The 71,805-nt window shown below is 40.9% G+C and overlaps 3 protein-coding genes across 6 annotated transcripts; 1 reads left to right on the forward strand and 2 right to left on the reverse strand.

The window, feature by feature from the left end:
* Window positions 1-212: 212 nt before the first annotated feature.
* Window positions 213-4,848, reverse strand: LOC133152387 (aromatase). The gene is made up of 9 exons (XM_061275936.1): window positions 4,073-4,848; window positions 3,831-3,981; window positions 3,012-3,166; window positions 2,754-2,936; window positions 2,313-2,427; window positions 2,131-2,242; window positions 1,895-2,057; window positions 1,464-1,705; window positions 213-626 (listed from the first exon to the last, which is right to left on the reverse strand). The coding sequence occupies exons 1-9, from the start codon at window positions 4,266-4,268 to the stop codon at window positions 369-371; spliced, it is 1,575 nt and encodes a 524-aa protein (XP_061131920.1). The 5' UTR covers window positions 4,269-4,848; the 3' UTR covers window positions 213-368.
* A 3,309-nt stretch (window positions 4,849-8,157) lies between these two features.
* gldn (gliomedin) lies at window positions 8,158-14,241 on the forward strand. The gene is made up of 10 exons (XM_061275935.1): window positions 8,158-8,935; window positions 9,274-9,325; window positions 9,402-9,419; window positions 9,497-9,595; window positions 10,322-10,441; window positions 10,505-10,621; window positions 10,794-10,877; window positions 11,472-11,597; window positions 11,672-11,822; window positions 12,330-14,241. The coding sequence occupies exons 1-10, from the start codon at window positions 8,336-8,338 to the stop codon at window positions 12,793-12,795; spliced, it is 1,833 nt and encodes a 610-aa protein (XP_061131919.1). The 5' UTR covers window positions 8,158-8,335; the 3' UTR covers window positions 12,796-14,241.
* Window positions 14,211-42,841, reverse strand: dmxl2 (Dmx-like 2). 4 transcript variants are annotated; one of them, XM_061275931.1, is made up of 55 exons: window positions 42,373-42,841; window positions 37,957-38,082; window positions 37,500-37,571; window positions 37,301-37,379; window positions 36,932-37,076; window positions 36,490-36,556; window positions 36,234-36,406; window positions 35,974-36,154; window positions 35,678-35,858; window positions 35,307-35,525; window positions 34,933-35,204; window positions 34,240-34,509; window positions 33,931-34,160; window positions 33,646-33,848; window positions 33,279-33,400; window positions 33,062-33,151; window positions 32,833-32,941; window positions 32,630-32,749; window positions 32,299-32,526; window positions 31,816-32,102; window positions 31,190-31,356; window positions 30,453-31,104; window positions 29,900-30,229; window positions 29,701-29,820; window positions 29,400-29,535; window positions 28,926-29,036; window positions 28,626-28,795; window positions 28,081-28,178; window positions 27,790-27,955; window positions 27,255-27,519; window positions 26,925-27,127; window positions 26,419-26,790; window positions 25,852-26,034; window positions 25,486-25,782; window positions 25,185-25,376; window positions 25,019-25,095; window positions 24,760-24,890; window positions 24,107-24,352; window positions 23,682-23,864; window positions 22,252-22,442; window positions 21,966-22,102; window positions 21,792-21,877; window positions 21,507-21,708; window positions 20,709-20,826; window positions 19,781-19,846; window positions 19,110-19,196; window positions 18,580-18,701; window positions 18,348-18,486; window positions 17,729-17,789; window positions 17,529-17,656; window positions 17,367-17,444; window positions 16,920-17,011; window positions 16,777-16,829; window positions 16,466-16,683; window positions 14,211-16,007 (listed from the first exon to the last, which is right to left on the reverse strand). In XM_061275931.1, the coding sequence occupies exons 1-55, from the start codon at window positions 42,457-42,459 to the stop codon at window positions 15,798-15,800; spliced, it is 9,348 nt and encodes a 3,115-aa protein (XP_061131915.1). In that variant the 5' UTR covers window positions 42,460-42,841; the 3' UTR covers window positions 14,211-15,797. The 4 variants fall into 4 exon arrangements, with proteins under 4 accessions (XP_061131915.1, XP_061131917.1, XP_061131916.1 ...); XM_061275933.1 differs by lacking the exon at window positions 23,682-23,864; XM_061275932.1 differs by lacking the exon at window positions 19,781-19,846.
* Between the last annotated feature and the right edge of the window lie 28,964 nt (window positions 42,842-71,805).

Genomic DNA, 71,805 nt, shown 5'->3' on the forward strand with positions numbered 1-71,805 from the left:
TACCTTCAACAGGATGAAAACAGTGTTTCACATTTTTCACATTATTGTCATTCATCCTCAACATACGACTATAATGCGGCAAAACAACAGACAACAACTTATTCAGTAATAATTTATTGAAAGTGAAAAATATAACAATAATATACAGTTTAATATAAGATAGTGATACATGTTACTAAAACAGCACAATTAAGTTCTGTACAGCCATGCAACAGTAAAACACATAGTAGCTCAATTTATGTAATATATCCACTTGGCAATTGTTTACATTAAATAAGATGAACTCATTGAATAAGTAAGCAATATTATACTGTACTTATGTAGTCACTATATAAATGTCTGGAAACGGAAAAGGCAACCAAAAAGTCTCAACGAGGGTCCCAGTGTCCTCTCTTTCTGGGTAAGAAAGTCATGGCGAGACTTTGGCTGTCCTGCTGATGCGCAACAGGCTGCTGGGAGAGGTTGTTGGTCTGCTGGAGGCAGTCCAGAGTCAAACCCTCATGAGGGAACACGCAATACTGAGAGAGCAGCGTCGCCAAGATTGATTTCATCATGAGCAAAGCAACGTGTTTGCCTACACATGCTCGAGGGCCCGATCCGAATGGCTGGAAGTAACGACGTGGCGCCTGAAGAAGGAAAGCCACTTGAAAGTTATCAAAGAAATCAGTCTAGTTTTATTTCCAGCCAAACCTTGCTTATTCACGATTTAGCATTTGCAAATTTTTTTCCCGACCTTCCTTCCTTTCCTCAGTTTGTAAAAGTGTATTGTAGCAGCTCGGAGCCAAGGTACTATGTTGACATGAGCTGAGAAGTTTGTTTGGACAAAAGTTGTGCTTTGATGCCATCTCGCAGATTGTTGATACCATGGAATTGTGTTGTTGAGGAGCTTCATTTCGAGTTGTACCCAAACTTCACCCAATTTTACCCACCTTTATTTATTTATTTATTTATTTATTTATTTATTTATTTATTTATTTATTTATTTATTTATTTATTTATTTATTTATTTATTTATTTATTTATTTATTTATTTATTTATTTATTTATTTATTTATTTATTTATTTATTTATTTTCCCCTCCTGCCATAGTTCATTAGCACCTGAATATCACAAGATGGCAGCAAAGCACTACTTAACTCACAAAGATCCTCGTTAACTCACTTCACAAGCTGCAAAACGGTAGTAAAGCGCTACTTTTGTCAAAACGAGCTTTTCAGCTCACGTCAAGATGGCACATGTGATATTATTATTACTACTTTTGAATACTTTCTGTAGGAGTTCACTGAATTGTGGAATCTTTCCATTGGACCAAAATATGAAACTCAATAACTTCAATTAAGAAAAAGAGGGAGAAAAGCAAAAGATGGTGTCAGTTTTGTTTCTGGTAAAGTGCAGATATTAAGATGGGTTTTGTCCCTATGAACACATTTGTATTGTAACTCAAGAGAAAAATGTCTACTTACATTCTTTTCAAAGTTTTGTAGATTCAACTCGTTGGGTTTGGGGAAGAACTCTGTGCGATGCATGCGGCCGGTGTTCAGAATGATATTTGTGCCCTTTGGGACACGGTAGCCATCAATGATGTCGTCACACAGTGCACGCCGCATGGTGAAGTCCACCACAGGGTGGAAGCGCAAGCATTCATTGATGAAGCTCTCCAGAACTTGCAGCTTGTGAAGGTCATCATTTCGCAGGGGTCGCTCACCTAAAAGCAAACAAATCACGAGTTCAAGACTGATATTTTGACATATTGGCATTGGGGTGTGCTGCGTGTGGGGAAAATAACAGCACACAACTATGCCACATATATCTCAAGCATTCTACAATCAATGTTAATCAAATAATTATGACAAAAAAGAAAACGCGTGCACGCACGCACACTGCCAATCCTTACCCATGACGCTGTCTATTTCCTGGAGCAGCTGCAGCTCCACATGTGGATGCTGTTTGAGAAGCAGCAGCATGAAGAAGAGGCTGACCGAAAGAGTGTCCGGTGCGGCGATCACCATTTCCAGCACGCACTGAGTCACGTTCTCAGCGGAAAGCTCGCCACGGTTCTAAAACCAAATGATTATAGTGAATACTTTTTTTGTCCTAGCGTGGTGGACGGGTCAAATGTTTTTGTCCAACCTGTGTGAATATGAGCTCGGCAGTAAAGTTGATGTTGTCTAGTTTCTCCGCTTGCTCCACTTCTCTTCTTTTATGCTCCACGAGGTCCTCAATGGCATGTTGGAGCTCCTGGCTGGAAAGTGAAAGATAATGTGAACACTGGTGTGGATTTTGATGGATTCTAGTCCGATCACGGGACTTACGCTGCCGACTTGTGCCTTTGGTGAATCCAGTCAAACTTAAAGTAGACGTCAGGTTTGATCAGGACTGTCTGCCATGTCTCAAAATACTTTAAAATCTTCTGCATCAGCTCCTTCTCTGGACAACAATGCAATGTTAGAGAGGCTTGTTTCATCTAAATAAGTGTTAAACAATCTAATAAAAATCTACTTCAGGTGTCTTGCTAAATGGGTTTGTTCCTTTATTTTGTCTGATATTCTGTGTTAAATTTGAAATCTTTTTATCTATTTCATCCTTTTTGGGACTCAAATGGCCCGTGATCATTATGGTGGAGCTGGAGGATTTTTATGAAGCTGTTTACTGTTACGCAAAACGTCTATTTCAGTCGGCCATCGCCTTTTGTTCTGTCAATAAATCAAAAACCACCATATGGCCCAGGGCCATGACAACAATATTCCACTTACCATTGAAGGGCACATCCAAGAAGAGTCTATTGGAGATGTCGACCACAGTGCAGCGCAACAGATTGAGGACATCCACGTTTGTCAGCCCGTCTCCTCCCACAGCCTTCCTCAAGTGCTCCAGGTGGTTCTGCGTGGAAGACACGCACACCTCCAAGGTCTGGTGAAGGCCCGGCCCCGTCAAGGCTGCAACAAAATGTTAAAGTTCTTCAACTCCTTTGCTAGCTGCTTATCAACTCAATCGACGTGTAATGGTTTTACCTTTGGTGAAATAGGTACGTATTTTTTTCCACTGGGTGACATTGTTGTTAAATATAATCCCTCTCTCATTCATCCCGATGCAGCTCAGTCCTAATTTGCTGCCAAACCGTGAGATGTAATGTCCATGCTTTAAAACGTGGTGCACTGCCGATGCTCTGATGAAGATAATAGAAATGTTAGGGTCAAAATGGGCAGGAATTCAATTAAAAAAATTGAACGTTGCCTATCATATTAAATATTTTTCAGCAGAATCCTGATTAGAACCAGATTTTGGTTGTCATGCAAAAAGATTTGCATATATTTATTTTTGTAAGTGTTGTTCCTTAGCTAAATAGCACAACTGCCAATGTTTTTTTAATGTACGGTCCCAATATAACTAAATAAGATATTAATGTGCTTGGTAAAAACAGTGTGTGTTTTCCGCTTTATCCTGCATGAATTGATTCACAGTTATCTAGGTCAATGTTTTCCAGCCAGGAGGTACCCGCAGGGGTATGGAGCAGCACACTGCAGTGGATGATGTTCATTTTCATGAATCAAGTTGAATCAAGGCAAATAAACTGGTTTTGTTTGAATTTGTTGTGTTTCTGCTTGTTTGGCAAAAAATGTTCAATTATGGTTCATTCCATTACTTGAATATGAAACCTTTACATTTAATTATCTTCCACTCCCGGTTTATTGCCCGTAATTCCCATGCAAAAATTTCTAGCAGAAAACATTTCTAAAATTCTCCCAGATTATTTTCTCATGACATAATAATAATATTGCATTTTACGATGTGAATCATTGACCTTTTCAGAATTAAGTTGAAGACCCAACCTGCTGAGAATGAGCGTCTCTTCTCCATCAATCCAAACTCTGACAATGTCACCATACTTGTCGTTGTAGTAATTGCTGGCTGTGCCTATGCCCGTCCAAATAAATCTCAGGTATGACAGAAGCGGCCCCAATCCCAGGCAAAAATATGGACCTGTAGAAAAGTAACATAAAGAAAAGTAACTTACTGACAAATGGCTGGGAAAGACACGAGTCATTTTAGGACTCTGTTCCAGATGACCCACCTGGTACTCGACGCTTGTCCGTGTGCCCGCAAGCAACCAGCAGCAGGCAGATGAGTAAAAGCAAACTTCTGGTTGCCACGGAAATCCCAATTGATGCCCCCACGGTTGCATTCCGGGAAGCAGGGGCCAGTTCCGCCGCCATCGCTTCCAAGTCTACCACAGTCGTGGTCCGTTCACAAGCAGACATCAGCTCCATAAGAAGGTCGATGAAAATAAGACGGACACAAATGCTGCAATGAAGCTGCACAAGCACAAGCGCTTCTTCTTTATAGGCTGTCGACTTGGGTTATGAGCCAGGTCAGGGCAACGTAAAAGCCACAACATGAGTGGGGAAAAAGTAAACAATACACTTGTAACCTTGAGGCTTGGATTGAGGCCCGTGTCCTTGCGCATACGCTACAGTGCAGTATCTGACAGTTCGCTGATGAGACGTTGCACTCGCCTCCTTTGAACATCAAATGATTCTGATTTTCTCTGGGGTCGAGGTCTGAACACTCGCAAGGCCACTCAATGTCTTTGAAATGCTTTGAGGGAGCCACTCCTTCATTGTTAGGTTTATGATTATTGTCATGCTGGAAGACCTGCAGCCACATTTCATCTTCGATGCTTTCATTGATGCAAGAAAGTTTTGCCTCAAAATCTCACATGGGACCACCACCATGCCTTACAATGAGTTGAATTGGTGCCAAACATTTTGATATTTTCCAGCTCCTCTTCTGGATCATGCATATGCTCTCTGGAAAATGGTCCTGGACACGTCTGGCACTGTAGAATTTGATTCCCTGTCAAGAAAAGAAATCTGGGGATTGGGGCGGTCAGTCATTAAAATCAGGCAGAGATCTTAAAGCTTCGATGTGACTCAGAAGATGCGCCTAGAGGCCCTCACCAAGAGGTCAAGGAGCCCTCAAGAGTTATGGAGAGTAACTCCTTAATCCACCTGCATTGGGAGGGAGTTTACAGTTAAGGAATATCTAGCGGGGAAGGTGGAAAAGACAAGAACTGTCCGTAAAAGTTTGGAAGCCATTGGAGGCAGGGGAGTGCCAAACAAATCAACATAGCCATACTTAAAAGAAGCCGAAGAGGTGGGAGTTAGCCAGATTGAATTTTCTAAAGAGCTCAGACAAGGACATAAAAGTTCCTTGATTGTAAAAGGTCTGTGAGTTTTGCGATACTTTTGTTGTGCCAAGCCCGCAAGGTCCGTGCACGAAGGCAAAAGTAAATGGTTGTTTACAGAGTCTAGGCAGGGGAAAGAGGGGGCCTGGCCCCCTCAAATAAATGTTGTGCTCCCTCAAACTAAATCCCCCAAACTATATTACATTTTATATATTTTAATTATCTCATGCATCTCTCCTCTGCTCCAATTAACGTCAAAACGTCCAAATTGCTTGAGCTATGAAATATGAAATGTACTATATGTGATTTGGACCAAACAATAACTAACCCATCCATCATCTGAATCTAATGTGTAAGCGCCGATCGTGGCGCAAAGCAGGTTAGAAGCGTGTGTGTTTGCATTGATGCATTCAAGCCATGCATGTGCGCATGCATGCAGTTGTTTATAGGGTAATAATAATTGGGCCGCCCACGCATTCTTGCGCCCCCCCTAAAGAGGCAACATCCAGATCATTGCCAAAAATTAATGGAACATAGAGTTGTTCATTGAAATGTGTCCATATCTAATATTTATTTATATTAATATTAATATTGAAAGAGTAACAGCAAAGAGTGACAAAGCCTTTGCTGTTTGGAGGAAAATGCCTTTGTTTTGTTGTGTATAAGTCCGCCATCGCCCACTCTCGTCCAAGAATGTGTTGTGTTCAAGCGGTTGACTGTGTGCTGAGACCCTGATGTGATGGCAGCATTCCGCATGATGTCAGAGACCCAGATTGTTTTGCATGATCAACCAATGCTCCTTATGAGCAGATGTTACTATAACCTCCCCTTTTTGTCTTGAGGGGTCAACAAGCACATTTAACAGGAAATTGCTATACATATATCAACATTGAACTATTTTTTTGCACAATAACCCACAAATTGATTTTTTAAATTACCGTAATTTCCCGGACTACGAGGCCAAGGTTCATAATTATTGAGATAGGCCACATGATGCGGAAAAGCACTGCTTTCCAAAAGTGAAAAGTTCACGTCAACGTACAGTCGTTCCTTGACGCAAATGAAAAAAAGCATGTCATAACAATAACGCATCTGTGAAGCATTTAAAATATAAATATAAAGACTTTTGTCCTTGTCTGGAGGAGCAAAGCGTGACATCATAGCTTAGTGTTTGAAAGAAGATAAGGCCGACAGCTGCATCTCAGGAAGACTGGAGGAGGGCCCATCGCAGGACCTGCACTGTGAACTGTACTTGTATTAGTTAGCTACACTTCATGGATAAACCATGTGAGATGAATTTCATCATCCATTATCATCCATCCATTTTCTTTAGCCCTTGTCCTCATTGGGGTCAAGAGTGAGTGAGAGCACATCTACACAAATAAAAATGATTCATTTCTTTCGTATTTTCCCCTTTTTCTTCCAGTAATTCTGTCCAGGAGTCTCAATACTATTGTCCACATTGTATCCTTAAAGTGCACTCATTTATAGATCCACTTTATGATGCATGATGTGCACCTTGCCCGGGATACGCACGCGACCACAGCGTGTTATGGTTGCTCTTTTATATGTTTTTGCCCCCAGCCTCAACTGTCCTGAAGCACCATGAATAAAAGGCAGAAAAGAAGAGAGCTCTTAATGCAGCATGTGTGTACACACGTGCTGGAGGGATTCAAGCTGGTCAACAACTCTCTGTCGGTGACCCACAGCTTCAGGCTAGAACTCTGCTCCTTGAAATCCAGAACCTGAAACCAACTGGAATCTTGCACTCGAAGCTGTATGTGCACAGTATGTGAGTACTTTTATTATAGCAGCAAAAGATTGGGATGTCTTTAACCCTTAACAATTGGTCCAAATTTGTCCTCATATTCCTCTGATCTATCCGTCCGTCTTGAATCATGAGGTTCAAGTCAGGATCATTCATTCACATAGTTTAAATAGCTCTCAGTCTGTACTGCAGGCAACAGGAAGTAGCCGCTTTTTCACTGTCAAGGATGCATTCAAGGCCTCCAGCAGCTATGGCAGACCTGTCATTTTCCCACAGAAACGTCACTTTTACGTTCCAAATGGAAGCAATTGAAATAGGTCATTGTCACAGTTAGTGGATGGAGGCTGCATAAATGTAAGGCGGGGGGGGGCATGGCTTGCTGGAGGAGAGGTCATGAACTGACTTGTGGAAAAGTCCACTGCAATTTTACATTGACGGGATGTGAGTTTTCTTTCGTTCTACTGATATAATTCATTCAGCATCATTAAGAACACACTCAGTTTGAGTGAGACAACTGTCAAAGTAATACTTTCATCCTAATCGACAATGGTTGATTCCAGTTCCAACCTTTTCTGTTCACCTTGACTGAAAGCAAAGCTCACTCCCCTTAGACTGAATCAAAAGAAATAGTATGATCTAAATAGTTGAGATGTTGAAATGTCTTGGTTTTAAGTGGTTATCATTTCTTGGGTGGGAAAGGCAGAGAAGCAAATGTTGAAGAAAGGGAGGAAAAAGAAGGAGGATGAGGTAGTTCATAAGGGAAGTAATCAAGGTAAAAGAAAATGAAATAAGATTCAATCACGGAAAGCATAAGAAAAGGAGATCAAGTGGTTAGCAAGTGTGCCTCGCAATTCTTGGTTTTGGTCTGAATCTCAGATCGGAAGCAAGGAAGAAAGTAAGGGGACAAAAATGGGTTGTTAATGATTTAGGAAGGGAAAGAAGTATTATTGGGAAAAAAAAAAAAGATTGTGGGGGAAAAAAAAAAAGGTCCACGGTCTTGAATGAACTATAAATCATAGCATTACTCTGCATGTTCCACTAGAATGTACAATATGCAAGTGCTTTCATGTGTGTCTGCCCACGGCGATGCTCTAGAATGGACTGTGCTGAATATAAATCAGGTGACTGAACAGGCGGGGGTTTCTTCCCAGACAGGCCCAGAAGATTGTGTCATGCCCACTCCTACATAACTGGTTTGCATGTACTCACACACATATACACACACACCCACTTGGCGACTGGGGAGCAGCACAACAGGCGCTGTATTTACCAGCCAGCCTTCACATAATCCAGACTGATTTTCTGCTTAGCCCCTTTGGAGTGCTCATCTCATTTGTGGTAAGGAAGGACTACTTTGTTGTGGCTTTAAATATTTCTTACCGATGCTGAGTTGTACGGGTGACTCCAAGAGAAGAGCTGGGGACACGGTAACCATGTGGATCCCGACCCCCAGTATGACTCGCCCTCAGCGGCTGGTGCTCTACGGGACGTGCGTGCTGGCCTTGTTAAACTCTGTGGGCCTCCTGGTGCTTCTGGTCCAGCAGAATCAACAGCATGTCCTTCAGGAGCAGATGGAGGCCAGCCTGAGCCAGGTGGAGCAAAGCTCAGTGGTGGAGTTTCTCCAAGAGATGCCCAGAGAACGAGCTCAGAGGATTGTTGGCAAACCGCGGTATCAATACTCCAGAAACAAGAGGAGTGATGCGCTCGAGCTGGAGGAGGAGCAGGAGAAGGCATTTGAAGGGACACAAGAGAAGGAGGTAGGGATGGATGAGGAGCAAGGGATAGAACAGGAACTGGAGACGGAGCTTCACCAAGGGGAAGACGTGGAGACCAGCCAGCAGGAGGTCAGCCAGGAAGTTGGGCAGGAAACTGAGTTGAAACCCAGGCACAATCGAAAACACAAGCATCATCATAACCATCGTTACCAAAAGGAGGGCGTGCACGATGACATGATGACGATGCTCACGTACTCCATGGTGCCGGTAAGATGACATACAACTGGATGGATGAATGAATTAGAGAACAATTTTTATGTTATTACTGATATAGAAATATTTGGAGAAAAACTAATAATTTTTTGTGTGTAAAAACAAAAAAGAAATTATCAAAATAAACCGTTTAACATGTTTTCCTGTTTTTTTTTTTTTTAACTTCATGGAGATAAAAAAAAGTAATTTCATATAAAATTTTAACGTGATAGCACATATTTTGTTTCAGTTATAAGACATGTTGATGATACCATTGTATTAAAATTGTAAATACACTTCTAGCTACAGCCTTATTCCCTCTTAAATGAAATCTTCTTTTCTTTCCCTACTAGATTAAATTGTTGATCGACATTTGTAACAGCACCAAAGGAGTCTGCTTAGCCGGTACAGTCTGACCCATACGTACATACTTTTTATTCACCCTTCATATAGTCTAACATTCCTCAACTGTTTGTTACAGGGCCCCCAGGACCACCAGGTATGTGGCATGCACGTAAAGTATATTGCGTGTGCACACTCCCGTTCAGAGCCCAACATTGTTTTGTGTTACTTTAGGTTTGCCCGGTGCAGACGGCATGCCTGGCATTAATGGAACGGATGGCATTCCTGGGGTGAATGGGCTTCCCGGAGCTGATGGTAAACGAGGGAAAAGAGGTAAGGGTGAGGTGTTAGTATTAGGCCTTGGGTAATCGGCCCATCAACATTATGTCCCTGTAACCTACATTAGGCTAAAGACCTATCATAAATGAATGAATTATCCAACCGTGACTGTCACGCTGACCTTTATTTTCCTTTTACGTTTCACGTAATAAAGGTCACGTCAGACTTGCAATCGATAACTGCTTCATTATGTGTTGCTAGAACAAGCTTATGTTAGTTAGTTAGTTAGTTAGTTGGAGAAGCTTTAACAAGTGTGAGTTTAACCGAGTTGTAATTACAGTTTTGAGGAACCAATTTTTGTGGTCGATTAGAATTAGACACTTATTTTTCCCTTGCCCTAATATTTACACACCAGGTTATATTCGAGTATCTGGTGACCATCTGAATGAAGGATTTCTGAATCTATCATCAGTAAAACAAAAATCTAAATGACCTCATGAGGTCATAAAATATACAGATGTAGCCCAATCCTGACAAATCCATGAATTGTTGCAAACAGTTTTGGATGAGTGTTGTTTTGTTGAGTTTGAGGGATTACATGATGAGCGATAGGTTTATTTTGGAACAAAGGAAACTGCTTTGGTGTATGTCAGAGTTTCTGGTATGAGTGAGAGACTTTTTTTGGGGGCTTGAGTGAGAGGTGAATATTATTTTAGGCTCATACGGTAAGTTTAAGAATAGTGTTGAAAGCATTAACACTGTCTTGGTCGTCGGTCATAGGTGAAAAAGGAGAGCCGGGAGAAAGGGGAGAACAAGGAGAGCCGGGAGAAAAGGGAGAGCAAGGAGAGCCTGGCCTACCTGGAGAGGATGGTCAACCGTCCAACGATGTCATCATTGAGGGTGAGTCGCGACGTGTTGTTGTCACTTATCATGATCCCTGAGCTCTTGAATCTTTTTGTGCAGGTCCTCCTGGCCCTCCCGGGCCCCCTGGACCCGTGGGTCCTTCTGGACCTCCAGGACCTCAGGGGCCCACAAGAACGAGGCACCACAGAGCACACCTGCAAGCATCTCAGACCATGGGTGAGGGGAAATAGATGACGAATGGGTGGATATAGACAGACAGAAAGACAGACAGGCAGATATACAGACAGAACTAGACAGATTGATGGAAAGATCATTTTAGGGGGTGCTTAAGAGCTATTTGCCATTTTAAATAGGACTCTTTAATTCCTCTTCTTAATGCTTCTTCTAGAACAATTGTACTCAATTCCAAATGATGATACTTCGTTTGTGAAGACAACTGGGAACCTCCACGAGAAGGCATCAAGGAGGAACGGTGCGTTCAAACCAGGGTTGTAACAATTTGGGATCTTTCATTGTAGTACAATCTATACTTTGTTTTTTTGTTTTTTTTAGTAAAACCAAAATATTTCAGATCAACCTCAAAAGCCTATGTATGAAATTAATTGACAAAGAAAAAAAAAAAGACATCAAAACAAGCACAGTTATTTCTTGAAACCAGGGTCAGATTAATGACTCGCCTGATTTGATCGGCCATGATTAGTTTTTTTTTAAATCAGCAAAAATCCCCAGATTTGTGTCAAGATTTTTTTTTTTACACAGCAACACATGAGACAAAACAATAATATTCACCCCCCTTCCCAAAATAGTGGATGATTTTTCTTTGTTAGAATCTTAAATACTACTAAAGGACAAAGTAATGTCAAACTGTCAAAGGTGCTGTCTGTAATTGTAGTTACTGTAGAAATACTAACTGGACCAAAAAAAAAAAGTTATTGTATTCATCACAAACATTTTCAATGAATCTGCTGATTAATCGGTAATTTGGAATTAGAATCTGGATTTTTGTAAAAGCAAACTTCATATCTATTGGGCTCCACTTGTAACTTTCATTTTGTTGTCCCCTTAGAGTGCCTGATAAAATCTCTGATCAACCCAAGAAATGTGTCAAAGATGGAGAGCACATTTGGAACATGGATGAAGGACACTGCCGTGCTCAACGACGAACGCGTATGGGTGGCAGAACACTTTTCGGGTCGGTTGGACTTTGTTGACCTCGCAGTTGACCAGATATGCTTTGAACAAGAAATAGTAACTGTTTGCTCACAGGTCGTATGCTGAAGGAGTATCAGAGTATTGCAGCGTTGCAATACAACAACAGTGACCTGGTGAATGTTCGAAAGTTCTACCAGGGGTGCGGTCACGCAGTACACAATGGGTCCTTCTACTATCAGATTGCTGGCACATCCAGCATCGCCAGGTAAGCAATGCCACACAAACTCATGGAAAGCCATTTGAACTCTTATTCCAGATCATACTAGTAGTGATGGGAAAATGAAGCTTCAAATTTGCTTAATGAAACAATTGTATTTTTCGACTCCTCTGGATGGCATAATTGGTTTGAATAAAGTTCAAGGAATGCCAAGTCAGTACTTACAGTCTAGGGTTGAACAAATAATGGCATCTTGAGGATTAGAAAAGGACAACTGCTTCATGAAGTATGAATTTGAAGCTTCATTTTCCCCATCAAACTGTGCACAGCACATCAAATAAATGTGATTTAAGCGTGTTATTGTTCAGACTGAGTATAATATTACGGTGGATTAAAATAACATTAAACATGACATTTTAGTGTATTGATGAAGACTTACACCTGTGTTTTTAAGTCATTTTGGATGTACTTTGTGAGCTGAATATTACTTAAGGCTTTAAAAAATGAGAAGCACTGATGTTTAATGCACACTCAACGAGTTGTGTTTCGTGACAGATTTGATTTGGACACAAAGAAGCTTCGCACACTCATTGTAGATAACGCTCTCTATCACAACCTGGCTTATCTGCTGCATAACTCCAAGACCTACTTCAAACTGGCAGCGGATGAGAATGGTCTGTGGCTGATTTACGCCTCCAATGTGGATGAGAGCATCGTGGTAGCCCAACTGGACCAGAAGAGCTTCTCCATCACCTCCTATATCAACACCACCTATCCCCGCATTAAGGCTGGCAACGCCTTCATCGCCTGCGGGGTTCTGTACGTTACGGACACCAAGGACGCCAGGGTCACCTTTGCGTATGACCTGCTGAAGGGCAAACCAGTTAATGTAACCTTTGACCTGAGGCCTCCGGGTGGAGTGCTGGCTATGCTCTCCTATAGCCCCAAAGACAGACATCTGTATGTGTGGGACAACAACTACGTCAAACTCTATGTTGTCCACTTCCTCTCTGATGAGTGACATGCAACACAGCTGATAATCAAACTCCTGATTTTTTAAAACTATTTTCGAAGCATATAGTTAGCTTTTGGAAAAGATTTACATGAAATCTTCTATAGGGGATTAGGACCAGGGATGCAATATATGCAAACTAATCACTGAATTAAGTGTTCCAACCATACATAATGGGACTGTGTCTTAAACCAGTATACAGTGGCACAAACAATAAATTATAGGGGGCTTGAGATATGAGTGACTTGATTTTTCCGAAATACGCACAGTCGTTGGGCTGCTTTTTTTTTTTCTTTGACCCGCAAACTAAAATTCTAAGTAGATACGAGTGCTGTATGGTTGAAGATTACTGTTGAATGGTTCAAATCAGAGGATTTTGACAATTTGAAGTTAAATTGCTCTAAACGATGACTGAAATAGTTGTTGATGAATCTAATAGTCGATTAGTTGTCACAAATAATTGATTCATTTTGAACACCTCTATGACCAATGCTGCGTTTGTTGCAGTGTTTGACTGTGTGAGTGAGAGGAAACAACAGGAGCGTTGCTGATAAACTGAGACGGATTGTACCAGTAAACTATTTATTTAATCCTCATTAGCTGGCAAACTATTCCCATACACACTTCTGGGTGTATTGCTCAAAGGAGCCGGCCTGCTTCCCCACCACAAATGCACACTCCCCACATATCCATGTCACACACACACTAAAATATTTGAGTGTAATTTTCCTGATTCATGGCAAAAATCTAAATTTAGTTGTGCAGGCTGCAAAATAAAAATGGCATTCCCATTCATTTCAATGGCTAAAGTTTATTTGAGAGTGTGGATATGAAATCTCTCAGGGCACCACTGGAGTACAAAAACAGTTCTGTTGTATTGAAGTTGAACGAATTTTCATTTAATCTTTCAATATTTATTTAGGTGCAATTTTTATCTAACTACCCTCCCAATGTTTGAGTGTTACTGTTTTAAATTTTGTGTAATGTGTCTTGCAATAATATAGAATGCAATTTTTAGGTAATAAAACCCCCACTTCTTTTTTTGATCAACACCTAGCAGCTACTATATATTAAGGTGGTACTTGATATAAAATGTTCAAGCACCACTGTCAAGAACAATCATGATTTGTTTAAAAAGTACAGAGTGTTGTATTTAAATCCCAATCTCAGTGTTTGTTAGGTAGATGGACATTCATGCGTTACTAACATATTTTTTCACAATTTATATCAAACAAAGAATCATTTATACCAAGTTTTTTTAAACTATGTCTTGCATGCTATTATCTATATGTATTTGACGTCTTTCTTTATATCCTGACCTGTACATAATGTATACAATAGTGATTTGTGATGGAGCAGAACTGGAACATTATTTCAAGGGACAGGAAACATCGACATAATGACAACATTGCCAAATCCCCAGATGAAATAAAAATAATTTATTCACTTTACAAAGGTAAATCTCACACCATGACCTGTTCTTTCTTTCTGGCATCAGTGCCTTTGCAAGCACCTGCCCGTGATAGTTTGTGTTGCCGTGCATGCATACACACTTATATACACACACACACACACCAGACACCAGTAGGGTCACTGGTAGAACACATACAATACACATAGTGGGCGGAAATACGGGAGAAAAACACAAAATCTGTTTAATAAATACCTAACGTACACCTAACAAAAGTTACAGCTAATTCAGCCAGTATGATACAAACCAAAAATAAAGAAATGCTTTTATGTTTGTACACGCTGCTGGGATACTTCATATGTATATATATATATATAGATATTTATATCATTTATATATTTAAACTATTTCAAACATTTGACTACTAGGCCAAATAAAGCCAGACATTCATTTGTACTTAACAGTTTCTTCTTCAATAACCTACCGGTATTTGAGATAAATCCTTTTAGTGTATCTATTCTTTATGGTTGAACAGTAAAAACAACTACTGAGATAACACTTTAAAACAATAGACTGTGTTGCACGTCTCCCAGTCAAGTCAGATACAGTAAAACCCCTTACATTCCTAAAATAAAAGGCATTAAGTTAAACACAGGAATTGTCAACCAAACAAACACATCAATAAATAATAAAATTCAATTATTAGAAAAAAAAAAAACCTAAAACAGATGTCAACATCATCTTGTGCAAAAAAATATACCAGAAGTAATCTTTCGTGTTTCCGCCGTGGGTGACTGATTATGGGGCAAGACAGATGAAACCATTGAAATCACAGTCACGAGAGTAAAACATCATCTTCCCAACAGGAATGTTCTAGCAGTGAGGCTGCCGCACAAACAGGCAATTGAGGGCAGGTGGGCGGGCGGGCACACACAGCAGAGTCACCACACGCGCGCTAACACGCACACAAGGCCAGACCAGGACAGGTCAGTGTCTGCGAAAGTGGGGGATCACTACAGGAGCAATGCAGCATAAACTCTTCCATAAGGGCTGAGAAAAAGCCAGGCATAAAAGGAGGGAGGAGTGGAAACAAAAATTCAAACTAAAATGTTGATTCACACTTTGGATACCACTGACTTAATAACAAACCACAGTGCTGCTTACAGTAGATGCTAAGAGAGAGTTCAGCTGTGGGCACAAAATGACGACAGTTACACACGTTTCTTTAAAAAGATTTGCCAGAGTACTTTTAACAGAGCACTATCAATAGACCTGTGATTGCACCGCGTAACGAGAACAGGACATGCATAGCTTCCCTAGGGACACCTTCTAAGAGTAGAGATTCTTCAATAAAATGACAATAAATCTAGCTTTAAAATCAAGTATGTTACCTTATGCTTGATACTTTTGCTCGTAGCCTTTGGGAAAAACACATATTTGCAGCTCCGTTTGTCACTCAAAGGTGAACTTATGAACACGCTGAAAGATGCCCAAGTACAGCAATCTTTTGACCAGCTCATCTATTAGTCTAAGTGTTGGTGATTACCCCCCCCCCCCCCCTCTTTCTAGTTCCTCTTTGGACTTCTAAAGTGGAAGAAACTTACAGGATGTCAACTAAGCTGCTGGGGATATTGTAGCGGTCGGGGAGGACCCTCATCTTCAGGGTGCCGTCCGCCCCGCAAGTGAATATGCGATTACTGGGACGTGTTTCCACCTGCATGACGCCGGCGCCGATGTTGCGGAAGATGGATTGTTTGGCGTGCTCACTGCCGAAGGAGTGCATCAGCCCGTGGCCAGCCAGCTTCCACACCTGGAGAAAGATGCAATCCATACAATTAGTTTATCAAATGCATTCTCCTAATTGAAATGCAATCCCCCCCCCCCCAAAAAAAACCCAACCAAAAACAAACTAGCACCTCATTGCAAATACCTTCATATTTGTGGTCCAACATTTATAATTTTGCAGAACTTATTCTTTGTTAAGTCAAGTCAAGTCAAATCAAATCTATTTGTACAGCCCTAAATCACAAGCAGTCTCAAAGGGCTTCGCGTAGACAAAAATTGACAATTAATCTCAAAGCATCCCCTGATCCTAAGCTATTTGGTGAATATTCCAAAGGTGCTTTGTTTGTGTTAAGTCATTGCTTATTCAGATTGCCTTTTTAGAGTCACTTCAACTTGCAAAACACATTAGCATTGGAACATTTCGCATCGCGATAAAGATAGAATACTTGGTATTTGAAAGGTTGCGTGGTTTTGGCAAGTCACCTTCATGTTGCCCTCTGCAGAGCCAGTGACAAAGAAGTCCTCGAAGGCGTCCAAAGCCAGCGCCTTGATGGCTGAGTCGTGGGCTTGGAAAGTATGGAGCAGTTGTCTCTGGCGGATATCAAAGACGCACACAAAGCCCTTTCTGCCCCCAGTGATCAGTAGCTGTTGTTTGGGCGCATATTGCAGTACAGTGGCTCCATTCTCGTGACATGGGAAGGCTAGAGGGACAAAAAGGAACAAATATAAATGTCCTGAGAGGAACATGTATGTGGAACACCGGAGTCATGTGTTGAGATGCTTGGCTTTCTTACCGTGGACCATGGTATTGCTGGGTGAAATCAGTGTGTCCCACAGACACACATTTCTGTGGAAACGCAAGATCACTTGTGTCACTGTGTACCAAAAAAGGGAAGGAGCAGCAGCGCTGGGGAAAAAAAAAAAACTTGATGCTGACCTGTTATCGTTCGACTGTCCAGCAGTGGCGATGAGGCTCGAGGATGTGATGAAAGCAAAATCTCCGCAGGTCTTTGTGTGACATTGCCAACTCTGCCGGCGAGATTAGCAAAAGTAAATGTTGTTCAAAAGTGTATCAGGACTACCCTTTCATCTTATTTGCGGTCATTTTGGGCCATGGAGAAGAATCAAGTTTGAATTTAAGAAGCGTCACGTACCTCAAATTATAGTGCACAATATGCAACCTCAAAACTGAAACTTTGTACAATTTAAAGAGCCAAAATTGGAAACATCAAACTTCAAAAATCCCCACCCTTGGAAAATGTCATTACCTTAACATAAACACAACTACGATGGTGCAACATAAGGAAGTGAGGAGGTGTCAACAAACTGCCAGCACAATGCCTCCAGGATTTAAGTAAGGGGGGCATAGAGATGGTGAACTCACCAGGTAGGGTTTGGGGTTGGATGAGGTTTGGTTGACTTGCCACAGGCTGAGAAATCCCTCTCCGTCAGCGACTCCGCACTAGAGCAATCAGAGCAACCTCATCAGACAGACAAAACAAAGGCAATGATGTTGCATGTATGCATGTGCGCGGGTTGCACGTACCTTGTTGCCCTGGGAGTTGAAATAGAGTCGAGTGACACGAGCGTTGCCCGCTTGTCTGAAGCAGATGAGCTGCTGAGGTCTATTCCATTCAAACATTCTCACACTGCCATCCTGAGCTCCGGTCATGTCTGATACAAAACACACACATGCATAAGACATGATGACCAAGATAAACTCAATTGGAAAAAGAAAATACTTACAATACTGATATATGGGGTGGGAGGTCATTCTCTTGACGTTATTAAGATTTCTCTTCATGATCTGGAAAAGATAAATGAGACACCAATGCATAATGGCAACTAGGCTGGCTGCAACAACCCTCACCTTCCAAACCCTTCTATCTTGCAATCTGCATCATAAGGCGCATATTTATCAACATGGCGGGAACGAGGAGAACCCAGGCCGGATGTAAGCGTGACGCAAAGCTGCACCTTGGGCTACAGGGCTGTGAGAGCGGCCGCTATCAATGTCTCTCTCAGTAGCGCAAACACACTCGCTGCCTGTATCAGCCACCATAGACTCAGCAGGCCAGCTGTTTAGGCGGCACATCTTAGTTTTCCTACACATTGATAAGAAATGAAAATACAAATTTCTCACAAAATGTGCACTGGCCATAGATGAGTAAATGTATTTAGCGGAACTACTGCCACCATGGAAGGCTCTTAAGCATTTATGCAATATCCTTGATATCAATATTAAGGTCATACAATTTCACTAAGACACTTACTTGGTTATAGTCATGAATGCGAATAATGTTTGTTGAGATTTATAAATGGTATAAAAATATACGGCTGTGTGTATGGGTGTATGAGGCTGTACCACGCTGGCCCCCATGCTGGTCTGCCCACTGCCCAGCCATGGCATGGATGCGGAAACGGTGATCTGCGGTGGCGCAAAGGGACCAGAGCTGGCTTGGGCAATGTTGGTGTGAGATGATTTGTAGTCCACGTCGTCAGAGCTGCAGAAACGGTGCACACTTTTACAATTCCGACAAGTATTTTCTCATAGCATTAAATAAGTCGTTTGAAGGAAACGTCAGAATTAGTCAGACCTGCGCGACTCCTTATCAAAGTCCTCTCCGATCCAGGTGTAGGGTTGCACAGCCACCAGCGTTGACACATCGACTTCCTGGACATCATGGGTGGAGGCCAGCACTATTTCATTTGAGTTAGCCTGGCAAAGAATGCGAGCAAGTGGGGGAGAGAGCCAAGGATGGAGTGAACCAAACGATAAAGGGTTTTCTCTCATTTCCAAGATAGATTGTGAAAAGCAGTACCTCCAATGAATATAAGTACTCTACTTGAAGCCACTTTATTCAAAAGCATCAATGTTGTCGATGAAGGTTTCTTTCAAGCACTCTGCTTCATTCAACATTCTGAAGCAGCTTGACGGTTCTTTTTGTAGGCCAAATAATTTATAAATGATTTGTGCCAATTGCCAGGTACTTGTTTATGCTCCTTTTCATCACTCTAATTTCAAGCACCAATGAGATGCAATCAAATAAATATAAATCTGGGATCAGTGGAGCCTTATGGTATATTTTGCCAATACATAAAATTCACCCAGGATTACACATTTTACCTTGTTGATTGCAAATGCCATGATTATGTCCGACTCCTTGTGAATGATTTTTGCTTTGCCTCCCGGGTAGCCCAGATCTGCTTCCACCTGGATAAATCAGGAGAGCAGATAAAAAGCAAGTTCAACAGTACACATTAAGAGGACTTTTAACACAAACTGTTAATTAGTTAAGAATTTGGATGGAGAAATCAACTCAGCTGCAGCCATCAGCATATTTTGTGAAAGCAGCATTAGAAGAGTCAAGTTAACAAGAAATGAGTAGTTTGAGAAAGATCTGACAAAAGTATCAGCGGTGGAAATCCCACACAGCTCTGACAGTGAGCATGCAAGTTAGTAATTATATTTTGTGCGCCACGTAGAGGAAGCTTAGATGCTGTTGTCTCCAAAGTGTGTGAAACATAAGAACATCCATCTGTTATTGGTAGGAATTGGATGTGAGAGTGGAAAACACAGACATCCCTGTGAGGGGTTAAGATTAGCCTTGACTAGATCATATGCTTGAATAGCTGTGGGAGCAGTCATTATCAAGCCAAGCTGGAGAGCAGACATTCACCACAACCAGTATATTTCTTAAATGTTGCTCCTTCAAGCTTAGCCATCTAGTAGTGACTACCACCAACAGTCAGAGGGACAGACAAAGCTAGCCTGGTGATACTTGGTAATACCACTACCTTGTTGGGACCGATACCTCCAGCTACGCAGTTTGGCCTTACATGGTCCGTATGGTTGTCTACAGACTACACAACACACATCAAGGCGTAGAACACACCAACACAACACAGCACAGCACAGCACGACACAAAACCCATGCACACACACAGAAAAATAAAACATGGAATGAAAAATAAAATTCAAAGAATGCTGAAAGGACTTCTGATGCATGAAATATAGTCTAAATGTATTCTATGATGAGGCCACCTCAGAGTGTGCACTAAGGAACACTTATCTGTCTATGTGGGTAACCACACAGTAATGAGCAGTTCCAGACATCACAAAAGTCACTTAACTGTCACGTACTTGAAGTTGTCTCAGAAGTCAAAGCAAGGATAGTATCAATATCAACAGATAAAAATGCTCAGGGCCTGAATTACAAACGGTTTGCACACGCAACGGGCGAAAACGTGACTGCTCACGGCAAAGAGATGTTGAAACTGATCTCCTGGTGCTGCGTCTAAATAAATTGCACAATTGGAGCGTAGTTCATTTTGCGCATTTGCTGAAGATTTTTTTTCAAACAGACGAATTTGGCACACGGAATGTGATTTATCAAACTTAATACAAATCTTTTGGTGTGCTTCCAAATGTTCTATTGTGAAAACCGTGGGAGATATCTAACTTGCAAAATCAAAGTCTCCCACACTTTTACATCTGTTGCCAACAGCGCGTGCAATCGGTTAAACTAACTGAACACTTAATTCATAGCCCGCTATTTGGGAGCTTAGTAAATGAGCACTTTTCTGTGCCATAATTTACAATACCATTAATGGGTCAACTTCAAGGAGTGTTGGTCCTAAATGATGCCCCACAAACACGACATTACACATGCCTTTATCCCTGTGCAAAACAAACAAATATCCCAAAAGCATGTAATCAGCTGACCTCACACTGCTTCCTTTTCTTGGTAAAGATGTAACGAATTAAGGTCTCCTGAAGAACTTCTTGTTTGACAAGAAAATGCCACAGGCGTCGAGCTGGAAAGGACTGATGGTTTTTTGTTCTACAAGACAATAAATTTAAACAGGTCAGAATGAATGAATTCTCAGATCATCTCCTTAATACCCCTCATACTGTACAAAATAAGGAATTTGGGTGCATGAGAGAGTGAAAATTGAGTTCTTTACTCATTTCTAATGAGCATTGTTGTATTCCTTTCAGAGAAAATGTAGAAAATGAAAATGCAGAGAAAAAAACTATTACTATCTGCAGTAAAAGGGTTCCTAAATTGGGGCTGCTAATCCCGATTATTTTGGTAATAATTGAACTCAAATGATCATTTACTTTTTGGTACAAAACAAGAAAATGTTTATATGTGGTCAAAAATGTTACAAAGAACACATTTCTTTGAAACACTATGTCAGTTTCTTTCAGACCAAACAACATGTACAAAATTTGTTATTTTAAAATAAAAAAATGCAAATGTACAAAGTATGGTTTTTGTGATTGAGCAAACCTAGTTCACTGGATATTAATGCATACTAATGTTTTTTTGCCAATTTTGTAATGGTGAAGTGTAATATTCATAATTGTAATCGAATCTTGGTTAACTGCACAGAGCTTGACTAAATCATGTATTGATGCTCAAATAAAGATGCAGGCATCACCCGCCTGACGTTTCTGGTCTTCTCTGAGGACAATGTGCGTGTCAGTGCGATTGATTTACTGTACAGCAAGTCTTACTTAAAAGGAGTGTTGTCTGGCTCCAGCATGGCCTTGTGTCGCAATATGGCAGGACCGCCTCCAGCACTGAGGTCAGTAGGGTAAGTGTTAATGTAGTTGGGAGGTGGACCGTCAAATTTATTCATGGTCTCCAATAAAATGTGTTCCCAGTTTTCGAGGGTCTTCAACACAGCATTTGTGAAAGGCGAAGTGACTGGCAAGTCTGCAGCAAAAACAGCACACAAAAATATTTTAATGAATATGCCACAGTTAACTGAAGAGTAACCCGATAGTGTACGTTTGTACCTGCAAAGTCAAGCCCAGTGATAGGGAGGAAGTTCTTAATAGAGTGATGAAACAGTTTCACCATAACCAACCGGATCAGAGCCCAGCTATGGTCCCAAATGGACAGCACACAGGATTGTTAAAAGCAGAAGCACAGCCTTCCAAATAACAGGCTAGAAAAGAAGCACGGCCCACCTGTAGGAGTTGGGGTCAGAGTGCTCAGTCATCTGTGTGTCAGAAAGGAAAGCGTCATCATCATCATCTTCATCATCCTCTGCTCCACTTTCGTCAGAGTCGCACAAAGCATTGCTCTCTGACAATGGCAGGAAGGGCTGAGAAGAAAAATAAAAAAGTAGAGGTGAGAGGGAACAAGGGAAGTAACAAATATCACATTTCATTTGTTTGGGTGTAAAGTAAATTGGATTAAAACAAAAACAAAACTCTTGATTCCAAATGTGGAAAAATGCAGTTGATGGCTTACTTTGGCCACAAAATAGTCCCACATGCTCAGCTCTGGGGGAATAAATTTCTCCCTGTACGTGGGTCTCTCTGCGGGCAGCGGAGGTGGGGCGGCCGGCGTTTCCTTCACAGGGCGACCAGGTACCAGCATCCTCATATTAAATCTGCGCCTGTATCGGTCCCCATCCTCAGCTGGGGGCTGAGTGGGCACCACTGACGGACAAAACAAAGACACAACATCCTTCAGATTTTAATTCTACCGGTTTGGTCCGACTGCAAAATGCTGAAATAGGAGGATCTGAGACTGTGCATCACTGTAATGACAAAATATCCAGAAATACATCAGGATGAGTGAATTGCATCAACACCCAGAACACATCCAACTGGCAATATGTAATCTGTGCAAATCTGCACTGTACAGACATTCAGCATACATTCGCTTGGATATGCACAAACCTGCACTGTTATCTTGCAGAACTATCACTGGCATTGCACCAGACAAAACAAGACACAACACAAAACAGAATTGACAGAGCAGTTAGACTCACAACACATTCTTGTATGACTGAAACTAATGCAGTAGATCACAAAATTAGAGACAGAGAAACATCAATGAATGATGATGATAAGTAACTCAAATAATAATGGAAAAAGGTTTTCTTGGGCAAACCATGTGAAATGCGTGTGCCTCGGCGTTTGTGAAATGGTGCCGTTATCTGTACTCAAAAGGTCAGCATTAAAGAAGGTATTAAACTGATTCCGATGAATTGATTGGATTTGAAGAAGGCCACTTTGCCTCTGTTCTTCAAACGCTTGTCTCTACTCGCTCCTTTGCACTTTTAGAGTCCAAATGCCAATCTGTATCTTCCCCTTCCACAAAACAAAATCAGGGCAGTGAGCAGTGCGAATTTCGGACAACTCAGTGAATCAGTCTACATTGCAATCATTAGTTATAATCACATACCAACTACTGGCGCACACACTAACTATCACACATTGTTAACATCAAAGCATTAACACTCGCTAATCAAGGCTATTTAAAGAGTTTTAGGTCCACTGCTTCATTACTCTAACAACTCCACAGGATGTACCTGGTTTAGCCTTAACTTCAGAATTAATCGGTCGGGGGTCAGCTTGGGCTTCTGTACCGTCCTTGCTTGCCCCGACTGTTGCTTCACCGGCACAACAGGAATGATAGCATGAGTTGAGCACAAAGGACAATGCACGCACATGCAGTACAAAAGACACACGTACACTGCAAACAAACACCAAAATATGCTGTTGGCTTATCAAAACAACCCACTTCAAATCACACATGGCTGTTTATAATAGACATTCAGTGTTAACCACACAACAAAGAGAAGGGGGGTGGGTGTCATCAGCAACAGTGCAAACCTGTACTGTACATCTACCATGCACTTCAATCCTGCAAACCACCAGCTTGTTACTCACAGCTGGTCTTAGTTGCTGGTGCCACAGTGCCTGGCCCACCTCCCCTTGAAACGAGAGGGGGGTACTGTTTGGGACACTGGGTTTCATAGGGAATGGGTTTGGGGGTTTGGGTGAGGTTGCCCTGCTCAGGTCTTCGTGACTCCTGAGACTCCTCTGGCCTGGCTGCCTCAAAATCAGCTGGCACTGGGACACAGGGCAGAGCGCACACTCACACAAGACACTACACATCTACAACAGCATCTTAGGAAGTACATACATCAGGGCTAAGTGGACGTTCTTGGCCCTGATGACATTACAGAGAAGCATTACAATGGAGGGAAGAGACGTTGACAACGGGATGGGGCTAGGGCATATAAGTATAGAGACAGGCAAATAAACCCCGACTAAATGCTAAGACAGAACGTAACTAAGTACACCAACTATACCTGGAGGGGCCTCGGGCCTCTTTGGCTTTATTATGACTTTGGCTCCTCCTCCAAAGACTGCGGCCCACATGCGGTTGTTGAGAGGATGTGCGGCAAGGCGGAAGAGTTCATTGCTGTTGTGGGTGCCCAAGCCGTGGATGAGCAAGGCTAGATAAACAGCCATGACTGCTTCACACAGTAGCACGTTGAGTCTCGGCTGGTCCTCCTCCCTGGCAGACGTCAACAGAGAAATCAGGGACGACACACCTGGAGAAAAGGAACACGCATGCATAACATTATCAAATAGCATCATAGCAAAGAACACAAATGCAGTCTGTGCACGATATAAAGGCAATTCACAAATGAACATAATGAGCACGATCTTTCTTTCTGTTTCCTTGCCAGAGGCCATGAAGCTCCTATTATAGAACACCATCTGCCTATTTGCATAAACAGACTTCCTGCTTTGCACTGCTACCCCCACTTTCCATATTCTCTCGCTATCATGTCGTTGATGCGCTCTCATAGGCCAGTTTATTGAAACTCTGACTTGCACAACTCAATTGCACTCTAAACTCATTATGCTAAATATGTCAAACACAGATGAATGAAAATGCAAATCATTCAAAAACAAACACTGGCGTACTTGCTTTTTCAAGTGCAAAACAATTTACCTGGCCACTGCGCAGGAGCAGAGTTTGGAGTGATATGTTCCTCTATGCTTTCTGTACGAAGTCGTTTCCTCTCACTGAGCAACAACCCCTGGTACACCATTCCAGTAAACTGATTGGCCTCTGTCTGGCTGCTGAAAAGTCAATAAAAAAGGTACGAGTTTTCATCAACAGTGAAAAGGACAAGGCCTGCTGTAACTGCACCGAAGAGACATACATAAAATATGCCAATGAACATTCAATGGCGCGAGTTGCAGAGTACCTGTAACTATGGCTGTCACACAGTGCCTGATAGATGCAAGCAGAGAGAGATGCTGCCAGTGTGTGTAGAGCATTTACCTGAGGCAGACAGAGACAATTCGTTGTTCTAATTTTCTACTCATGAAAAGGACACTGAACAAACTGTGTGAATGAATTTGAGTTCGAACCCGGTCATCCATGACATCTGGATGCGGCGGAGCCTCCATGAGGGTGACTGTGTGCAAGATATCATGAATGTGGTTGCTGAGATGAAGCACGGGGTTGGCTATGACCGTTTTGGTGGTGGCAATGCAGGCCGAGAGCAGAGGCAAGGTGGTTGGAAGAGGGAGGGGAGACTGGAGCTGCTTCACTGTGATCTCCTATAAACAAAGATAAGTGGCTTCATCATTTACTGTGCCAAGATGAGTGACATGGAACTTGCAGATACATATGGTAGCTAATCCAGTTATCAAACAAGTATGTGGCTACCTGTTGGCTTTCCTGCAGAAGGAACAGGAGCTCCATGCGTACAGAAGTGACTCCTCCGCCCTTGGCTCCATGGAGACTGCAGTAAGAGAGGAAAACCCGGAGGAGGGCCTGGTTCTTCCTCAGCCAAGCCTTGCGCCTTTCCGAATGCTGCTGCTTAGCTTGAAGGCGTCGTCGCTCCATTTGGTGACGCTCATAGGCACAGGCGTCGAGTCTCTCAAACATGTCATCTGATATATCCACTGATGCTGCTCGTTCCACCCAGTGCTCTGCTTCTGACTCTTGCTCCTTGCCTTCCACCTGCATATTCATAAAAATAAAACAGGATTGGTTTGAGATATTACCTGAAGGAAATGTGGAATATTTCACCTTGTAGTTGCAGATGTTATGAATGGCTGCAATCTCCTTTTCCAGCCAACTGTAGAGCTGAAAACGAAGTTTGCCTCCATCCACCTCGAAGCCGGTGGCTAGTGTGCGCAACTCTGTCATTAGGATTTTTAGGCAGGCACGGAACTTCAGCTGCTCTGCTATCACATCCACCTCAGACTCACCCTAAAAGATAAAAAGAGAAGTGATCATTTTCTTGTTCACTATGAAGTGTTACACCAAGCTCTACTAGTAACTAAAATAATTTCTTTCATACCATTAGATTTCCTACTGACCCACCAGAGGCGGTGCTTGAACCACCAAATGTTCCCTTTGTGCATGCACAGTCCAAGTGTACAATGTATTTTAACGGCTGAGGCTTTTAACTACAACTTCAGCCATTAAATCTCTGCTCCAAATTGAAAATGTTACGGCTTTGCTCCACTTCAATGGAGTCCTTCTCATATTAATTGAGTACATTTGGATGAAAGAATTAAATGACATTTTTTAATGACAGAGCTGCACATTGGGACAGTTATTTATAAACAGTTTGAAGGTTATTTGTCCAACCTGTGAGTCATCTCTCTGTAGCTTAGTTTCAAAAGTTCCCTCTGCTTTCGTTTCAGTTTCAAGTTTCTTCATCGTCAGACAATCCTCATCGTCGTCTTCATCATTGTCCTTGTCATCCCCCCAGTCGAGCTTTAGCTCATCGTCTTCCGACTTGCCAATGGGTTGGCTCCAGTCCATCCCACCTGCATTGTCATCTCCTCCCCAAGCCGGGGGAGCAGGGGAAGCCCAGTCTATACCTGTGGTCCGTTCTAATAGCAGGCTTGAGTTTACGTTGGCCTTGGATGAAGCCTTGCTCAGGGGAGAGGAGCCTGATTTCTTGGTAACTTTGGGAATTTTGGAGAGAACCTCCAGGGCCAGAACTGGGCAGCCCACCTGTTGGATTACATTGAAATTACTTGTGTGTTAATTGTCAATTAGACTCTGTCGAATGCTTTTTATTTTTTTTATACTTTTAAACAGGAATGGTTTGAGTGGTTACAGCCATTGGCCCAGATAAGTAAACCCACCTTGAAATGTGCATTTGCTGTGGTGAAGAATAATTTGCGCTCTATGAGGTTGATCTCATCCGCACTATTTTTTTCTGCAGTGAGCCCCACTGTGGTTGCTGTACCCTCTGAACTTGCAAAGTGCCGCCGGATGATGAGTGGGTGGGTTCTTAGATAGTTGTAGAAACTGAACACTACAGGGTTGCAAGATTTGACCATCACATCTAAAACACAATACAAAAAAGTGAGTGCGAGAGAAAGAAGTGTGTGAATGCCTTAAACCAAACGAAGCCTTTATTAATGTTATTGAGACTTCACAAGTAATGTACTGAATGTCTCAAACCAACTCACCAGGATTATCATCATCATCTTTGGGGGTGCGCTCTAAGAGTGTGTCCAGGGCTTGGGTGTAATCCTTCATTATCCAGTACGCTATGCTGCGCAGGAACGGGTCAGGGTGAAGTCTAGAACAGTGGTAATGACTTCCGTCCCTGTCACATCCAAGAACCTTCTCATAAAGGAGGCCTTGGCACGTAGATGAATTCTCAAAGTCTGCTTCATACAGCCGAGCAACTATCATGGCTAACTGGAGGTCCTCCATCTTCTCCAGCAACACCTACACACAACAAAACAGTAGATGGGATATGAGCAGCAGATTAAAAATAAATATTAAATGCATGTTTAGGCATTTAGGTTAAGTTTAGGAAGCTTTACTTTTTGTTATCTATGTTTTGACTATGTAGCATGTATAGCAAAGATATGTGGACATTTACCGCATTTATCAATATAATTTGTTTTAGAGCAGCAGAATAAATCAGCTGTCTCAGAAACAACAAGAATCTCTATTTTCAGATATGAGATATGCATTGGTGAGAGTTGTTCACACCTCTATTGCATCTTTGAGTGATCCAGCCAGCAAGAAGAAAGCAGCCGACTGTTCAAAGCGTTGCTTTCCAAGCAGGGAAAAAGCATTTTTTAGAGCTGCCTTCCTCCACCGGTCTTCACTGAAATTATTCTTGAAGAACTGAGTCATCTTCTCATCATGTTGGGATCTGAGAGAAACAAACAACTTAACTTAATATCCCCAATTAGTAATACTGTAAATGAACGGTGTAATTTTAAAATTAAATAAATAAATAATATTGCTGCACTTTTTTAGGATAACAAAAAGTCCCACCTGAAGAGCCCCCACAGGACAGCCTTTTTCTTCATGGCCAGGTAGAAGAGAGCAGCGTCTAAGGGGTCATTGTGCCTCTGGAATGCAGCTTTGCCCAACTGATAATACAGAAAAATATTCATGATTAAAAAAAAAAAGGAGTTAAACTTTTTTTTTCTTTCTTTCTTTTTATAATAAACTGATAGACGGAACATATCCCAAATCCAATTCTTTGAGGTGATTTTTTTGGGATCATAATTTTGTAACATAGCTACACTGTACATATTTTAAGTGCAAGCAAGCACATTCGACATGGAAATGTGCAATTAGTAATCATTTTGTTAGCCTTACATGAAAGTTAAACAACAAGAATTGGACTTAAAGGTTAAACTGAAACAATTTTGTGTTAATTTCAGTGTTGTGTGAAATAGTAAATCAAACTGTAGCTGTCCCTTACCAGCACTCTGATAAGCACACCAAAAACATTTAAGACTTGTAACATAAATTATTTTGGTGCGCATTACGCTATTAGTAACATGTTTCTCAGAATTCAGATCTCTGGCTACCTTCTCCACCATTTTCCGCAAGGTGTTGATGTTGCGTATCCACCAACCAACACCAACAGCTCGGAGTTCAGACCACTGGGGGTCACCTCTCTGCATGGCCGGAATCATATTCAGTAGCTCCTCCTCTGCCTCAGAGTGAAAGGCCCAGGCGAAATGGCATGTTGACAGACCTAACAAGGACATATTGAGAGAGAGAGAAGATGAGTCATGGTGGCATGAGAAAAAAAAAAAAAGTGTCAGCATTAAATGAGCTGGAGAGTTCACCGTAATAAATAAAACAGCAGTGTCAAAGTGTTTTACCTTGGTGAAGAAGCTGCATGCGGTAAAGTGGGGGCAGAGAGGTGAGCAGGCAAGTATGAAGACGCATGGCCAGCAGGTACCTCAGCCCACACTCGTCCAGAGCCTCGCCTCCTATAAACACGCCAGGTAGCTGTCAACTGGTGTCACCGATATTCATTTGATTATGACGTCTCCCCTTTAAACCCTTAAAAAAAAACCTGTCCTTTTACATGTCACTCTGTTTCTCTTGTCCCTGAACCTTCTTACTGTCTCTGTGCTGGAACAACCTGCTAATGTCTTCTCCTCAAAAGACTAAATAAACCGGATTATAAATTACAGAAAAAAAAAAAGGCGGAAAGATAAGGACAATGGACGATGCTGCAAAGTGCTTGACTAAACTGTGGTGTGCACAGCCTTTGTGTAAAGATAAATCAAATGTGTTGTACGTTCCAAGGTTTCCAATACAAATGACACCGCATTGACACAATTTCTGACCTGTGTATTGTTTGTCAGTGGAGCTGGTGACCTCAGCACTAGTGGTTGCTACCGTGTCAGCAAGGGCCACCAAGAACATTTGCTCGAGTCGGGTTAGTCCAGGGAGGCTGGAATGCATAAGGTGACTGGACAACACCTTGACAGACACATGGGTAAAGGACGAGTCATAATGAAGCTGCTTGATGTTGTCACTATGTTTTCTGGCTACTTCTAATAAGTACGTTTGCTGACTTAATTTACCATTAAAACATTTAGAATTTCTACACTTGATAAAAATGTAACAGGTTTGTCTTCTTAATACCTGTGCATGTTCTGGTCCAAAGTAGGCAGGACCGTATTGTGAGAGGTTGATAACACGAGATTTCTTCTCAGGTTTGTCAGTGGCAAAGTTCACAAAGTCGTCTGTGGTGACTGTTGGCACCTGTTAACACAGTCATAAGTACAAAAGATATCAGCCTCAATCTTCAACGACAAAATGCTTTCGACCGTTGTGTACAAACCTGGAAGAGGTCAGCATACTGGTCTTCAGCCGAAATGTGCCCTGCTTCACCGTTGGCCACTTTGGGTCCTTTGACAGTTTCTTCTGCCCCCTTGAAGGAAGTGTCTTCGTCAGCCAACATGAGCGCGTAGAGAGGCAGTGGGGGGATGGAGTTGATTTCGGTATAATCCCTTCCTCCGTCACGACCGGCTACGATGGTGTCTTTTGCGGTGCTGCCGGTCACACTGATGGTTCTGGACAGATGTCTTCTGGCTCCACCCTCACCTGCCTCTACATCTCTTACTACAGCGACCTCCCCAGCAATACACTTCACCAAATGAGCAAGAATGGCCTGGCAGAAAGACGATTAAAATACACACAGGAAATTGCTGTTACTACTAGAGTAGTTGTCATCAAATAGTGGTTTGAGTAACACTAGTAGAACACAACTATCTCTAGTGGAATGCTAAAGAATTACTGAATTATGTCAACCACAGTGTTGATGTAGAAAGTATTTTTTTTTTTAAGCAGAACATGTTTGAGAACCACTTTACTAAGGGATGAGGATGACTCACCTTGGCGCGGCGAACCTTTCCCAAATCCATGAGCTCAAGCAACTGGGTGGGATGATATTGGGGTAGAGTTGGGGACAGGGAGTGTGCTGCCTCAAAAAGTCCACCCTCTTCAAGTCCAGCTGGGGCACGTAGGGCCTCATCCACTGCGGTGCTTCCTTCAAAAACACTCTTGGACCTGGTTCTCCCTTCCAAGACTGCGGAAGAAGTTGCGGTTTGACCTCCAGCAATGTCTGCAGATGACAGGTTGCCCTCCTCTCCCTCACCAGGCTTCTTGTCCTGATGCCACTGGGCATACACATGCATCTCGCAATCCATGCCCACCACCAAGATGCCATCCCTCACCCAAGAGAGCGAGACTGGCAGAGATGGAGTACCATCCACAGAGGACAGCAGGTCCACTGCCCTTAGCAGGATCCAACGAGAGCGGATCCCCTGTTTGATACTGCCCCCTAGGGGAAGGGTGATGACAGCCACACCTTCTTTGCTGCTTGTCTGCTCATTGACCATGCCTGAGATTCGACCGTACATAAGAATGTTGGATCCAACCCCCACTGTAAGGATGTGAGAGCCATCTTCTTTTGACAACCAATCCAAATGGACGTAATGCTTGATGTTGGGTGAGTTGTGGTCTCGGCTCATGTACAGGTCCGACCTAGTACAGAGAGCAATTTCCTTATATATTTGAGACGGCTGAGAGCAGCAGAGTAGCTTACAGAAATAGGCAGTGCCTCCCTGACCTGCTGTAAACAAAGAGGTTAGAGTCCACGCTGACTCTCGGGTCCAAGGTTGACGAGGGTTTGTTGAATTCTTCCAAGTGGAGAGTTTGCTCCAAAACCCACTCTGAACCACCAGTTGATTCACACTCATAGATAGACACATGCATGGAGAAATCTTTCCCAGAAATCTAGAGGGGGAATAAAAAAAAAAGCTTAAATATATCAAATGGCACAGAAATGATTAAAAGTAATGCCGCATTATGAATTATGACCTCATTTTTAATAATTCTTCACAAATAGATAATGATCTTTCCCCAAGTTGTTTTCTTTTTCTTCATCATTAACCAATTTAAAATGTTATGATTTCATTGAGAACAAAACTATTAACTCGATTGAACACTAGAGCCATTTTGGATTTGACTTTGGAAATGCAAAGAACATGCGCAACAGCTATGACATATCTTGTACGTAAGGTTTGTTGACTATTTTACAAATAAAAATGATTTATACTTGAATGAAATCACCGTCTAATTAATTAAGGCAACACAGACTCGCCCCATGTTTTGGGGGAATTGCATATACAGGCAACAACTGATTTAAACATATATAATGTAATCTTGGAGCAATAGAACATTCAAATATATTACCTGTCCTTGACGTGGCTGTTTAAAAGCCACAGCCAGCCTACCAATGTAGGAGCATGACACGGCAACAGGCCGCCCTGACACAAACACAGCGCTGTTGTTGTCTTCCTCTTCGTTCATTAGAGCCCACGGCTCCCAGCGGTACATCCTCTTGTCCTGCTCATTGTCACTATCTCCATGATCACCCTCGACGGCACAACGCCAGAACCGCACCCGAGAGTCAGAGCAGGTAGTCACAATCAGATAAGGAGCCAAGCACACGGGGTAGATGGAGGAGGAACTGAGATGACCTAAAAGAAAAACAAGAGGAGTAAAACAAAATTAATCCGTAATGTAGTGCCAGATACTCTCCTCTTTTTTAGCATGTAGTACGTAAATAATTTGCAACATATTTATATTAATAAATAAAAGGTAGCTAAATACAGATTCGTAATCCAACTGTTTCAATTTGAAAATAATAAGAGTCAAGACAATGCTCAGGCTGACCAGCAGACGGTGTGGCTCTGGTAACCTCTACCCCATGGGGCAGGTCTAGTCGCTTGCTGTACACCAGTTTGGAACTAAGGATGAGTTTGCTGGCTGACTGCAAGTTGACTGTGGAGGCTGAGCGTGGAAGAGGCCTGATAGGGGAGGTCTCTGGAGATGAGTCGGGATTCATGACTTGATTGGGAACCATGAGCTGGCTCTGGAAGCTAGAATCTTCGTTCAGATCATCTGCGCACAAAGACACAGTAACAATGAAGCTGGATTGCATTTTAGAGATGAAAGTACACAATAAAACGACCAATTAATGCTTCTATTAAAATAAATATCTTACCAACACAGGCTTGAACAGACTGGAGGTGCAAGTGCCACATTTGTAGCACTGAGTTCCTGTTGAGATCCTTTTCTATCACCACCAGGAAAAACTTCTCCGAAAATGGTGGAGGGTGGTAATCTGGTGTCAGAAAAGTTTATTGAATATCAGGTTTGCGAAGTTGTAGAAGGTGCAGTATTAAACAGATAGTATAGTGAGTGCACCTTCGCCAGATGGAAAAGCAGTTGTGTGTGTGCCTGGTTCTTTTTGAGGTTTGTAACCTAGAATGAAGTCCTCTTGGAAGACATGGAGCAGCTGCGTGGTGGAACCACACTATTGCATATGGAAAAAGAAAACGCAATCACAATACATACTCTGTGTACACAATGTTAGCATTCCAAGATCTGGATTCCCCCCACGCTCAGGAAAGTAATGCGAAGAGCAATGACTCACCTGGTTTGTAATGACATCCAGCTCTATGATACAGCCAGGTCTGGCGGTAGACTGCTGACTGACAATGTTGAAGACCTCACCAACTAGTTTCTGAACCGTGACACAAAAATGATTGTAAGTATAGAGAAAACGTGGTGAAAATGCAAAGATATTTGTATGTAATCTATGATGCTAATTCTAGCTCTCGTTATTTGTTTCTGTGTCTTGGTCCACTCACAGATGTTTCCGGATCTGAGAGTTCATCTAGTAGCTTTCTGGCATCGACCACAGCTTGATACAGACGAAGGTTCTTACCATCTGATGCCACGAAGCAGGCACTGGCACTATTACAGTATGTTCCTGAAGGGAGCAAAATATAGTGAGATGAAACAGACTTTTAAGGCTGTAGAATATAAGGAGACAAGATGACTTCCTTTGCATATTGTAGCTGAGTAGACTTTGATCATCTGAACGCTAGATATTTATAGGTTCGTAAATACCAAATGCATGACTGCCTCTCAAAGCTGAACGGAATGTTGCTGCACTGTCTTTTATTTTAGACAGATGATATCATGAAATAATTCAGACATCTATGACATGTTTACCAAGTACAGAGCTGGGGACAAGTGAAGGCAGCCAAGCAACATTGCTGAAAGCAGAGGTGTGCAGCGAGTTGATCCGAGCCAGTTCGGAGACCCCTCCGGTGCATGAGAGTGGTCCAATGTGATCCACTCGCCACAAGATGAGTTCACTGTAGATGGCATTGGGGTCATGGAAGGTCCTTGTTGCTGCATTGCGAAGCTGTTTCCTGATAAAGAGAGATCCTTGTGATATTTATTGTCACTACCTCTTCCGGTTCTTGTCCATGATACCTTTTCATTGCGTCTTACCTTGGAAGTCCCTTTGGAAGGGGAAAAGTGGGAGGTTGTTCCCCATCCATGCTTCCAGGAGCCGAGGGAGGTGTAAGCAGTGCATTATGGTGTGAGGATGTGAGCAGCAGTGGCAGCACTGTATGACAGGCTTGGTCATTCAAATGGAAACGGTGGCCGCAATAGCGAAATTTGTGGGATACGGTCATCACATTGGAGAATGCGGAGTGCTCAGCGAATGTCACGGCCCACTGGAAACGCAGACAATTTTCTCAGATTCTGCTAGCATACAAAAATACTACGATTCCCACTCCATCCCGCCACACACACCTGGTTAAGAGATCCGTCAACATGCTTGGAGACCATCATAACTGCAGGACTAGTGCCGGGATTAGGAAAATAAGAAGAGGCTAATGCAGGCAAGCCAAGGCCGGCCGAGGCTGAGGCAGAGTGAGCGACGTGTTGAACCATCCTTCCTTGATCGCCTGCCCTGAAACTCTCCCTCTCGGTCAAAGTACAGGCATACATCAAGATGTTTTTACTCAGAGAGTTGGCATCGCCTGTGGGAAATGCCACTGGGATACGGGAGGAAAAGGACACCTGTAGGCATATTGGGTAGGAAAGATAACCACAATCATTCATACTGATTTGATTGTTGGATTTACACAATAATTGCTGACCAGCCAAAACATTCTACCGCATACATTAGCTAATTGTCAATGAGAGCCAAGGCAAGGCTGTATCAAACGGTATGCCTTTACAAAGATATTGAATTTAAATGGACATTGTCAGCGAGGATTTGAACACTTTGGTTGGCTTATTTAGCTTCACAAGAGAGGCAAATCCTCCTCCACTATAATCACCAGTGAGTGTAATGTATGCCTGGATGAGCATGTGGCATAGTAATCACTGATTAAAAGCACCCAAGCTAATATTTAGGAGAAAAAAAAAGACTTAATTTCACTTGCGTGACATTAAAAGCAGGACACTGCGAGGCTTTCAAACCATCAAAGCTGTTCTTACCTGAACCTGTCGGAAGATCCCTTGGTTAAATTCATCCAAGTACTTGACATGCCAAACAAGGAAAGAGCCATCAGTTGGGTGGATGGTGAACAACATGTCGGGACTCTTATTCCACTCTGTGATTAGAATCTCCATCCTCCTTTCCAGCAGCATTGAGGGCAAAGGCAAGCTGGAGCTGGATCCTGGTGAGGATGCCTTTGTGCTTCCCTGCTCCCCTGTCTCTGCTTCCTCTCCAAGTTCAGATGAGCCTTTGTCAGACATCTCATCCAGGTCTAGAAGTAAAAAAAAAAAAAAAAAAAAAGTTTCATCATGTGCTTGTGCCACATACGCAATAAATGTGCTATTAACGAATGTCCACTGGACTCTGGTCGTACCAAAGTCAAACTTCAAAGGGGATCCTTCGGGGTCCAGGGGGTCTTCTGTTGCATGATCTAGCTGCTGTTCAGAGTACTTGCGGAGCTGTAGCATAAAAAGATCCATCGAGCAGGTGAAGCTTAGATCTTTATTATTGAGCCAATGAACCACAAATCCTCCTGCCCCGGTGCCATCATCTGTGTTGAAGAGCGTAGAGTCTGCCAGCATTGATGGGATGTCTGCAAGTGAAAACAAGGAATAACGAGGAAGCGGAGACAGATCGATCATTGAGACACAGTAAATCAATACAGATAAGAATAGCGTATGCTGTAAATAATAGGAGATGAAATGGATCTAAGGTAAAGACGGCTGCTTCGGCAAAAAAGCCTACCTGTGTTGGGATTAATACTGGCTGAAATGTGGAAGTGACACAATGCGTTGGCATAATGAGCAATGTGGCGATGAGTGTGTGCATCCTGCGTGCCAAGCTGAGAGGGGAGCAGCTCACTGTGAGCTACCAAAGCAGATGATCGTCGCCTTCCCCGACGCAGATGCTTCAGGTGGTGAATAGACTGTTCAAACAAAGCAAATAGCAAAGATTTTAACAACAAAGAACAAAAAAAACCAACATATTTTTGCTATCAATTATTTCTATTGAGGTGTCATAAACTACACCATGTCGTATACCTCCAAGGCATGTTGAATCTTGTCCTTGTTGCCTGCCAAACCTGGCAAGCTAGAGCTAAACGAGTGCGTGTTCTCAGATATTTGCCCCCCAAGCAAGCTGTCTTCTGGAAGCAGGGTCTCGGACCACAGCCTACACACGCCATCCTCGCAAGATGTCAGCAAAACATTGCACACCGAACCCCTAAAAGACACATGAAGGATGCACTTGACATCCACAAAGGAAATACAGGACTTCATTTTTCAAATAGGTATTTGCTTACTTTGGCATGTACTTGCTAGTCTTCCTCCAGGACATACCGGTGACCGAGCGAGGATGGGCCAGGTAAACAAAAGAGAAGTGAACGGCGGGTGGTTTCTTATCCGCGGAGTCCTGAACGACCACTGCGGAACGCCAGCCCGTGGTGGGATACCACACTTTGAGTAAACAGTCATCCTGCATACGCAAACACACACGTATCATTTTTGGTGATTTCATTTGGTGTCCTTTCATTTTGCAAAGTCAAGTTATTGGCACACCTTCCCAACTGTTGCAAAGTACTCTCCATCAGGGGACCACTTGGCAACGTGCACAGATGCAGCAGTCCTGTGGGCCACACAGTCACATTAGCTTAATGCAAAAGAAAGACAGCTCACTCATGGCTACCACTGAAGCTGCCGATGTGCAATAGTTGAATTTATGGGGGGATGCTTAAAAAGCTTTCACTTCCCAGTTTGAGTGGTTTTACTGATCATGCATGCTTGTCATAAGATGAGAATTACATGAACTGATGTTAAATCACATGACTCGCAGCATGATGATAGAGTTGAAGCTTTTCACTATTGAGTTATCAGAAAACAAGACCTCAGTATCACAATATTTTCTCATTTGTGAAAATTCTAACTAGATTTGATAGATCTGCAAATCAAAAAGCAGAAAGGAAACATTTTTCCTCGTCAGTTACGCATAAACAAGACGCACTTGCACTGCCAGACGCAGTTCCAGTCATTAAGAACGGGATGGAGCTTTTCCTCAGACGCCTGGCCATCCTCCTCTTCGATTAGGGCGTCTGCCAGGGGTGGGGCCCACAGCTGGAGCCGCTCGGTTGCTGCTAGGATACGGTTCCCTGAAGACACAACGGCACTAGGTGACACATCTCACGGCCAAGTTGATGACTAAAGAGCATCATTTGTATTATGGGAGATACAGAATACTCAATTGCACATGTTCTTCACGGCAACTGAGGTGGTAAGGAGGTAAAAGTATTTCAGGGAGAGGATTCAATTAGTCCGTTTATGGAGAGAAAAACATTAACGTGTTGATTTTATCACAGAGAAAGCATTGGCATACCCTGTGGGTCCCAGGCCAGGTTGTAGGTGATGGCGTCAAGGAAGAACTGCCCTGTCTTTTGCCACTGATAGTTAAGATGCTGTTAGTGACAGGAGAGCAACACACACACGCACACCATGCGATGTTATTGGCTCCCTCGCTTACTTCATCTTATTACATTTTTTGGTAAACAATAGTTTTTATTAGACAAAATGGCTACCTTGTGCCGTTTGTTTGGGTTGGTAGAGAGAGGTTCAAAGATGCAGACTGTGTTTCCATAGGAGGCAGCAATCTACATAAAAGCAGTATTCAAAACCATTAGAAAAAGAAATAGACATCTTGAAAATGACAAACAACACCATGCTTAACAGCATCTTACTGTCCCTTAATGGACCAATAAAGAGTACATACAGTTAATCATAATCATCATCATTAAAAAACAGCTATAGTAACGTTCTGTCCTTTTTCTTTCTTTTTGTCCTCTTCCATCTGCTGCCTTTTAGAAGCTGGCAGCATTTTACAGAGCTGGGGCCAACAAAGTGAAACAAGCACAAAACTAACGACATACACACTTCAAGAGTGTGCTGTGGTTTCAAAATCCAATGACTCCAAACAAAGCGGACAAAAACAAACCGAGTGCAGGGGTGAAGGAATTTGAGTGTGAGGTCAACACTTACCCTGCCGAGCTGATGGGAGCACTCCACACAGCCCACCTGAATGTTCCCATTCTGTGCTCCTGGTATTATCTGCACACACTCGAAGTCACTAGCCAAGATCACCACATCACAACCTGAGCCATAAGCCTGAAAATGAAAAGGTTTCTCATTAAAAAAAAAATCAGTTTGAAAAAAGAAAATACAGGTGAAAAACAAGTACCAATTCACTTTAGTTTGGGTTCTATATCAAGTATACAACACAAAAAGTGAAGAGCTTAAACTGGAGAGGATTATAAAGCATCAACGCAACACTAAATTACATTAAATAATAGTGTTCAGGAGTGCACACTCGCATTTACACAAACAATATTAAATCATAAATCATATTTAACAAGTTTTAGCCTTTTATTTAAGGTTATATATATTTTAACTAGCAAGTCAGATTGGCCTCAGAACAACAGGAGTGCCTGAACAACAGCTTATGTCTTCCATTATTCAGGAGAACAGGAGGAGAGGCAGGGAACCACTGAGTCACACAATAGGGACGCTTTATAGTCACCACTGAAAAACAAACTAATCGTAGCGGTTATGGCCCCGGTGGTTGATGCAAGATGAGTCTTTCTGCACGCTGCATGCGAGAGGCAAGTCAAACGAAAACTGCAGTCAGTGGATTACACGAACCCCCCACCCACCCAGCTTCATCTGCTGCAGCACATCACGACTCGGAATTAAAACGTGGTCACCGTCACGCGCTGTCTTGGGCTGCCGTGTATGCGGTGGAGATTCCCTTTAACTTCCATCTAGTGGGGATCTGCGCTACTGGACAAGTCAACAACACGAGTACACCAGTCACAAACTGGAGTCTCTCATCACCTCTTTGTGTTTCCTGTTTCTCTGTCATCATCTACATGTGCCAACAGTCTCATGCATAACCAACAAGGTGCGGCGGAAAAGGTGTGCAAACAATGACCGCTTGTTTGTTATGAGAGCATACTCCTGATGGATAACAAAATGACACCATTAAAATACAAATTTGGAAGCACGTTAGAAATACATTGGAGTTTTGTAGCCTTTACGACCAGCAGTGTGAAAATAGACCACTTATCATTTCAGATGACTGGATGCTGAGATGATCAGCATCTCCGCATATGGGAAAACAACCACTGCTATTAACACCACCCATTCAGCCATTTTCAACACCGCTTATCATATTCAGCGTCATGGGGTGCTCGGATAACTTTGGGTGAAAGGCGGACTACACCCTGAAATGATAGAGACAAATGACCAATTTTCTGGACTTCAAAATATACACCACCAATTCTAGTTGGAAAATATCATTCACTAATGTTACAAATTCATGCATTCACAAAGGGACTTTGGCTGATCCAAAATATATCTAGGGAGGTCAATCCAAATCAGGACACCAGGGTTGTACTTTTCTCCTGATCTGATCAATGCAACGTTCAACCTTGTCATCCTTGTCAGTATTTAAAGAATGTAGCTGACTGAATAAATATTGCTCCTTTTTTTGTTTTTTTTTAAGCACAGTACTGTAGGAGGAGGAACGCAATCACGAGTGTGAAACTGAAAATGCATTAAAGTTGACGTGAATGTCTCAATATGGGAGATTTCTAATGGTTTCCATTTCAAATGTTTATCCTTGCTCAATTTTGGGAAACTCAAGGGTGATTTTTACACTAGTAATTTCCTGGAGGACAGCTTTGGTGTTTTTACAGTACCAATGAGATCTGCAGGCACCTTTATATGGAAGTGCATCTATTCAAGGCAATTCGGGGGAAAAAATAGGGGCATGCAGCTGTGTGGGATTCTTTTTTTTTTTTAAGAACAAAGTGTGAACATGCATGCACTGACTGTGGCAATGAGAGTAGATAAAAGGAAGAGAGAGAGAGATCACTTCTGTCTTTCTTCCATCCAATGGCCCCTATTCCCAGCGACTAACTCAATCATGCAGACATGTTCTGCTGCTGCAGCTGCTCCCAACACTTTCCCGCACAAGCTTGGCTGCTGCAGTCAAAAGCCTGAGCTAACAATATTTTTGTCTTGTTCCAAATCAAACATTTTTAGCCAAGAGAGAGAACCCCAGTATGTATGGCTTCTATTCCGACAGACTACTGTGCACAGTGAGTCAAACAAAACCAAGCTCTTCTCAAATCTATATGAATATTGCCCGAACATCTGCAATGCAAAAGACGTAGTTGATGCTGCAAAGTCTGAGATGTAAATTTTTTACATTACACGGCAGTATGATAGAGCTCGGCACAAAAATGCTTTTTATTTCCACTGTGCCGGGTTTAGCAGAGCAGCCTCGACCACAACAGAGCCTGTTCCACTGTAGGCACAGTGTTCTTTGCTTTGCACAAACAGCGCAGACATGATTGAAAATCCCACAACGGTCACAAGGTCCTGGCCTGTCAATATGCATTTCAGCAAATTCCAGTCTTATCAATTTCAAGTTATTTTAGTCATGACAGTAGGGTTGTGAAATAACAGTGGTGAAATAGTGTTGTGTTAACACTCTTGTGCTTGCATTTGTTGTGTGTGTATTCCAGGGATGTAGCTCAAGAGCCCACGGGGTCAGTGACAGTGTGAATGAAAATACATCGGACAGATTGTCTAGTGTTCTTCAAACGTCCTCTAGGACAGAGAGGGGAAGCACCAAGTGAACAATCTATGGCCTCAAGGCAAAGTGCACAACTTCTGCTTCAGAGATAGTTCCAACCTACGCTGATGCACGAATCCATTTGCATGCATTTGCAACCTCCATCTGAAGTTAACATCAGGGCAGAAGAGAGAACACATCCCCTCTATATTGCAATTCAAAAAGATACGAGTTAGCCCGCAATAAAATACCCTAATGAATGTCAGGAAGCAGCCAGCATCTGGAAGAAAATGTATACAAAAAGACAAAGCAAAAATTTGGCAGCCATTGCACTTGCCTTAAATTTTATTAAGACAGTCACAAAACATTTGAAGCAAACAGTCATTATACAGAAAGCTTCTAAATTGTTCGCTAAATCTTTGCAAAGCAGCTTGTCCCAGACAATGTCAAAGGAGTAAGTTGTCAGTTACATTAGCAGCTGCCAAGAAAAAGTTTTAGAGGGCAGATCGTCTCATGAGACATAACAAATTACTGTCCCTGAATCATCATAAAAAGGGGGGGGTCAATCCTATCCTGACCATTATCAATTGATTACAAACAAGCTGAACAAAAGAATAGACTCTTCGGTTTACTTCAAATGGTGCATTTGAGGTAAATGTGAAAGGTAATAGGAAAAGATTGAGAGGACTGTTCCGCATGATTGCCATCACAACAACCACTGTAATATTATTCTGTTTGTGTCTTCCAAGACAAAATGCAATATTGACATGTTGTCTGGGACCCCTCCGCATGAAGAAGAGATAAACATTGGGAAGCTTGTGGTCCTTGCCATATTTGACAAAATGTGCATCTATGCTGTTTCATAAGCATCAATATGAATTTGGCATTATTTCCAAGAGTCACTGCCGCTAGCGCGTGTGTCCATATAAGGCTGCCTACGTCATCGCTGATGCTGGGATGACAGTGAGCTAATGATCCGTGAGGAGGATTTAACGCCAAATGGTTGCGAGCTAAGCCACTTCTACAACTAAATACTATAATGTCTCTCACGTTCAAAGTACAACCCCCTTCCTCGTTATAGGCACGGTAACATTTAGACCACCATACAGCACAGTTACGATAACGGATGCGCAAAGGGATTCCCTTGCAGTAATTGTAACGCAGTGCTTCTCAATTATTTTCTGTTACGCCCCCCCCTAGCAAGAAGAAAACTATTCGCGCCCCCCCTCCCCACCGTGACTATCCTAACTTGTCTTGTAAGTCGTAAAATGTTGCACTGTCGCAAACGTGACAGAAGTAACAATGAGAGCGCCACTGCCCCCTGCTGTAGTAAAACGCGCAATTACACTTTATTCTAGTACTGCCAAAAAAAAAGCCTGTTCCCCAGGGTCACACGCGCCCCCCCACGAATAGCACCGCGCCCCCCAAGGGGGGTGCGCCCCACTATTTGAGAAGCACTGTTGTAACGTGACAAGATGCTGCTAAAGGTCATTGAGTGACTGCTATTAAATCATGTGCATAAATAACAGCAACAGCGGTAATTGACTAGTGTCGATATTGGCGTAGAAAGATCAGTAATTGTTTTTTCAATACAGGACAGACGATCAACGAGGAAGGCAGGAGAAGTCTCGAGTGTTTGGGATTCTCACAGTGCGGCAGTTTGCTAGCTTCCTACCCGGTTAGCTTTAGCGGACTTTAGCTTCAGCGAGCTAGATCGCCCCCGTCCATCTGGTATGAGGCTAGCTAGCAGCCCACTCACACCGCTTGTCACTAGTTAGCATCAACTCAAGTCAAATAATATTCAAATACAAACTCACCGTGAACGGAACGTCATTCACGCTCCCCACCGAGTAGCAGCAATCCCCGGGGTTCACTGCTCCCGTCAGCACCTGATGCAGATGCATGTTTTTTTGCCCCCAAATTGTATTATGTATTTTTACGCAGCAGTAGATGCCGTTTTTTTTAATTATTTAGAGCGAGTCCACCCTGTCGGTTTCTCCATCTAGCAGCAACTGGGGATTCCATCAGTAAGCGTTCGAGTCGTCCACGGCCTCGTAACGTCGTCTTGCTCCACAGACGTCGTGGTTGGAGAGCGAATTTGTTTTCCAGCCGTAAAATGTAATTTTACGTGACTGACATTTACTCGCGTAAAAGTGGCCATCCGTCGCCTTTCGCTGTCAGCACCATCCCCACGATTAATCGTCAAAGCCGAGGCAACAGAGGCAGCTGAGGCTCTGCAGCGAGCCAGGCTGACATGCGCGTTCACGCCGTTGCCTAGGCAGTGGCACGACTGGGTGCCCATAGATCCACAGCACCTAGATCAAAGTCTGACAACGAGTTCATTAATATTCACATTTATTCCCGATTGATTTATACAAAGGAATCGTTTGAATTAAACCCTGACCTATTTAAAACACTACTTTGCAATATAGACCCGAATTTAAAACCATAGCCCTAGTCATTTGAGACCCTCATTACAAACCCCAATTAATACCAAACTAGTCTGAAACCCTACTTTGAAAGCCTTAACCTAACACCAATACAGTCCATGGAAACTCTAAGCCTAGTTTAAAAATGTACTTTAAAACCATAATTTCAAACCCTAACCTTAGTTTGAAACCCTAACTCTAGTTTGGAGACCAGTTAGGGTTTATTTTTTATACATATTTTTGTATGTCTGTTCTGACATCCTGAAGACCGTGTATGGGACACCCAAGATTAGGGTGACATGTACATTCTATTAACACAGTTCGATGATGCTAATGATGACAATGATTGAAGGTTGTAATGGCGTGCCTGCTGTAAAGTGCTTGCACCTCTCCTACACTTGGGATCACTAATTTTGCAGCTGACCAAGATGATGTGTAATAAACACTGTATGCAAAAAAAACATTGTTTTATTTCATTCAAATGCCTTGTTTTCCAATTCTTACATTGTTGCTCACATACATAGACAATAAAATATCTGATACTTCTACAATGAAGTTTGATCATGAGTGAGACAGACCCCGGCTAAAGTTCAGTGTCTATTGTTTGTTATCTGCGCTTACTCATCTCGCCAATGATGAGATTTGCAAATCACATATTGCTCTTTTCCTCTGATGTCCTGGCACATGTCCATTGTCACGTTACTGTGATCTCCTTGAGTTTTCTCTGTCAATAATGAAAGTATTAACACTGACTACTACTCTATGTAAAAACAGCTTTCAAAGAAGTGGCCTAATTACTTATCCACTGTGACATCATCTGGAGGAGCCTGCCTGCCTGCCTGCCAGCAAACATGACACGCAGTATGGCAAATGGTAACAAGGCAGCAGCGTAGAGAATATATGGATAACATTTACAGTGTCAGTAGCAATGCATGGCATATTTTATCATTTGCCTACCTGTACCTCCTATATTAATTTCAAAATCACGATACTGCAACATCTGCAATATACTGCATGTTACCAAAGAAGTGAAATCTCATTATAGAATGTAATGCACTTCAATCATGCTGACTTTACAGAAATCTATCCACCTTGGCTATGGCCCCAGTTCCAAATGGAAAAAAAAAAGAAGCATGATGCTACCACCAATGTTGGTAGGATGTTCTTTTGGCAATGAGCAGTGTTGTCGACAAACATACATTTTGAATTATGGCAATAAAGTACAAGTTTTGTTTCATCAGACCATAACAAAATCTCAAACACATGGGAAAATGTGTGCAGTAAAACATACCATCACGATTACGATATAGTCGTTTGTTCCACCCCTAAGAATGTCCTCTTGCTATTTAGTGTCTTTAATATGGTTGTTTCGTTGTTTACTATTGTGGATTGATCACTCAATGATTAGAAACAGCTTAAGACAGAACAAAATCCAATGAACCAAAGTTCATGAACTATAGACTATAGAATTATAATCATTTTAATTTTTATACTCAACTTTGAACCAGTTTGTATAGAAAATGAACTTTCGCAACACTGGCTGTAGACTAGAACATGCAAACTTTTACAAGGGATGAAGAAACTTGAGTCTAAGTCTAACCAACCAGGATCTAATAGTGCTTGTTCATTTTCAATGCAATTACAGAACAGTAATTCTTGCCATCAAATCCATCATCATCAATTTAAAGAAATACCACAGAGTGAATATTTATCAGGCAAGATACTATATTGGCTTTGAAGGTTTATGAACATTTCCAGGAAATATGTATGTTTTTAAATTTGTAATTACCTTCAAATCCATAGCTGACCTGTGAATAAGGAATGTAACATATTTTGTTTAATGATGTTAGAGAGAGTGGAGCACAGATGGTAGACGCTGTGAATAACAACTACCAAGTATATGTCTATGCATTAAGGTTGGAGGGTAGCTGATGTTTTTTAGACAAGCCTGGGCCATCTAAAGAGGACATAATTAAATGCATTATAGATTTTCTCATTTCATGGATGGCTGCTAGCTGGAGGCTGCGCAAATGTTGCCCTAAGGTGCAAGGTATTTTACGGGTAATGGTAAGGATGGAATGGAACTTGGACGTGTAGTTGAATACATAAATGAGTGGTGGCTTAAAGTAATCTAAATGTGAACGTGACTGTACATCTTACATCCAATTTTTCAAAAAAACGTCAAGTGAAAATTGAGGAATATTAACTGGTATTCTTTGAATGAAAGTGGAAATGACTCAATACAATCATAAAAAACACCTTTAAATATCAAACCTGCTACCCCCCTCCAACATAACTTGTGAGGCTACTAACCCTAACCCTTAAAATCTCAGTATACTTTGGAACATTGATGAGAAGGGATGACTTACTGTGTAAAGTAGCAGTATTTTTTTTACAACATCAATAAAAAACAAAAGTGGCTTCATGCAATACACAGCTGAGGTCACAATGGAAGGTTAAAGTCCTAAAAAAAAGAATGAAACCAAAACAAGATTTGTGCTTGTGAACATACATCCACACACTTGTGAGAGATAATAAAGTGAAGAGAGAATAATGGCGGAAGATTGGAAAGGAGGCAGGCAAGTCAAGTGTGCAACCCTTCACCTGATTCATGAACAGATGTGACGCACACGCCTCCGGTCTTGAGCTTGACCTGCAATCCGTGTCTTGGTCTTCATCTTTTTCTCCTCTCACTAAGCAGAGTTGTAACAAAACGAGTTATACCAACAACTAACTACAGTCTTACCTGATTAGACGCCGGTTTCTATTGGTTGTTATAGTGTATATGCTACATGTTTGATATTAATTTCTTGACAGGACAATTGAGGGCACCTCCTGCAGCTCTTCACTTTGGACATCAACTTTTTCTTTGGATCGTTTTAAATGATGTGTCCTATGTACCCTCTCTGCATCTATTGCAGCCTGGTCATCCTGGAAGGGGGATCCTCCCATCTGTGGTCTCTTCTCAAGGTTTCTCATTCCCCCCCCCCCCCCCAGTAGTTTTTTTTGAGTTTTTCCTTGCCCTCCTGGGAGTTTAAGATCAGGGGATGATTGAGAATAATTGTCAATTTTTGTACATGTGAAGCCCTTTGAGACTTGCTTGCGATTTAGGGCTGTATGAATAAACTTGACTTGACATAAGTGTAATAGACATCACAGAAATCACAAAAAGCCATAGATACGCCGCACCGCACTACAAGCTGCAGGGTTCAAAGCTTGTGCAAAAGTAGGGGCTTATAGTCCGGAAAATACGGTAATTAATTTGTATTCCACAAACAAAAGAACACTGTGTTTCAACTAGTTGGGTTGCACAGGAAATTTACATGTTACAAAGAAAAATGTGGGATTGACCCTTTAAAAGCAAATAACCAGCTGTAAAATGAGGACTGAACTTTAAATGTCAAAGAGTGATGTGATGATGCGTGACCATTTTTGTAAATGATTCACTTGTGGCCTGAGTTGGGGAATGCATTCCGGCCAAATCATTGGAAAAGTAACATCACAGACAAAACATATTTAACATACCCAAACTGAGACCGATCAGTAATTCATAGTCAACATTGATTTCTTTGAGCTTTTCAATTATTTTGCTTGTTCTTTGTATAATATGACCTCAATAATGTCCGCCTTCATATTTGACTCTGGTGTTTGTTTTTCATTTATTTTTATAACCCTGCATCTTAAAGCTCGTTTTGTTCACACTCGCTCTCTTGGTCTTGCACAGTGCAATGCTGCACAATCTCTTAAAGACCTCTGTGCCTGCAGATACAGAAGATTGATGACTGTTATCAGAGTGTTGTCTCTCTTTGATACCATTATGCCTTTTTCTTTCACTCTTTAAGCATCATCTTTTTCAGATTTGCCTTGAACATTTACTACTTAATTTTGAACTCCATTTAATTTGATACCTATACTACATACTGTATACTGTACTTTTAAATATTTCCGAAATTTTGCCACACCTTTTTATTCTTTATTTGTGCCTTTTCGTAGATTTGTTGATGGCAACAATTAATTAGGGAAAACAATACCATACAATAAAATGAGTATGATACTGTGTTCAATTGGGGCACTAAATTACTTCATTACAATTGTGACCGAAGTGAGAATGCCACATTGAATTATAATCTTGAAAACAAAAAAACAAAAACAATTTATAACCTTTTTTAAAGCTAAACAATTGTTTTTAAGTCAAAAATATTTTTTTCCATGACTGTAACTTCTTCTTCTTATGATTGTTATTGTTATTATCATCATTATTATTATTATTTGTAGTAGTAGTAGTAGTGAGTAACCCACAATGGAAATTAAATACAGTGTCATGCTGTTCCATCACTATTATCAAAAATCCTGGGGAAACAACAGTAAATCAACTCTGGGGATTTAATCTTCCTCAAAAATGTTTATTATCTACTTCAGTGTTTTTTTTGTTTTTTTTTACACAAACATTTTCCTCTGCCTCTGTTACAAATGCCGAAAACTGTCAACTTCACAAAGTAATTTCAATCTCAGTTTTTAAAAAATCAACGTGGACATGAAATTGAGTGTGGTGTCACTCTTAGCCAGAAGAGGTCACTACTGACCAGCAAGATGACAAAGAGCTTTCTTACTAAATGCAATAGAACTGCTCAATGTTGCACTTTAATTTAAAGATAATACAACTGCAATTAAATTCATGTTCATTTAGCACACAAATAGTCTAACTCCAAAGACTTGTTAATGTGCAAGGTGTTCATATCCTAATAAACAGTAAAATAATTGTATCTTTAATCTTAAGAATGTAAGGACTCGGATATAATGGACACATCGAATAAATCAGTCATAAAATTCCAAACAACAACCAGGGGAAATTAGATCGCCATCAAATAAACTAACTTTGCATGTATATATATGTATTGGCATACATATATATATACATACAAATTTAGTAATATTTTCCCCCCGCTCAAAAGCTCATGGGTATGTTTTTGTTCCTTGGTTGATCATTAATCTGAACCATCACATAAAATGTTCCTAATCGATGACGCAATGAAAGGATCACGATGGGACTCATTACATTTTGAGTTTGGGTGAACATTCAGGTGTGAAAGAGTGACTCTGTAAGGTAAAGCAATAGCAGCGTAAAAGACCTTGACTTTAATGGTCCTTGCAAATGTTAAAGGAAGACTTCTTATCTGAGCAAGAGACAATGAAGCCAGACGGGATGGCGGTTCCAAATAAAGGGAACTGGTCAATGAATTGTAGAATTAAAAGAGACTCTTCCCAACCTGTTAAAAAAAAGAAAAAGGAGACTGTCATTGTTCTTTGTGAGGTGAAGTCTACAGAGATTTAGGAGTATGGAATTCAAAGTTAACGGCATTAAACTTTAACGGCAAATATAGAAAACGCCACAGTGGGAGTAAAATCCCTTACATTTATTTTTATGACACCTCGTCATTAGTGGAACTGAGATCCTGAAAACGACAAGCTTGGTTAGGTCATTTTCCTTGACAGTGATATGAACGAAATGAGAAGGCAATTTCTCAGGGACTTCTAAATACTGCGTATAAAATGACAGAACGGCATTCAACATCATTTTCTTATTCAAGACATAAATACAATCCTTTTCATCAGAGAGAGTGAGTAAATTTACTACTTATAGTATATTTCCACAACCCAAACCATAATATTGAATCCAGCCCTTCTGCCACATGTAAATAACCTGAATAAAGAAAGTCTACACACCTAACATTTTCACCACTTGATGTGCTCAACGACAAAACCGAATAAATATTTTAGTGATAAAGTAGAAATAACATATGATATAATGCGGTTGCATAAGTGTGCACACCTTATCCCCGGGGCATGTGTTCAGAGTTAACCATTTGATAGTCTGTCATTTTATTTATTTATTTAGAAAATTATTTGGCTTAAAGTTTGCGCAAACACTGCTAGAGAACAACAGATTGTATCTTCCTAACATTAGGGGGCAGCAGAGAATAAGAAATACAATAATGGTGACATTTTAGAAAAACGTTTCTTTCAACAGACGCTTGGAGAACACCCCCGAAGGATTTGAGCACTTAAACACACTGTTATGTGTGTATATGAACTCAACGAGTTTTATGTCTTCTGCATGTGCATTAAAGATACTGTCTTTAATGAATGGTTTCTACCACTGATGAAAATTTGACTGCTCTACACTAAAGTGCTCTCTAGTCATCAACACAACACAGATAAGATCACAACTGGACACTTGTACAGTACTTTGGTAAGAACGAATTGCCCTTAGAGGGTCATTTGTTTCTGTGATTAGATTGTGCCTCCTTCCATTATCACCTCATAAACCCTTCCCGCCCTTGCCAGTCACCTCTGCTCCTCTTCCTCCAGCTTTCTCCGGGTCCTGCATTTAAAAAAAAAAAGAATCCTAATCAGGCCCCCACATCAGCCTCTTGTCATTTCAGGTTGTGCATCTTCCCTGCCTCTTATCACCATTACAGAATGTGGCCGGGCCAGGCCTGTAAGAATGAGCAATGAGGCAAGCTGCGAGCGTGCAGTGGCTCAGGCCAACACGGTAGCCATTACAAAGCTAAAGCACTACCAGCGTGTTTGATGAGGGGGAACAACTGAGACTTGCCCTAGGATACCCCATTACACTCCCCTTCTTTGTCTTTCTGTCTGCAGCCATACTCACATACACACGCACACATATTCTTTATAAGCCTTAGTCGTTTTAACTGCTATTTAAAACCCATGTCTGTCATCGTGTCTTAAAGGATAACCTGGAAGCAGGAGTCTTGACTTCTTTCAACAAGTACGTAAGTGATAAAATAGCCTAAAATAAGTATTAAGGTGTACCCACAATCCCACATTTAGGTCTTGATAAAAGGAGCAATATGTGTTTTGTTAGAATAGCAAAATGATGGATGGGATCGTAAAGAAAAAAAACAAAGAAAAATGTATTAGGTACTTAGCTATCCACAAAATAGGACAGAATAACTTCCAATAGTAATGGCCTGCTGTGCTAGAAAACAAAGCACTGTCAGAATCACTCAGTGGTCCTTTTTTCCCCATGCAAAATTGGTTTCAGTAGTACAGTGAAGTGAACTCTGCTTTTATTTTAGTAGCCTATCCTTGTAAAAATTCACATACTTGCTGCTCAGGTAAAAAAAAAAAAAAAGTACTGTTTTCTCACCTATTTGATTTTACATTACCCATCTTTAGATATTCATCAAATTTCAAATGCCTGTTGCTTAGCAGATCAGATTTTGAGCTTGTGAGGGGTGGGCTGGACAGTAGGCATATGATCAACGTGAGTATATTTTTTCCTTTGAGCTACCCCATTCTTTCTTGACGCGCATCACTTAGAAAAAACAACTGTATATATTTTGTCGACTGAGGGACTGCGAATTTGATTCAGTTGAAGATGTACTGTGTTTGCCAGGCCTTTATAAAAAATATGACTATTCAGCCTTAAAGCCAATTATAATTTATATCAGACTTGACACAAGCCATCAGACTCTGTTGCGAGGGGAAAAATACTTGTTGAAAGTGGATGTTGAAACTGACAAACTCTAAAATATAAAATATGATATGAAATGAAGGAAAGAAAAGGGAACTATTATAACAGCACTGTGAAATCGTAATGTATTAGATGCAATAACACAGATGGCCAGGCTGTGAATTGCAGCCACTGCTTAGAAAATTGAACAATTATTTTCACCTCTGCATTGCAACCCTAAAAATACAAACTGAATTGACCCATATTCAAATATGCTACGTCTGGCTACAGGACAGAAACAAATCACCCAGTTCAATACATTGGACAGCTTTTATGTCTCCTGAGATGAGGTTCTGAACATGATATTCCTACATCAGTCATCTTAACGGTGCTTGACATGTTGAAAGGACGAGGTCTGTGTGAACATAGCAACAAAAACAGCCAATCAAGCAGAAAAATGTGCTTTTAGGTGCTGTTGATCAACACAGGATGGCTTTATTGATTTGCTGTTGGAACTGTGTATCCGTATGTCCGTATGTGATGTTCTCCATGAGAGTGGGAGCATCGGAGGAGCTTCACTTTTGACTATTTGTTCTAAAGCAAATGTAATTACCCTGGCCACCATCAAATATTAACCGGAGATGGCTTTGTATGTCCCTAAATGTGTACATTAGGTTTTTGTGATATTTTTCATTTTTAAGTTTAACATTTAAAAGCTTGCACAATCCAAATTTGACTGAGTTACATCTGATCAGTGTTTATTTTGTTTTGTTTTTTGAGCCTGATCCTAACCTTCAATTCTGAAATTCCACTTAAATAGAAATTTAAATACAAATCATTCTTAGAAATTGAATGCTAACATATTGTACAATGCTTAAACTGTATAAAAATCCACTGGACCATATTTTAAAATAAAGTTCAGAATATACAGTATACAGAATATACACTTATGTCAAGAAGCTTCATTTTAAAGTATTTGATTGTATTTCATCTTTTCAATATGGCATGGGGGTCGTTATTTAACATTTTCTTTCGCAAATCATTGGAGAGAGTGTGTGGTGTTCTACACTTTGGAAACTGCTCTAGCCCAAACGTCAGCTGAGGGAGACTCCAGCTCACCCTTGAGACTTCTGAGGATAAGCTGTATAGAAAATGGTTAGATGCACTTTTATTGTCTCTACCTTCCTTCCATTTCAATAGCCCACGCTGAGAATGGCAGGCCCACGAATTATGACCATTGTTCAGTCAGAGAGAATTCAAAGCTGAAGGCTCTGTTAGAGTCGGTATGTCGACACAGTTCTGAATAAAATACTTGGAATTTAAAAAGCTATTCAAAGAATCCTTATTTAAAGAATATTTGTTTCATAAGGCTGACAGCTCAAGGTAAGATGTGCACAATTGAACTAAGACGGGCACAATTGAACTGTGTGTTAATGAGTACACGAGTTAGAATTTCATAGCATAGTAGTCAAATAATTGCTGCTGTCTTTTGATTCCTGGCCAGTGCCCCAATACCCTATCATTACGACTCCCAAGCCTTTTTGATTTTAAAGTTGTATAGTTGAGTATAATTTGCATTTCTGTTTAATACTTAAGTTGCTTTCTGTGGCGAGAACAATTTGTGACTTATAAATTCTTAAAGTCACCTGTGTTGGTGTTGGTAAGTTAACCTCCTGTGAATTGCAAACAACCTGCCAGCTGCTCCAAATTGTCAGCTTGCTTTTTCAAAATGAAGAATGTATACCAGTGAAGATGTCCAATGGAAAGAAAATCGGCAACCCCAAAGCTACTCCCAAAAGGGAATTGCCGTTCTACAATCAGATTATTGAGGTTATAATTCATTTATTCACCAGAAGGAAAATGTTTTTGCACTTTTTGAAACAAGTGACTGACTGGTTTCAATCACTTTGTAGCCTCTGGTCGGACAATGTAATTTCAAATTGAACTGTGCCTATAATGTTCTAAATATAAACAATATGGAATATAACCAGTGGCAGTCCTAACTTGAATGGCTGTGCAAGACCCCCTTCATACGTAGCAGGGAGGTAAACGCCTCCAAAGATAGAAGTGGCCTTGAAAGTTACAACACGGCTCCAAATGACCTAATAACTGAAAAATAAATCCTGCAAAAACAGCATCAAGTGCTATAAGTGGCCAGATATGGTTGAGTGGCATTCATATTGCTGCCAGCTACAAGCATCAATAAACGCTGGAGATCCCACATGTATTGTTCTGTCTGTTCCGTCCACTGAATGTGATCATCCAAAGTTGAGGCGAAGGCTATTTGTTTTGTCTAGAGAATGATAGATTTGCATAACTATGGCTTGTTTCTTCAATCAGGAAAAGCAATTTTTCTAGCATCGTTCATGCACTACACGAATCCATAGTGCTTTTCAGAGGCAAAGAAATACAAGAAATCATGATTTGAATTACAAGATGTAAGTCAAGGTGAAATCCCAACATTATCTATCCATACCATCTATTTTCTGTACCGCTTCTAGCCATGGGGGTCGAGGGCGTGCGGGGACCTATCCCAGCAATCATCCGGCAGTAGGCGGGGAACACCCTGAACCGGTTGCCAGCCAATCGCAGGACACACAGAGACGAACAACCATCTGCACTCACACTCACACCTACGGGCCATTTGGAGAGCTGAATCAGCCTACCGTGCATGTTTTTGGGATGAGGGAGGAAACCGGAGTGCCCGGGAAACAATCCAAGGAGGCACGGGGAGAACATGCAAACTCCACATAAGGAGGGCTGGAGATGGAATCGAACTCACACCCTCTGTGTGTGTGTGTGTATGCATATGTGTATATATATATTCAAAAACACCTTAGTGCAATATTTCACAGCGCGAGTTTTCATTCTATTTAATTCAAACTATCTTTAAAGTTTCATTAGTCCCTACAACAGATCTTCTTTTTTCCCCTGACCCTCCTTCCTCTGCTAATGGAAGCCACATTCAGCGAAGTAATCTCAAGTATATAATCAGACATTAAAGTGCAAAACAGCAGAAAAGTCAAGTGTGTGAGCCAGATCATCTCTCACTTTAAATTTAGGTTGCGGAATCAGTGAAAACAAATGTTCTCTGCATAAGATAAATGATGGAAAGGTTTTTCATCGAGTAAAATCATCAAAATATGAAACATCACAAAATGTATGATTTTCTTTTCCATGGATTTATAATGGCAAAGTACTCTGTCAAGTTCTCCAAGTCTGCAATGATGGCTGTTGTTGTCTCCCCATAAGATTATGTAAATATTTGGGGGAAAAAAAACTTCAAAAGAAATCTCTTTCTTCAGGAGTTTAACTGAGTACTTGATTGTAACCAGTCAAGCAAGATGACATGCAGACAAAGGAAGCGAGTACATCATTTTTAGCCTCCATAAAGAGAGCTCATCCATCTAAAACATTGATGTATTCTACTGCATAGCCCATTTGACACAGCTGAGGTCAGGCCCATTTTACACATACAAAGGTGGTCGCTTTTGTGCCACCATGTTGACTGTTGTGGCTTATTTACTTTATTTGGAACACATTGGAATACAGTGCTCTTCCAAAGACACAGGTGGAGTTTTGTGTGCTTTTGTGTGAGACATCAATTGGTCCGTAATGGAACGCTATTAGGGCCCTCATTTTGAGTCATAAATAACAGATGTCATGGCGTTAGCAGCAGACTCAATTATTCATCACCCTGAATGTCTTGAAAATGGGCCTGACGAGGCAGAGGTTTAATTTTAGCCGGCTATAATTTGTACTGTAAATGGGAGGTTTCCAAACAGCCAAACCTCATTAGGAAGCACCAGCATGACTCACTGTGAAAAGAGAGAGCTACGCACAGAGTGAAATAAAGTGCCGCTGTGTTTTAATTTTACTGTCGGAGGCTACCTGCTGCTACGGCGTGACAATCAATGGTGCCCTTTGAGAGCAAAATATTATTTTCATTTTCACATATGCTTTCCACAACAGAGAGGAGCTTATCACACAATTTGAAGTACAGGGACCCTGTAGTAATAACACAATATACTGATAGATGAATAATTAATGTCACATTTCCCAGAGCAACTTTGCATTGTTTATGCATGTGATGGAGTTTGACTATGATTCAAACCGCAACTCATCACATCATTTTTGTGAAGTGTTAAAACCAGAATTGGATTTTATTCATTATTTTATGGCCAGTAATTATTTGTAATTATTTGTTGTAAATTATGGATGGCTGGATGGATGGATGGATGGATGGAAGAATAGATGGATGGATGGATGGATGGATGGATGGATGGATGGATGGATGGATGGATGGATGGATGGATGGATGGATGGATGGATGGATGGATGGACAAACAGATGGACGGACGGACGAACAGATGGACGGACTGACCGGTGCATCCATGGATAGATGCACGGATGGATGGAACTGTTCTAAATTGTTCAAATGCAAACCATCTCTTCTTATTTCTTCTTTAAAACATTTTGTACTCATTTGTCATGAACCCAAAGCATGCAAAAATTACAGTTTGTCTTAAAGTTTAAAATGTTGATGACCCTGGTAACTCACTGGAGGATAAGAGTGATCTAATGCTCTCAAGGCTCTGTTGGAAATGAGAAAAACTGATACATTTCATATTCCCCAGTGGTGCGTGCCACCACACTCATTTCCATTGTGCTCACACATGTGTGAAATTAAAGCTATCAGGACCATTTGACTGAGAATGCTATTACTCCAATAAAACATTTCAAAGGAGGAAGTATCGCTGAGAACACATTTTCTTGCTTTGGTGGCCTGCAAGTCATGAGGGTAATAGCAACGACACGATGCATCCACGTGGACGACAGGTGGTGTCAACAGAAATGGAGGGGGAGTCAACACAAGTGTGTGTTTTGTGTGCATGTGTGCCCACGTACACAAGCTTGAATCTATCTATGTGTATCCATATTCATTAGATGGGCAAAGAAAAAGCCAATAATGATTGTGTCACTTGAGATTAAGGAGAATGACCTTCAGATGACTTCAAATGGAGGATGGAAGGGGCGGAAATGTGAAAGAAAGTCAGAAACTTCTTCAGTAGACCGTAACAGGTCATTTCCATCCAATGTGTTTCTATCTCCAGGTATCCCTGCTTTGCATTTGGACAGGTGCACTACAAGCTGTTCTTTTGGCACCTGAAGAACATGCTGAGCAATAGCTGGAGGTCCTGACAAATATTGTGATACACACATTTTGTATCAAAGGAAAATGAAACAAAAGGGAAACTATCCACAGTGTTGTGCATAGGTGAACTTAGAACAGCTGCTATGCAAGGGTTATCTGTGAGCTAATTGGACATCGTACTGTAATGGACATTATTTCACAACATAGTATGCAACATTATAAAAATGCAGGGCATATTGGTCTGAGATCAGATTTGAGTGGGCTGAAGAGTTGAAACTGGTCACAATTTTTGTGTAGTGAAGTGGAAGTCAATTGTTCTATTCTTTGAGAATGTTGGTGGCATCTTAACAGTCAGGGCGGGGGGCCCACTCACGGAAAATGGTGTGTTGCATCAGGAATAACATCTCATGTAAAAACTGAGTCAAAAGCAACATTATGCAGGTGATTTGCTGTGGCAAACCCGGGAAGTTGTGTTTGCTTTTTCTTAGAAAATATTACGAATAAAAAATGGGATAGCGATTTCACCCAATTTGGGTTCCTTTTGACGTTTTAAGTATGTTGATTATCTCTATACACTTACTGCTTTGAGTTAATTGCTTTGATTTGCAAGTCAAATTTGAAGATAGTGGTGGTAGTGAGATCAACTTTACAAAATGCACGGGTCTTCACAAATGAGGCTTGAATATGGTTCAAGTGACACCATTCAGTTTTTATTTTTGGCCCCCATGTCAATTTATTATTGCTTTAAGTGTCCAGTATTGTAATTGTAAATATTGAATTACTTCACAGTCAAAAAACAGAAAGAGTCCTTGCACATGCAGTAGAAATCCAATCGTAATGATTTCAAAAGAAACATCTTTTATTTCTTTTTTTTTGCCCCCAAACAGACAACTGAATAGAAGTGAAAAAGCAAATCTGGTCCACTGACATAATCATATAATGAATAATATGGGAGGATTATGACTGTGACCTTTAACATACCCATATAATTGAGAGCTTAGTGATTTCCATCTCCACAATATATGTGGCAGAGAGTGATAGAGGAAAGTCGGACGTCGGGAGCTTACCAAAAGAAAGGTGTAGATCAAAGAAACAAGGTGCAGTGAAGATGAGGAGAGAATTGAAGAGGCAAAGGTGTGCAGGGAAGAAGATCCCACTGTGTTCCTCATCCCGCAGGCCCTGACATTATCGAGGGGGACAGACAACCACGAGGGCGTCTCAGTGACAGCAGAACGTGGAGGAAAAACGTGGAATAAAGATGAATAAAATGTACCATCTGACAGTCATCACACCTGACATTTACCTGCTTTTCATGTGTGCCTTCTTCACATATGGTGTTCAGAACAGGCCACTCAACCTCGATTTGCAGCAAGCGGTGATGCTTAAGCTTGAAAACCACACGCACGGTTATCGTTAAAAAATAAGTTGTGTTTATTTAATACTATGACAAATAACTCGGTGAAACGTGAAGTAGTTAAAGATATAAAATAATACTCAAACTGAATACAGTCACTATATACATATCTATATATTTTTGAGATTTTAATCACACTTTAAGGACCTATTTGGGTTTTTCGACGACATATAAATTCTGAGTAGAAAAAGTATTACAAACCATATAAGACTTTCCCCTTTAGTCAAGCTGTATAGGAAAGTTTGGCCTTATATTGCTAAAGAAGATATTTATTCCACACTTAATGCGGACCTGCCTGCTGTGACACTGTCATGGGATTATGAATAAATTATTTTAAAAAATTGTAATCTGTAGATGTCAGGAAATATTCTGGAGGCAGAACACAAATGACTATTACTGACTTGAATTAAAATAATGGAAAAAAAAAACTTGAGTTTGGAGTTATCGTTGCTCGATACACCCCATAAAGTTGAGGTACTTTTCAATTACCGTAAAATCAATTTATAAATGAAACCTTCATAACAACTAGTTTACGAGAGATTACAAGAATTTGTACTCTGCTTACAAGTACAATACAGACGGCAAACAGACAATCCACTTAATAAATATACCAAATAATTGAAAATATTTAATAGGTGCAGCCCTAAATGTCATGGCTTTTCACAATAAATAATCAGGATGTGAGAATATCTTCTTAAGAAGATTCTAAAGAACAGAACTCAATGACACCTACAGTTATTCTGCAGGAGAAAGTCGTCTCATTTGATATCATCTGAGTGTTGTATATTTATCAAAGTGACAGCAGGATGCAGGGATCCAACAGAACCACTTACTCACTAATGGCTTACACAGCCATGGATCATTATCCTTCACAGCATAGCACAGCACAACTGCGCACTGTAAAGCAGAAAGCCACATGGCCAAACCCCTCGGCGGACACAGCACTACGCTGAATCCACTGCAGGAAGAATTGTGTTGGAGGCTGATTAATCCCTCCCAGGAGTGTTTCTTAAATTTTGCCTCAAAAATATTCATGAGTGCTTCTTGTTCTCTAAGTGCGGCATTTGAAGTTAGCGGCCCTTTTGGCTATATCGTAAGTTCACTGCATTTGTCCTAAATTATTATTTAATCATTACAACGCGTTGTGAAGCCATACTTTTTCATCCATCTATGCCTCCGGTGTAGTATAAACAACAAAAAAGCCTCAAATGGATTACGTTGTATAGTGTAGAGTATTGCCGCAACAGTTGGTCAATGGACAGAGTTTGGCAGTTAAGATGGAAATACACAACGGTGGTGAGATGCGACATATTGGGTTAATGAAAATAGAATAGTAGCACTGATCCATCTGTTACTTCAGGCCCAAAAAAATAGAGCTGGTACAATTGCTCGGCCAATTAAAATTCAGAGGGATGGATGGAGGGATCAGAAAAGGGAGTGATAACACAGCACGATGAGAGCCCCTGTGAAGAGAGTGTGATTTCACAGGCCAAGTGTGAATGGGCTGAGTGAGCGAGGTGAGAGCAGTGCCCGAGGTGAGAGAGGCTTGTTCTGGTGGAGGAAAGGGTTGCGGGTCCAGTGGGTGGAGAGTGCTGATCTGAAGGGAGGACTGGAGCGATACGACGCGTTATGATTTTGTGAGCTGCACTTTCAGAGCTGTGTGTACAGTGAGTGCAGTATATGGACAGGCGATCATTAGCCGATACAATTTATTTTATTTAATATCTGCACTTAAAGCAGAAAGTAAACTGTGCATGACTTGTGGTTCAGCAATACAAATAAAAGTTGAGTAGAGAAGTTGCACTTTTGTTTTTTGGGAGTTTATAATCTAAAAAAGGACTGATATGGTGTAGTAGCACGTGTGTGATTTGGGCTGAGGTGAGTGTTAAAAAAAGATGAGTGTTTTTGCAGCCAAGGAACAAGAAGAAAATGTGACAACGGCTGTGGGACATTGAACGAGAGAGAAGCCAAGCCCTGATTATTTTTTCCCAAATGACTTCAGAGGAAACATGATGATGTAAGCCCCTCTGATATGACTGTGTCTACTCGTCCTGCAGGGCACTGCAACGCTGGACCCATTTTGCTTCGGCAGCACTTTCCCACTGAGACTGTCGGAGCTAATTCAATTACGCAGGCACTTTGTTGGAGAGCCCCATTACGTATTTGTATGCAAATCAACGTGTGCACCTAACTTATGAAACCATTATATTTGCATGTTGGAACACACAGATGGGTTCCCGCGTTGTAAGCTAATGAATTTGATTATGGCGTGTATATTTAACTTGCAATTAATATTTAATGGCTCGAGCCAGAAAAGGCGAGAAATGCGATTCATATTTTAAACAACAAATCTCAACAGCTTTGAGTCAGGCGTGATGGTTAGTGTGTATTTTATTTTGAAGTGTTTATTTGTTTTAAGATCTGAGACAATGTGTCTGATTAGAGGCCAATTTCCAAAATTATTTTTATTTTCCTCCCTTCATTGTTTTTGTGACAGTCTTCCCTTAAACCCTTTGACCCACACACACACAAACACACACGGCAAATTAAAAATAAACATTTTTATCTGCATATATTTCCCATTTCTGTATAGCTGTACAGTTTCCAAGGTTGCAAAAGTTCTCAAATCTTGCAGAAATAATTGGCGGTGGCAGAGGCTCAGTTCATAACGGACTTTGCTTTGGACCAGCGGGTCAACTGTTTGAATCGCATTGTGGATGAAAAATAGATATATGGAAATTGAGGTTGTCTGTTCCATGAGCGGTCTTAAGATGCTCTTGAACCCTGAAGTGCTCCAAATTCAAGTGAGGGAGTACAGTTTGAACACCTCATCATTCTGAAGTCTTGCATGTGTGGTCTTATTCTCTGTTTGGTGCCATTCTTGCAAGGAGACAATAGAATTTTTCACCATGATTGATGTCACACATCCAGGTGGCAGGATCTTTTGTGACCTTCATTGGCACCATTAAGAAATCTTTGCATGTCATTTGAGTAAGGCAGAGTGATTGAGAACACGGGCTAATCTGATTGAATTATTGCTCGGATTAAAGGCACAGACACACTCTCTGTGGTGAAATGGATAGTGCACTGGAGACCTGATGTTAGCTCACAGGCTAGCCATTGCTTTGCTATAAATTACTCAACGATAGCCCAACCACAATTTCATACATACTATCTGTGAAAAAATGTCTTCCACAAACCCAGAAGTTTTGCGAGATTCTCTGCATAAACGTCAACCACATTCATTTGAATTAATCTCCTCACACACCTCAGAATTTTTGTAAAGAAAATGATTGGTTTGGTTTAATACACATGCAAATGTATACATTTGAAAGGCAATTTCTTCTTATGGGATGAAAACATCAACATGTATATTTCCATTGTCTTGGATTATCTTCTGCTGTCACGTTGAATTCTATTTTGTTCATGACCTCTAAATATTTAAATTGGTTTCTTTTTTGTTTTGAAATTGTATCCTGGCATGCTTGCTCCCTCCTGCAGCGAAGGAAAGACTCCACGCAGCTCCTCGGTTATTGCAATATAGAAAACCACACATTTCCAAACACTAGGAGGCATGTATTTCTGAGTTTGTTGATGCAAAACACAAACGCTGACTCAAACAAAACATGCCTGAAGAGACCTGCAGAGATTGATTAAAAACTGTAAAGATATAAAGAAAGTCAAAGATGAGAAGAGAAAAGAGGGTGAAGAAAGGAAGTCCGTCCCTGCCGTGCTGCGGGCTCTGAGTCAAGATGGAGCGCAGGTGAGTGCTGGCTCAGGTAAGGTGTAATTTCCTGTTCATAGTGTGTGTAGGCTTTGCACCTGCAGGGCGACATCCTGAAACACAGCTGCTCACCCTCACGCGGGAAGAGACCAGCGAGAAACCGTATTATTAAAAACTGCGCTTTTCATCAGAGCAACTGTTCCATGGTACTCCTCAGTTCGAGCGAAATGAACCGAGACCAAATGTGCCAGACCAAATGTTACATTTGTATGAAATACCAAAACCATGTTGGCCTTGATGTGAACATAAAGAAAACACTCATAACAGAAGGTGTAAAAGAAACCATTCGCAGTTGGTGGTGTGTTAAAAAAAAAGTCATTTCCATTTGATGAATCCAACAGTCAAGCAAGTACAGGTTAGAAAAGGATTGTTTAACCCTTACATTCCATTTGGCATTTGACAATAACAATTGCTCAATGCCACTCTGATATTAGAGGATTATCTAAAGTGACCCAGATACATATACACACAAAAAGGAACATATTTAAAATTCAATGCTTTTGTAAAAGTACCACAAAGTTTGCGTAGCTCTAATAAGGTCCTGCGTGAAGCCTCTCTGCACGTAGTCGACCCGATGTTGGTAATAAGAGAGGCTGTGGTGCTATGCGAATGGTCCTGGCCGATAATTAGCGGTTTTTAATGCATTTGCAAAAGACTTTTAGTTCATAATTTGATAGATTGCACAGTTTTTTCCGCATAGTTTATACCGGCTTGGTTTGAAATTGACTCGGAACATCTTACCTGTGGAAAATAGCGAGGGTGTAAGGTTTGAATGCAGAGTTGCAGAGGAGGGCCCTTTCAGTGCTTGTGCGCAATTGATTTTTGCAGGAGCATATGTTTAGCAAGTAGTTTTATCCTTTAATGTGCTGTAATACCGACAGAATTAGGCTCTTAAAATGATTATGACGTTTAGTTCCATCCTGAATTGGTTGATCCCTCGCTGCCATAATTTAAAAGAGGCGAGAGGATACCGAATGATGCTTTGACGATGCTGTGAATATTAAAGCGGATGCATCCACATGGTTAAATTGTGACTATTGATGGAGGCTAGCAATGATAGCACATCGGGGAAGTCTGTAGGAACATCAATAGATGATGGCCCGAGGTGGGACTGAATAATTCACTGAGAGAGGAAGTGCTGTGTGCTGCTCAGGGAGACTTGCAATCTGCCACAAACTTGCCGGCTTTAACTTTGATCATTCCCTCTATTAAAGGGGAAAACAAGTTCAACAATTAATTAAAATGAGTTCAGGGGGATTTATCGAATATATTTGAATTGATTTTTGCTCTGTAATGCTTTTTTTTAGATTGCTGGTGAGTGTTTAGAACAGACTTCTGCCACAACCAAATGTTCATGAAACAGAGTGAGAGAAGTAAAAAGTTCCACCAGTTTATTGATTTACATTTTTTTTAACCCATCCATCTTTTTCATAAACAGATGCATGACTTGAACTGTCTTGGCTTGTTGGGTTCCAAATAATTTTAAATTATGCAATCCCTTGATTTTTAAATCTGACCTGTAGATCATTGAAGACCTCAACATTTTCCTGACAACATTTTGTTTTACTTTTGTATCCATCACAGCAGGATTGCAACGACTGTGAATGTCACATTTAGTTTATCCTGTTTACTGCACTCTGAACCTGCCCAACTTTCTCCTGTCACTCGTGATAGTTCTATTATTTGACTTTTGGATTCGCATAGGGTCAGCACATTATGTGCTGCTGCTGTCTACATGATCTTGTCATGCTAGCTCCAGTTTGCTTCCTCTTTGTTAACATATTTAAACACAAGCACAGTGAGAAATCACCATGTGTTCCATGATAATTTGGTAAATTAATTATGGTCCAAAAATAATTATTTACAATATTTATGACAAACAAAAAATTGCATCTTTGATTGCAATGTATAGTGACAGGCAATAGACTTTCCTTTCTTTTTACTTTGATGTAAAAATGAAAAGAAAAATGTGCCTTAAAGGCCGCAAAACACTCCACACCAACATGTATTAGGACAGCAACACATAACGCTGGCACAAAGAGAAAACTAAGCAAGCCAGACTGCAGGTGGACAACATGTTTTAGGACAGCAACATATAACGCTGACACAAAGAGAAAACTAGGCAAGCCAGACTGCAGGTGGGAGGAGCTCATTTTAAAACTCAATTTGAAGATGACAGACTCGGCTTAAGAGAAATGTGGAGGAGGCCTCTCACTTGGGAGGTGTGAAGACTGGGTTACACAACCCAATTGACAATGGACACAAGTGTAGGTGGAGCCCAAACACACACACACATACACGCACGCACATACACATACACACACACCCATGGTATTACAAAAGCAAAGGTCTGTCCATCCCAATTAGCTAGCTGCTGTTCAAGGTCACTGAGTGTCAGCGTGTGTTGCACAGAGATAAGTTTCCCATTAATGGGTGAGCACCTGTACTTGACTGGATAGGGTCTAAGTCACTTTTTCACACAAACATGGCTATATTATCAAGTCTAGACCAAGTAGTGGAATATATTGTAGTCATATTAAATATTAAAGATTTGTTTTGTGCAGATTAATGAGCCTTTCGTTTATATTGACGCTAGTGAAAATAACAATAACATAAAAAATATTTCCATCCACAGGCAAGCAATCTGGCTATCCACTCAATAGCAGGTGGTGGGTGTCATGACATCACCCTTCACAGCATGGCACCATGCATTAAAAGGTAGAGAGGGGGAAAAAAATGGATCTAATTTTACTTTACCACTGCCATGATTGTAAATAGTATCAAATATTTGCAACATCGCAGAATAGGAACAATGAACTGGGTTCGTGTGAAAGTTCACTGTATCCGGCTATAGTAGAGATAATAATAGCAAATGTGACATTTTCTGCCATTGTTCTTCTTCCATGGTCACGTATATGTTCTCGAACGTCATCTACCTCCGAGTACATAGATTGGAAATTCTGATTGAACAGCATACTAATCCACAGGCATTTGTTTTGATTTGAAAATACACTTCATTTGTTATCATTACCGGATTTTCCACCCAATCATGCCAATTCCACCTTGCCCATTCTTTTTTTTTTAATATCTTACCATCACTCTTTATTCGATCACTTCACATGATCTGATCAGAGAGGAGGAGGAACAGAGGAGGAAGTGTGAATCAATAGATTTTCTACCTTGCCCTATGGCTAGGTTAGAAATCAATGTCAACGGGAAATTAAGTCGTCATCTCTGAATGCTGCGTCGTGCAGTCTGGAACAAATACAGCTTCAGCACTGAATGTTTATATCTTGGAATAAGATGATTCCCAATGCCTTCAGTCTGCTTGGAGAAAAGTACTGAAAGCATAATGGGCTTTCCAAAAATATCCCCTCGTTTGACAGTAGACTTTAAAGAAAGGGATTCTTAATGGGAAGCCTTATATTTGGGACAAAAGTATCTTAACGCTTCATGTTAGGACATGCATGGTGTTGTCTTTTTAACTTCTGTAGAAAATGAATGGAGAGGAAAAAGAAAAAATGACAGAAAGACAACCCCTGTGCCGTTTTATATGACACATAATGTGACACGGGCTTAAGACTTTTGGCAAGGAAATAGGTGTTGATTTAGTACATTTCATGGATATAAAAATTCTACACACTTGTTTAAATTAGAAAAGCTTTTCCGCCTGAGGCAGTCCTTCTCAAACAGTGGGGTGCAATGTCAGAGGGGGGTGACGTGCGAGAAAGCTGTTTTATTTATTCATTTTTGCCATACCTATACAATTTATTTGTAAATGTTTTTGTAAACGTAAACATTTAAAACATTTAATAATGCGATCAGAAAAGTGTGCCCATCTTTTTATCACAAGGATATGTGGTCAGAAGCTTTAAAGTTCTAGCTTTATTTTTTAACTGTTCATAATTTATGCCTCCTTTTCTTAAGCTCAAGTTAAAAAAAACAAGAAAAAGAAAGCAAAATAAAACTCCTATCTGCTTACTTAGGTATTTAAGCTACAATTTTTCTTTTTCTGTAATTAACATTTCTTTCTCTCTAAAAATCAGTTTTATGATCAGTAATTAATTATAACCCTGATGTTTTATTTGGAACACAAATAAAACAGAAAGAGAGGGAACAAAACAGACAAAAGAGAGCTGGAAAGCGAGACTGCGAGGGGAAATGATTTGATCTGTAAAGAGCAAAAGAAAAAGTCTAACATCGTTTTGAGCGAACAGAAAGAGTTATGGAGAGGTGAGCACTGTTATTTCTCGAAGGGCCTGTGCGAAGTAGCTCATACTGAGGCCTCTGGCACCACATCACTCCAAAAAACCTAATTGCACGGCGATGGGAGTGGAAAAGCCTTGTACAGACCCAAAGGATTTCTGCATAAAAACAGCACCAGTAACGAACGAACTTGTGTTGCAAAACCACATCAAAGTTTTCTGGTCTTCATGAGTCCGAAATATCTATGCACATTATCTCCAAAGGTTAATCCACATAGACATTTATTTAGATAAGGGAGGCTGAAACCATATTTGAATACCAAGAGATTAAGACGTAAATCATTTACATGTAGAGAATATTTGTAGGTAATACGTACAACAAGTGCTTTAAGTGAAGTGTACTGCTATGTGGCACAACCTAGTCCCGGCACTTCTCAATTTGAGCCTTGAGCGGACTATTTATGGCGTACCTGGACTTCACATTAGCCCTGTGTCATTTAGACATGTCAAAGAACCTGCACACAAGCTCATAACGAATAAAACACCACCAAAGGCTAACTATAAGTATAAGTGCTTTAAAATCAAGTTTAAAATAATGCTTTAAAAGGTTTCAGCATCCTTTGCCAGATTTTTCTCAAGTGACCCTAATGACTGACATGAAAGTGATGTGGGTCAACAGCTCATGTGACCTCAGTGACTCTCAAGGTGTTAATGACCCTACATGAATTTGAATTCCCAGGCATTTCAAATATAAAAGGTTGTCAGGTGAGATGTCAAATTAATCATTGAGGTTCTCAAATAAGTCTTCTTGCATGCAACAAGCACTATTATGGGTAAAACCACTTTTACACTGATAGGTAAAGTTGGGACAAATTGGTGAGGATAAATGCTTTGGACACATTGTCGTTTAGTAGTACGATAAAGGAAGGTATCCTACAGTGGACATAACAATTTTATATACCCCTATTCAAATGCCATATTTTTGGAATGTAAATAAATGAGACCAATTATCTTCACAACGTTTGTAAGAATAAACTATTATGCTAATGTAGTTGCATACGTGTGCACACCTTCATAAAAATGGGGATGTGACCTTGTTTACAATGAACTAGTCACATTCAAACTCATGGGAGTCAGCACAAACCTGCAACTATTTAAAGTGCCTCTAATTGAACCCCAATAAAGTTCAGATGTTCAACTTGGCCTTTCCTGATTTTCCTTTTTTGGAGGAGGGGTGTTCTTTTCAACCAGAAGCCTGAGGGTTTTGTGGTAATACTGAATGATATTTGGAAGCATTTATAATCCCACTCCACCATGCCTAAAAGCCCATTTTGAGCTGGGTGGGTGGGGGTGGGGTATTGAGTCCAGTCCAAAAGCTTGATCCTACCACAACAATACTTACTGGAAGTATAGTGTAGTATTTCTCAATAATGAGCAGTGTTGTGTGTGCCTGCGTGCACGTGTGTTTTAAAAACACCTTTTGGCGCATTTGGTTTCATTAGACCATCATACATATTGCTGCGTGCGTTTGGGAGAATTTAGGTGTGTTTTGTTAAATATAGTCAGGCTTAGATGTTTTATCTTGCCATTCAACCCCATATGCCAAAGCTGTATAGAATATGGAAGACTTTTTGGCACACGTACTGAAAAGCCAGAAAGTCTCTTGACAGCCTCCTTGACCAGTTTTCTTCTCCTTTACTCATCTTCACTCATTTTTAAGCATGCCTAGCTATTTGTAATGTCACTGATGATGACTGTCCTCACCTTGTTCTTGGTATATTTCATGCCTTGGAATTTCTTTTGTAACCTTCTGACTTTGAACAATGAGATCTCTTTAATTCTGTGGAGGCTCTCTCTGGGCCATGGCTACGTGTCAAGTAAGATAGATAGTGCATGGTCCATTCGAACAGTTTCCAATGACACAAATCCGCATGAATTTGCACTAGAGGGGTTTTAGAGTACCTGTTATAAACTGGTTGACACATGATGAATTTCAACCCATCTTGCTCTATGGTAGCATAACTTTATACCATACCATTTAACCTTCCTATGAATCCAGTTTTCATTGGACAACAGAAAAGGACACTTCAACAGTAAGACTAATAACCAACTAACAAGGTTGCCATATGGAGCGTATGCAGGAAAAGTGTGTTTGGCCTGGAGACTGGGTTAAAGGCCTGGAGGGGTGGTGCTGGGGCTGACGAGTGGAAGGAAATATGAGGCAGACTGGCAAAGACAGCCCTCTAGTAACTGATTAATTCTTCCTGTCATACCCGCCACACACAGATATTTGTGACCTGCGGCGACTGGCAAAAGCCAATGTCTGGCGGGTTACGAACGGATGTATGTATGAATACTTAGTCGGCCTCATGTGGTCTGGCGGATTGCTGTTTTTGGAATATTACCTAAAGCCTTTGCTGTGATTGACTATTTAAAATTGCGACTGAATTTAAGTTACTCATTAAACTTCAAGTAGTAAGTCAATGAAAATATACCCAAAGCACTTTGACAGGTTTCTCAAAGGCCTTAAAAAGCCAGAGGAGAGACAGCTTGTATCTGACAAATAAAAGTCAGGGCTTGCTAGTATATGGTATGTGATAAAGATTGATCTTTAACCTTTACAGGTAAATATTTCCTTCTCGTAACTTTAGAATGTTTGATATGTTGAGATGAGTTTAAAAAAAAAAAAGTAAATCCCCAACAGGTGTTTGGGTCATGAAAAGGAGAACCATGCAAATGAACTGTTTTAACAGGATAAAACTAAAGTTTGAATTTGTAGTTCTGCAAAACTGTAATTTTTCTCGGCATAATCCAAATGGATTCGAAGCATTTTGGTCTTTCAATGTCTGTGTATCGTATGGCTGTGTCCAGCAGTGCAGTATCACAAACATCACATATGCATATTGTCACTTTCTAATGTCAAACTTCATTTGTGTTTTGGTTGTTCTTTTAAGATGATTGTTTTTTTTATTGTGGTTCACTTATAATGGAAATATGTGATTATTCTGTATCTTTAATGTGTTAGGTTTCTACCATGTCAGCAGATGGCTCAGAGGGTTTTAAACAAGTGATGCCAATGGTGTCTTCATTCAGGGATATTATTTTTAGGGTCACTTTTCTCTTCAGTGTCTTGTTTTTAATATTGAGGCTGCTGTTGTTGTCTATTCTTTCTTCCTGCAATTCAGGTTTCAGGGGTGACATTTGAATTTCAATTATTGAGGATTTTTGTTGTTAGTGTCTTGTACAATTTTGCATCTGGCATCACATATACATCATTTTAGTACAGTATACGCTCCACTAGAGACGGTTAGAAATGTCTTTTTCGTCAATTGAACAGGGAGGTAGTTAATTTAGTTTGAAGCTAATTAGTATGAATAAAGATAGCCTTGAGTCCCCAAGGGTGTCGTGCGCTGTCAGGCTTCCCTTCAGAATCTCCACGCCCCACTGCACCACTCCTTTCCTTTCTAGTATAACACAAAGCGGTTGCTGCCAGAAGGAAACCGAGTACTGGATCGTATCATTCAACAAAGTTTGTTGCATTAGAATCCATCTAAATGTCCAATCTTTCATTCAGCTGTAATTGAAATTCATTCGTATGTTTGATTTGAATCAAGGGCCTGTTCCTGAAAAGGATTTGTGGATCCACTTATGCATCTCTTTAAGAGAAAGGAGAGACTGATTAAAATATTTGTACTCTCGTAAGAGCTGCAAAAAAACATGACTCTACAAAGTCATTCATATCATACAGTGTCAGTTGGCAGATGTGGAAAGGCCAATAAAAGCAGCTGCTCACAGACCTGAGTACATTGACGGTCCTAGCAGTAAAGGCGCCCTGTGTGCCAACATCACCCCTACAAAGCCCATGGTTGGGGTAACTAGTAACAAGTTTCATTTTTTTTTTTCGCCCTGTACTTGTACAGTAGACCCCTAGAGTGGATCAGCGCAATCTCAAAATGTAACAACACAATAACTGATTTGCATTACATCAGTGTGTGCTGTGGTAAACAAAATACATTTCAATCTACTGCAATATAACAAATTACCCTCAGTCTACCTAATGTTCAGTCACGTATGTTCTCCGCACAAAAATACACTGATCTAATAATCCACACACAACCTCACCCTACACCGAGGAAAGCATATTGTGAGTCCAGCCCCGAAGAAATGTTTCCCCTTCAGTTGGCAGCAGGTGCACCTTTTGTGTCTTCGTTTACCACAGTTATCTTGGCCTTGTTCAGTCTTTGCCGATGAACTCGTGTACGATCGAACAATTGGCGCCTCTCGAGGCTCTCGCAGTGTGCGGCGATTATGCTTTAAAGGGTTGTTTACTCTTTACTTGGATTTTGTGTAGGCGTTGCCTTGGCACTGCTAATACGGATGCCGCAAACCTGACAGAATGGCTACAAGGTCAAAGGAAGTAGAAAAAGCCCTGCAGAACGATGGCAATAAATCCACAACATTGGTAAGGCAGTTCTTTATCCAACTTTAATTCTCAGCTCTTAATTGCCTTTATGAGCGTTGTGTTAAAAACATTATTTTAATTTTTTCATTTTTGTAAACACATTCTCACACACTTACTTACTTACTAACTTAATCACAACATATGTGGTCTGTGTGTTTGTTGCACTGGATCTGCTTGCGTTTTTGTGGACTGTCTTTGGTACCACTGCTGCTTATAGCAATATCATGACCAATCTGTTAAACAGCCATTCCATTTGCACTTTATTGTAGTCAGCCTTCCTGAATCTCAGTGGACCTTTTTTCTCCAAAGGAGGCAATTACGTCTCACAGGCGCTCTTATTTTATTTATTTTTTTAATACCGCAGGGGTCTCACACTTTAGTCTAACTCTAACTCTGCCAACTCCATCTGTCCAACCCATCTGGCCCATTACCTCGACTCAGACCTGACAACTTTTATTGTTTTATCATAGAGCACACACACAGAGCGAAGGGAATCACCTGTCTGGAACTAACCCGGTGCAGCATTAATGTTAATGAATCAAGTGATTTAAGACTTCGATCTTAAATTAAGTCAGGGGAACAGATTGGGAAAATGGTGAGAATTAATAATTCAACCTGTTAAAGTGTGGGCCCATTTATTCGAGGATGCAAATATATGTAATTGGAGACTACTTACAAAAATTCAATTAAAACATGACGTGTATATAAATAAGGCCTACAGGTAAGAAATTCAGTCTAATGCCTAATTGACATCAGATGTAACTGGGTGGGAACTGAAACAACACATAGTGAACCCCTACACACACATACAGTGGTGAAATAAGAACCATAAAAAGGATTTTGGTAATTACCAATGTTGTCTGTTCAGGGTTGTGGGGGCATGAATCTTAAATTCACTGGTATGTAGCTAAAAAAATTAAGCTCTTGAGATCATTTCTTAATTTCCTGAGATTAATACAATACAACTCAAAATTAAATACATTACGGCTGACAGATCTGTGTCACAGAAGGAGGTCATTGTTCTGGACAAAGTTTTATGATCCTAATTACAGTTATGTAGCTCTAGTACTAGTAGGGTATTGTTCCCTCATATATGGAAGTAACAGCAGATGTGGGCTGTTCCCCACCTTATCTCATGTCTTATACAGTGATCTGATAGATTTGTGAGCCATCGTCTCCCCCCGACATTCACACCCACCACATTCATATTAAATATGCACATCACCACCACCACATACAGGCGCTGCCGTCTGTTCACAATTACCAGCCCTGACATTTAGTTTCTGCTGTTTTCCATTTCCTGAACTCTGTGGAGATAATTCTCGCTGTCTTACCCTCTCTGCACTACAAGGTGACAGGTAAAATGTCCTTGTACAACCATCACATATCACCTGTTGTTTGCCTTCTTAGAACAAAGGCCGCTGGATTAAAAGTCATATTCATTCACAGAAACGAGGGTCTATTTCTTGGCATTTGCGTCTCATTCCATGTCATGCCGAAGACATTGATAACTATTGTTTGAGGTGTTTCGAGGTCAGAGAAGTATCTTTATCATTCATTTTGTCATTACAACTCCCATAATGCATTGATGCGGTCTGCAGTTAGTCACAAAGTTTTTACTTTCAACTTTGTGTCATTTGTTGCAGAGAACGATAAATCTTTTTGTTATGTTTTTTTATGTAAATATCATACGGGTTACTATGGGTCTATGGGTTATCATTTCTAGGTGAGAAAAGAGATTAAGAAAGAAAGCAATTTAGCCGTTGGTAGTAGTGGAAACCACACAGAGGTCACTTGTGTTTATCTTTCAGCTGACAGACTCCCAAGTATTATTTATGGTTGTGTTAAAAGTGTAGTCCTGTAGTTTCTAGCTTTCATTTACTTATAACTTAGCAGGTTCTTGTGCACGTCACACTCACTGTGTTAGGAACTATCAGATCTGAAGTTTGATATTATCATGAGTTCATGTATGTTGTGAAATTGTGTTTGTTTTGTCAGCGTGCAAGTGGCCTTTACAGTGTGATTGTACAAGGCATACGGTATCAGCCAGAAGGCCACAACCGCTGTTTCATCTTCAGACTTTGACACAGGGAAGCACCCAGGGGGATCAGCTGCTCTTTAAAAAACAACCACACATTCGCTGGCAGTGGGACACAAACACACCGACATTTCTGATAAGAGAAAATGTGGACTAAAAATGTAATGGCATTTGTGTGTGTGTGTGTGTGTGTGTGTGTGCTTGTGTGGAAGTGTTGATTAGGAGGCCGCTGCTCTGCAACTCTCAAGAGAGTTACAACGGGTAAATGGAGGGAATACGAAAA

This window comes from Syngnathus typhle, linkage group LG4, assembly GCF_033458585.1.
Source record: "Syngnathus typhle isolate RoL2023-S1 ecotype Sweden linkage group LG4, RoL_Styp_1.0, whole genome shotgun sequence".
In the NCBI taxonomy this organism is placed as follows: domain Eukaryota; kingdom Metazoa; phylum Chordata; class Actinopteri; order Syngnathiformes; family Syngnathidae; genus Syngnathus; species Syngnathus typhle.

Excerpts from the sequence above, each read along its gene's own strand:
- LOC133152387 (XM_061275936.1), bottom strand. The coding sequence starts at position 4,268 with ATGGAGCTGATGTCTGCTTGTGAACGGACCACGACTGTGGTAGACTTG. Across the intron at positions 3,982-4,072 it reads GGACAAGCGTCGAGTACCAG|GTCCATATTTTTGCCTGGGA; the intron begins GTGGGTCATCTG and ends ACTTTTCTACAG. Across the intron at positions 1,706-1,894 it reads GGAAATAGACAGCGTCATGG|GTGAGCGACCCCTGCGAAAT; the intron begins GTAAGGATTGGC and ends GTTTGCTTTTAG.
- gldn (XM_061275935.1), top strand. The coding sequence starts at position 8,336 with ATGCTGAGTTGTACGGGTGACTCCAAGAGAAGAGCTGGGGACACGGTA. Across the intron at positions 9,596-10,321 it reads TGGTAAACGAGGGAAAAGAG|GTGAAAAAGGAGAGCCGGGA; the intron begins GTAAGGGTGAGG and ends CGTCGGTCATAG. Across the intron at positions 10,622-10,793 it reads GCAAGCATCTCAGACCATGG|AACAATTGTACTCAATTCCA; the intron begins GTGAGGGGAAAT and ends TGCTTCTTCTAG.
- dmxl2 (XM_061275931.1), bottom strand. The coding sequence starts at position 42,459 with ATGCATCTGCATCAGGTGCTGACGGGAGCAGTGAACCCCGGGGATTGC. Across the intron at positions 27,128-27,254 it reads AGATGATGATGATAATCCTG|ATGTGATGGTCAAATCTTGC; the intron begins GTGAGTTGGTTT and ends ATTGTGTTTTAG. Across the intron at positions 26,035-26,418 it reads TACAGAGAGATGACTCACAG|GGTGAGTCTGAGGTGGATGT; the intron begins GTTGGACAAATA and ends TTTATCTTTTAG.